At 43.7% G+C, this 72089-nt stretch overlaps 1 long non-coding RNA gene across 1 annotated transcript; it reads right to left on the bottom strand.

Moving 5' to 3' along the window:
• Window positions 1-28363: 28363 nt before the first annotated feature.
• LOC141156562 (uncharacterized) lies at window positions 28364-59081 on the bottom strand. Its single transcript, XR_012247675.1, has 3 exons — window positions 58996-59081; window positions 54181-54248; window positions 28364-28515 (listed from the first exon to the last, which is right to left on the bottom strand). It is a non-coding gene; the product is annotated as an uncharacterized lncRNA (long non-coding RNA).
• Between the last annotated feature and the right edge of the window lie 13008 nt (window positions 59082-72089).

The following is a 72089-nucleotide window of genomic DNA, read 5'->3' as shown; positions in this document are numbered from 1 at the left end:
AACAAAAAAGTGTGAAACAACTGAAAATATGTCTTATACTCTAGGTTCTTCAAAGTAGCCACCTTTTGCTTTGATGACTGCTTTACACACTCTTGGCATTCTCTTGATGAGCTTCAAGAGGTAGTCACCGGAAATGGTCACAGTCACTGCAACATGTGCAGAGTTGAATTCCACCGGGTAGGCACATCGCATTTTAGCCGGTGAAGTGGCAGGCCCAACGACTTCTGTAGAGATGTAAGTTGCTGAGCTGCGGGATGCGAACGGAGGAAGTGAGCACACAGCAACCGTGCCCTCTGCAGAAGGCCATCTAGTCCGGGATAGTGGGCTAAAAATTGCTGAACAACCAGGTTCAACACGTGAGCCATACAAGGCACGTGTGTGACATTGCCCCGGCGAAGTATAGATGGACTAATAGACCAAGTCCCACACACTGCTAGAAGCCCAAATATTTTTTCAGAGCTAGATGCAGAAAAAAATTATATTGAATTTGCAACCTGATGGAGGTCAGTATAGATGGACTAATAGACCAAGTCCCACACACTGCTAGAAGCCCAAATATTTTTTCAGAGCTAGATGCAGAAAAAAATTATATTGAATTTGCAACCTGATGGAGGTCAGTATAGATGGACTAATAGACCAAGTCCCACACACTGCTAGAAGGCCAAATATTTTTTCAGAGCTAGATGCAGAAAAAAATTATATTCAATTTGCAACCTGATGGAGGTCAGTATAGATGGACTAATAGAATGATGCTATGCCCAAAAGGTTTTACTTCACTAGGTGCAGTAAAAAATATTGGTATTCTATACACAGGTGGTGTAGCTTGCAACACAGATAGGCTACTCCACTGACTAACACACACTGCAAGAGGCCAAAAAGGATTTGCTTTGCTAGATTTAGCAAAATGCTGTGAAAAAAACTTGCACAGACCTGCCTGGCAAAAACTGATAGGAACTGATGTAACTTAGTCCTGAAAAGGACTGCAATTACAATTAGTCTTTACTCCCAACCTATCTATTTAAGAGCACAGACCTGCCTGATAAAAGTCGTAGGAAATGCTGTAACCTAGTCCTTAAAAGGACTGCAATCACAACTCTTCCCTACTCCCAAGCTATCTGTAGATTTGTGCGAAAATTGGCTTGAAATTAACAAGGTATAGCGCACACAGCAACAGCGGTGCCGTCTAACACGCAGCTGCAGCAGTGAGAAAATGGTGGCGACGGGGAAAATGGCAGGGTCTTACAGGGCAAGGACATGTGACATACACTGCCAATGACACATGCCCTTGCTTGTGTGAAAAAAAGCACTTCGCTCCGTGTGTGCGCTGCTGATAGGCTGACAGATTGCACCTCCCCACTGTAAATGCGGGAAAGAGAAAAAAAAAATGGAGATCTTCATTATTCCTGCAGAGATCCATCCCCTGCCCCTCCCCCCGCCCCGCTGTACACTCAAACTGCGTATTAACATTAATTTTCATCATTACTGAGAAAAAATCCAGTTATGATTTTGGTGTACGAACAGTTATCGAACATAACCTCGAACAGCCGAATTTTTTTCGTGTTCGCCGAACGGCTCGAACACCGCCCAAAACAGCTCGAATTTGAGATTGGCGAACAGTTCGAGTCGAACAACGCTCATCTCTAATGGGCGAGTTCAGAATCACCCGATCTGTCAAAACATAAAAAGAATTAATCAGATCGGTAATGAGGATAAAAAACAAAAATGTAGAATTTTGTTTGCTGCAACATTGCAATAAAATGAAATAACGGGTGATAAAAACATCGTATCTACCCCAAAATGGCATCAATAAAAATGTCAGCTCAGCGCGCAAGAAATAAGCCCTCACCCGACCCCAGATCCCAAAAAAAGAGATTCCATGGGTCTTGGAAAATGGCTCCTTTATTTTCTTTTTTACAAACTTTGGAATTTTTTTTCACCACTTAAATAAAAAAGAACCTATACATGTTTGGTGTCTACAAACTCGTAATGACACGGAGAATCATAATGGCAGGTCACTTTTAGCATTTAGTGAATATGTTAAAAAAAACAATTGTTGAATTGCACTTTTTTTGCAATTTCACCACACTTGGAATTTTTTTCCCGTTTTCCAGTACACAATATGGTAAAATCAATGGTGTCGTTCAAAAGTACAACTCGTCCGCGAGAAACAAGCCCTCACACGGCCATATTGACTGAAAAAAAAAAGTTATGTCTCTGGGTAGAAGGGGATCAAAAAATGAAAATGCAAAAACAAAAAATCCCAAGATGGTAAAGGGGTTAAATGAGCAATGTATATATGTGAGTTGTTTTTTGAAATCTATGTCTTAATCCACAGTTTTTAATATACCGTATTTTACAGACTATAAGGTTTTAGAGGAGGAAAATAGGAAAAAAATGTGAAGAAAAAAATGTCATGCCGCATTGTTATGGGGAAGGGTCTCCTGCTGGCACTGTTTATGGCCCCCACACGCCGATGTCAGCTGGCGGAATATTCACTGCTCCCCATGCCCGGGGGTGTGTAGAAAGTTTTAAGAAAATTATACACACAACCTTTTCACCTATCTAAATTAGTGCCCTTATGGGAAAATCCTAGATTTATTCAGGGTAAACAGAACAAGCTTTGTAAGCAATGGAACCAAAAAGGGATTTATTAAATGTTAATGAAGGAAGGCTGCTCACCTGGCAGGAATTCTCAGGGATGTATGATATGGGAGATCATCAATGTCTACAGTACCACCAAACAGTTACTTTCCACAGCTCTATGGTGAGAAATTTCAGGAAGGTGGAAAGGAGGGGTGATTTTGACATATTGATGTGGTCTAGCTCATGGGTAAATTCCCTATCCACAATATACCAAAGGATTAGGAGACAAATTCTGCACACTGCGGTACCGGATTCATTTATCCATTGGAGTATAGCGCTAAATGACACTTAGATAGATGGTAAACTTTTGACGGGCTTGGATAAAGTAAAAATAGCAATGAACAATGGAGAGAAATGCAGTACAAACTGATTCATAATGCCATTTATGCTTTCAATTTTTCCTACAAAGATGCTTCATCACATTATTTATGAAAATGCCCAAAATGTAACCTAAAACCAATTTGTTTGATAGCATCAGGCGATGCCCTTCCACCCAAATGGTGTGGGAAGAGACCCTTCTCTATTTAGATAATGTTTGGAAAATTAAAGTACCACAGTCTCCTCGGGCATGTTTATTTCATCATATTGTAACAGAACATCGGGAGGATGGGGACAGAGTTCTGTCTATACAGATAATACATGTTGTTCTTTTGGTGGTTAAAAAATGTCCACTTAGATATTGGTTGAAGAAAGAGACTCCTCAATTATCTGAAATAATCAAAACTCTGAAAACCTTATTAGTTTATGACAAACTTGAGTCAGAAAGACAAAAAGAAAAGTCGACGACAACGTTTTTTCACAAACTGAGATCTTTTAATGAATATAGCAATACACAATCTGATATGTCCCAGCTGATGAAAGTATTCTGACACACATCCTGGTATCATACGGAGGAACATAGGGGGACAACAGGATTACTTAAAGTCTAATGGATTCACTTATTTTTTCATCTATTCATATAAGGATTTTGGACAAGTATTTTTTTGCAGTTTTGCATGCGGAGTTAAAAACTGAATCTGTTAAAATTGTGAAGAAAAATGATTGGATAGATTTCACACTTATTTCTAAAGATGTGGTCTGTGTTGGTAAATGTCATGGAGATTCTAGGATTATAACCTGATTTGTTTGTCTATTTTGTCTCATTAAATAAAGTTTGTTTAAAAAAAAAAAAAGATGAGAACACTAGATTCCATCATGACATAATTAACCATCACTACTTACAGAAGTGTTTACACCCACATAGTCACTTTGACATTCCGGTGTCATTGCTGTCAGTGAGAAGCTACATAGCTAATCATATACTGATTGCGCTTGGATTTACTTTGGATTTACTTGAAATGTCTGAAATTCCTTCAGACAGACTTCAGGTGTTAGCACTGCTCCAGGGGATTCTTACCACCTACGCCCCTAACATTGTGCTACCACTACCCGATGGCGTCCTCAGCTTCACTTACCGGCTGGTTATGAAGCTTGTGAGAGACTGCCTGACCAAATACCACAAAGGTCGTATTAGCTCAGAATATCTTGAGCATTTACAGCAAAACATCTGGACACTCGTACAGCAGGTAAATAGCAGGCAATCTGCACAAATCTTATAATAATAATAATAGAATATGATAAGGGATTACAAGTTTAAGTTTAACCTGTTCCAAATACTAAGATAAGAATAGCTGGGGACCAAAAATAGGGCATACAGGCTACATGACAAGGGAAATTGAGGTATCTAAAGGGTTAATTGAAATAGGGACAGGAAGGTTGTTACCGTGGGGTGAATGGGATTGGTTAACCTTGTAAGGACCAGGAAATTTGACATTTTTTTGCTGTCATTTTTTCATCACTTTCTTTTAAGAGCCATAACTTTCTTATTTTTCTGTTGGCGTTTGTGAGAAGAGTTGTAGCTTTGAGTGGCTCCATTCTTTTTACCATAAAATATACAGTAGTTTTTGGGGGTTTTGTTTTTACGGCGTTTGTTATGCAGTAAAAATGACCTGGAAAAATGATTTTCCACGTCAGTTCGATTAAGGCGATACCGAATATGCAAAGAAAATTCAGAATATTGCGAAAACATTTTTTTGCTTTGTGTCGCTAAATTCTGAGACCCGTAACATTTCTTATTTTTCTGTTGATGGGGCCCAGTGAAGACTTGTTTTTTACGCTGTAAGAAATGGAGGAGAGGAAGGAGGATTTAAAAGGCGGTAATTGATAAATAGAGGGTTTGGGGAGATGTGATTTTTAATTGTCACAGGCCGATTTACACAAGTCGTAAGCAGTCATGTGTCTTACTTACATGCCCTAGGTGTGGAGGGTGGACGTGGAGATATAAAGGGAACCTGTCGCCTAAAATAATGCTATTAATCTGCACCTTAATCTGCAGTTTAATAGCGTTCTGACACCATGGAGCCGCCACACTGAAATAAACTGTATCCCCCTGGCAGCCTCACTCTTTCAGTCATATCGGTGGCGCCGGCAGGCTTTCAGTCACCGTTCTCTGCATAGTGAGCGGCGGCTGTAACCGCACCCGGCACTGACTGACAGCCGGTGCTAATATGGCAGCACAGTGTCAGAATGCTAATAACCTGTATATCAACTCCATATCTGCAGGTTAATAGCATTACTTTACATGACAGGTTCCCTTTAGAGGTTTACAAATGACCGGATCCCTCGTCAGCTGTCATGTAGCATTTGTAGTGGCGATATCAGGAGTAACACGGCGATATAAATGGCGTCCTCCATTCTGCACTTTCTCTCATGATTTTCCTTTCTTGTTTATTTCCATCTCTATAGGCTGAAGAAAAATCCCATAGTGGAGAATTGGCCTTTATTAAACAACTGGCCCAGAATGTCCTGCTTGTACTGGAGTATCCGGCCTACTCCCTGGAGAACCTGGTAAGGAGCCATCGTCTTCTATATCTCATGTCCTTGTTGTCTGATCTTCTCCAGATTACCGTCATATAGCAGAAGCTCAGATTTATGGTGGTAGAGGCCTCCCTGTCCGCTCCAGGCAGACACAGGACATTTTATGACCGCCTGTCTCTGCGGCTCCATCATCTGTGAGGACAGTCTGATGTTCATTCAGTTGTTTAATGTTGTTGAAGAAAAAGCAGATCACAGACATGGCACAAAACTAAAGTCATTTCAAATGGCAACTTTAGGGCTTTAAGATACACTAAAAGAAATCAAGATTAAAAATGTGGTACTCAGTAAGGGTAATTTTTTTCATACCAAGTAGAGGGAAAAAAATTATGGAATCACTAAATTCTGAAGAAAAAATTATGGAATCACCCTGTAAATTTTCATTTCCAATACTAACACCTGCATGAAAATAGATCTGCTAGTTAGTCTGCATCTAAAAAGGAGTGATCACACCTTGGAGAGCTGTTGCACTAAGTGGACTGACATGACTCATGGCTCCAACACGAGAGATGTCAATTGAAACAAATATGGAATCACTCAATTCTGAGGAAAAATTATGGAATCATGAAAAACAAACACACAAAAGAACACTCCAATACATCACTAGTATTTTGTTGCACCACCTCTGGCTTTAATAACAGCTTGCAGTCTCTGAGGCATGGACTTAATGAGTGACAAACAGTACTCTTCATCAATCTGGCTCCAACTTTCTCTGATTGCTGTTGCCAGATCAGCTTTGCAGGTTGGAGCTTTGTCATGCACCATTTTCTTCAACTTCCACCAAAGATTTTCAATTGGATTCAGATCCGGACTATTTGCAGGCCATGACATTGACCTTATGTGTCTTCTTTCAAGGAATGTTTTCACAGTTTTTGCTCTATGGCAGGATGCATTATCATCTTGAAAAATGATGTCATCATCCCCAAACATCGTTTCAATTGATGGGATAAGAAGACTGTCCAAAATATCAATGTAAACTTGGGCATTTATTGAAGATGTAATGACAGCCATCTCCCCAATGCCTTTACCTGACATGCAGCCTCATATCATCAATGACTGTGGAAATTTGCATGTTCTCTTCATGCAGTCATCTTTATAAATCTCATTGGAACGGCACCAAACAAAAGTTCCAGCATCATCACCTTGCCCAATGCAGATTCGCGATTCATCACTGAATATGACTTTCATCCAGTCATCCACAGTCCACAATTGCTTTTCCTTAGCCCATTGTAACCTTGTTTCTTTCTGTGTTTAGGTGTTAATGATGGCTTATGTTTAGCTTTTCTGTATGTAAATCCCATTTCCTTTCGGCGGTTTCTTACAGTTCGGTCACAGACATTGACTCCAGTTTCCTCCAATTCATTCCTCATTTGTTTTGTTGTGCATTTCCTGTTTTGAAGACATATTGGATTAAGTTTCCGGTCTTGACGCTTTGATGTCTTCCTTGGTCTACCAGTATATTTGCCTTTAACAACCTTCCCATGTTGTTTCTATTTGGTCCATATTTTAGACACAGCTTACTGTGAAAAACCAACATCTTTTGCAACATTGTGTGATGATTTACCTTCTTTTAAGAGTTTGATAATCCTCTAATTTGTTTCAATTGACATCTCTCGTGTTGGAGCCATGAGTCATGTCAGTCCACTTGGTGCAACAGCTCTCCAAGGTGTGATCACTCCTTTTTAGATGCAGACTAACTAGCAGATCTAATTTGATGCAGGTGTTAGTTTTGGAAATGAAAATTTACAGGGTGATTCCATAATTTTTTCTTCAGAATTTAGTGATTCCATAATTTTTTTCCCTCTGCTTGGTCTAAAAAAAATTACCCTTACTGAGTACCACATTTTTAATATTGATTTCTTTTAGTGTTTCTTAAAGCCCTAAAGTTGCCATTGGAAATTACTTTAGTTTTGTGCCATGTCTGTGATCTGCTTTTTTTTCAACATTAAACAACTAAATGAACATCCTCCGAGCCCGGTGATTCCATAATTTTTGCCAGGGGTTGTATATTAATGTGGATTTACTGGGGGGAGCGGCGTTGTACAGTTCGTCCAATACTGAAATTATCCAGGAAATCCAATGTTTAGTCCTTCCTGTCTATTGTATGTGGTAATGTAGTATTTGTGAAATGTTATATTAATTGTATATATTATATCCATCAGGAAACATCTGAAGGCGACTCCAAAGAGGGGCAAAACGGAAATATTGCTGACCCTGATATCAGTCAGCCGGGGCCGAACCCTGATCTGATGGAAGGTAAGCCGGTCATCTAATATTCTACATACAAATATCAAGTTATAGAGAAAGGCAGAGAACATGGAGATTTACTCTTCAACCAATGTATGAGACCGCTGGCGGCTCATGAGCCCCCATGGACTATAATGGAGGGGGTCACAAATGTACAAAGAGGCTCATTGGTCCCCAATCATGTAATTGTTGAGGATTCGGTCAGATCCTGAGCAATGACAGGTTCATAGTACAGTATATATATATACATATGCCATAAATATATACAGTGTGTGCAGAATATCCTTATATCTAGTATATTCCATGTACAGGGGTCTTATCATTTCCATTATTATATGGATGTGTTATATAAGTGGTGATATAGACTAATACATGTCGTCTCTTCATTATTTTATCATTATTATAGGAATAACTGTGCCGGCAAATACTGATGGTGGAACATCTGAGCCACCAGAAATCATCCAGGAATCAGCCAGTGTAAGTATCATGGGACGTCTGTATATCATCAGATGACGGGTGGGAATTACACATCCCATATTATACCCCATATGACAATGGGATATCTCTGCTCTTATGTAGATCAGACCTATTATGTGTGACGGTGGTGTTATTATTCTGTCTCCTCCGTGTGATGTCCCTTATCCTCCCCTGCAGTACAATGATTTATGTGTATGGGGAATATCCCCCTATAATATAATAGTGTCTGTGGGGGGTCCGGCTTTTATCACATCCTCTACTTCGGTTGCAGTGTAATCAGGGGGGATATAATATAGACGGGAGATGTTTCTGCATCTGGAGCTTTTATCCTCCTGCAGCTTCGTTGTCTTAATGTCATTTCTTATTCCTTTTTAGGCCTTGATCGGATCAGTGAACCCGGGGAGAAATCCTTGTAAGGACGACTTTAATCCTATCAAACTGATCAGCTGTGGAGGATTTGGGTGAGCTTTACTTTGGTGTAATATTCATTTCTCAGGGCTTCTTATGACGATGCCTATGTCTCTACCTCCTGCTTGTGCAATGCTACCATAGAGAAATTATGGTTCCACATCACTGTCCACATCTAATTGTCTCTCTTCAGGTCAGTTAGGATGTGACGTGGATGAGGACTTTCCATAGGTGATCATTTATGGAGTGTTATTTTATGGATTTCTAGTGATGGCCGCACATCTAGTATTAACCATTAGTACAGGAGATCACTTGATCAGGTCTATGGATGGACTGTTAGTAAGAATTCATAATAAATCATGGATTTTCTTCCTCCTCAGATCCGTCCACCTAGTTCGCCATACAGACACAAACAAGATATGTGCTATGAAGAAAATGGACAAGCAGAACCTGAAAAAGCCAAAGACCCTGAAATGGGCCTTTCAGGAGAGGGACATCTCTACATTCGCTGATTGTCCCTTTGTGGCCTCCATGTTCTGCTCCTTTCCTACTAAACTTCATCTGTGTATGGTCATGGAGTATGCACCAGGTAGGACACATCCATTGTATTTATATCCAGCCCACGTCTGCCTAATCCTAGCACCTTATATATAACCTGAACATGTCCACATGGACGGTTACATGTCCACACCGCATTTACTATAATGTTACTAAGATGCCTTGTGTGTCCTCACTGAGCATGGCGGCAATATCTGCTATGGAGGAAAGGAAGATTTCTCTGTATTTGAACAGTTTTTATAGATGAGAACTTTCACAGAGATATAAATTAGAGGCTTGTAGATGAGGCCTGGCTCTGTCTCTATGTACAGGGTTCCTCTGCAGTATACGCTCTACATTACACAGTGTATCTCTATATATACCATCCTGTCCCAATATCTCCGCTTGTTTCACATTCACACTCATCATGTGTAATTTACTCTGTAACAGACCCTCACCTGTCATATTTGCTTTTTCCTGTAGGAGGAGACTGTGGCAATCTTCTACAGCACAGGGGTCCTTTACCTATCACCTTGGCCCGTCTGTACATTGCAGAAACAGTCCTTGCTGTGGAATATCTGCACAGCTATGGTGTGGTGCACAGAGACCTGAAGCCTGTAAAGTAAGTGACCCTTGAGGTATAATAAAGGGGATGAAAGTTAGTTTGTTATACAGTCTATGGGTTATTACTTGGGGCTGACACAATCTTTTCTTTTACAGCATCCTGATAACATCAACAGGACATATTAAAGTGACCGATTTTGGAGTTTCAAAACTTGGCCTCATGAGACCAACATCAAACATCTATAAGGCTCCAACTAAGGACATCACCAAAGAGTTCTGTGATAAAGAGGTCGGCTTTACTTACAGGATCTTCTACTTTACATATCTCATCTCTTTCTCCTTCTCTGATCATTTCTCATCACATTTCCACTGATGTTATTTGTCGTATGTATTGATCATCATCTCATTCTTCTGTTGTTTTCCAGACTGCTGGAACGTCTAGTTACATGGCCCCAGAAGTTATTCTAAAGAAAGGCTATGGAAGACCTGTTGACTGGTGGTCAGTAGGCATCATCCTATATGAATTTCTCTTTGGATATACACCATTTTATAGGGCTTCCCAAAAGGAGAAATTACGCAGTATCCTCAGTGGTAAGTAAAATAATCTGACTGCTTGTCATGTCGCTGTTATTTGGTTTGATTGGTTCCTTGGTTTAGCTTCTAGCTTTTTTAAGGAAAATGCTTTTTTATGTAAATAAATGAAGAGGTTTTATTTCCTGTAATATTTTCTTTTTATATCACAGATGACATTGTTTGGAGATGTAATTACTTTCCTCCACCAAATGCTCGAGGCATCATCACTCAGCTACTCAGAAAAAATCCAGAACAAAGACTTGGGACAGGTAATATGATAATAGTATTAATAATGACTTATTACACCTCTGGACAAATGAAGGTGTCCATGAGGATGAGCACTGAAGGTCTCTACCAACGTGTCCATTCCCCATTCTTCATGCTCTAATGTTCAGTACATTTCCTTCATGTTGGCTCTTTTAAATCTCCAGTTCAGATTAACATAAACTGTATAGATACGGAGTAGTTTCTCTGACAATAACTGTATCGATTTCTTTCTTGTCTTCCTTTTCCAGGAGGGGCACACGAGATCAAAATTCATCCATTTCTGCGTGCCTTAAACTTTAACAACCTTCTAAGTCAGAAGCCTCTGTTCGTTCCTGATCTAAAATCAGATGAGGACACCCGCTACTTTAGCAGTAAGTAAAATGAGACGTTATCAGCAGAAAACTGCTGAGTGCCTTTTCTTTCATTATGTGTGACAATCAGTTCCCATCATAATGAGTAATAACATGGTGACTGTCTGACCGGCTCTTATACTAATAATTTCTCATAACACTTTTACTTTTCAGATCGCTCTGTGCGTTATAAATTTAGGAATTCAGATGATGGGGACACAAGTGAGGACAATGACTGTCCAGAAATCAAAAACTTTGAATCATCTTCTCAAAGGTTTTCCAAAGTAAGTATGTCTAAAGCATGTAGGTCAAAAAAATGAATAAAACCTATAATTAGAAAAAAAGTTTAAAAATATATCTATTTATATTTTATATTTCTTTGTGTTTTTTAGCTATATACCACCAGTACCAAGATGGTGACCATTGAAGAACCTATGTCACCTCCAGAGTGTACCCCTGAGAACAGCAAAAAACACCCAGACTGGTGAGTAGATTATTATTATTATTATGAGATTTAGCTCTGATATATGCTCAGACACGAGTAACACAAATCTAAATCCAGCATCCACCACCCCATGATAACTGATTGCTGTTCATCAGGCTTGTGATTACACAGCAATATCAGTTGATCATTGCAACCAGCCATTCATTCCCAGCTCTTTATAGGCCAATATTACTAGTTAGACTCCATTCTTGCTGGTAGAATGGGGTCCTGAGCAGAGTATCCCCTTCATGATGTCCCAAATGGCCTTACAGACAAGTGTTCTTCCTTTTTGTATTGTTTTCACTTGTAATTTACTTGACTTTCTTCTACCAAACAGGCAGAAAGAATCTCCCCCTTCCAAAACTGATGATGGTGACAATCAGTGTGTCACTGCTAAAAAGTGTGAGTCATCCTCGCCCTCATTGTCAGGTATGTACAGATTTATAGACCATCCCATTATAGACTATGATACAAAAGTGTAATGTGAATCTGCACATGAAGGCTCAGATAATGACTTACTTTATTCCCGCTGCCCCTCAGTATTCAATTTTTTGCTTTGGTAAAATCCACCATACGGTTCCAGAGTTATTGGCAGTTTTATGTAGTGCTAATTTTTATGTTCTTTACAAGGGGGTGGTGCTTACAGGATTATCTGGGGGGGGGGGGAGCGTCTTCAGCCTCTTCTTCAGTATTATAGTGTGGTAAAGACCATAAAAATGACCACTAAATAAAAAGGCCCCTGTCTGTGGAACTGTAAGGCGATGTGCTCACTATGCGTTTTTAATCGTTTCCGCAGCGGCAATTCCACTGCAGAAACGCTTAAAAAACGCTTGGTAGAAGGTCTGCCATGTTCCCCAATGATAATCCGCATCTGCTGTGCACATGCTGCGGAAATTTCCGCTGCGGATTATCATTGCGGAAAAATCCGCAGCACTACCAATTATCTTGCAGAAGTGCTGCGTTTTCACCGCCATTGACTTGCATTGGAACACATGGAAACCGCATCACTGCATCTGTACATGCGGAATCCATTTGTTTCAATGTGCGGATGGTACTCGGGTCTGGAGAAGAGGAGACTCTCCTCCGGACCCCCCCTAACCATAGAACCTGTAAAAAAAAAGAATAAAATAAAAAATAAATATTATACTTACCTTCTGATGGCCTCCGGTTCCTTGTCTCGGCTTGCCGGCAGATCGCGGTAGACTAAAGGACCTGCGCTGACGTCATTTAATCATGTGACGGGTCATGCGACCAATGATGTCGGCAGGTCCTTAAATCTACCGCGAGCTGCCGGCAAGCCAAGACAAGGACTCCGGGGTCCATCAGAAGGCAAGTATATTTATTTTTTATTTTTTACCATTCTTTCGGTCACACTATATAAATCTATGCCGGTTGCATGGATTTATATAGTGTGACCAGGTTGTCAAGCACTTTCCAAGTGATACTAAAATCGCATGATCAAAACGCTTCACATCCGCATGTCCCTGGCAGGAAAAACGCATGTACAATCCACATGTACAATCCGCATGTACAATCCGCATGAGTTTTTTGTGCCAGGGAGATGCAGAAACGCTCAGGAAAAAAATCCGGAGCATTTCTGCATCGTGGGCACATAGCCTAAGGGGGATTTTAATAAAAACCAAAAACAGAGTCCTCAGGAAAGCAGGGGGAATAAAGTAAGAGTGAATTCTGGACACTTAAGACCTGGTGATGAGTCTTCTTTAAACTTACGCTTAAGTGTTATCTGACGGATTATATAAAAACACTTTGGTTTTCTGCAAGTAATGTCATGTTAATAAGGGAGACACCACACGGCCGCACACAGAAAAGCTACAAGTGCATATTAACCAGTTTGAGTAACTCTATAAACATATAAAATTAATCTTTGAGGAGTTTATAATCAACATCTTTTTCTGACTTTTTATTAGAACCTCCAGTTCAGGAGAGAAAGAAATCTGCACTAAATCTGAGAAAACAGCAAAGAACAGATAAAGTGGAAGAGGGGGAAAGTAGTAGGCGAGGTAAGTGTGACGATAATCTCCATGTTGTATGATGTCAGTGAGATAAGTCATGTGGAGCAGATGTCATCTGTCAGTGGTGGGATTGTCACATGTATGATGGCTGACAATGATCCCGCACCTCTGTATGGAGAAGATTCCTCTACCGGCCTCCCACAGAGACACCACAGTAGTGTCCTCTAATATGGAGTCCCATTACTTACTTCGGTTTTACATCTTTTTTATAGGTTCTATCTTCCGCCGGATGATATCATCCTGCCGGCGTGGATTATCCAGGGCTGCTCGCACTATCAGACAAAGCTGCATTTTTGCCCACTGTCACCAGGGCACCAGAAACATCTCAAGGGCAGAAAACCCTCACATCTAGTGCCCTGAAGAAAGTACAGCACATCCACCATCAATGCTGTACCTGCATGGAAAGAGTTGTACCATCTACTGTACCTGTGGCCGTCTGACCAGCAAGAAATATCTGCAAAAGTCAAAGGCCTCCAAGAACATCTTTTCAACCTTCCATGTAATTCTTAATTAAAAAAAAAAATAAAATTGCTTAATGTCCTTTTGAATTTAATTGAATATTACTGACATTTATGGCATATCAATGCTATACATGTTATATCTGTCCAACGGTTTGGACACCAAACAGAAGATTAGACAAGACTGAAACATACAGTTTGCACAGCAAGTTGTTTTTACATTGCAGTGTATGTTCAATTTAATTTTTATTGAGTGCTTTTCATAAGGGAACCAGGAGGAAACCACCTGAAATAGACATTGTGTGCACAAAAAGTGGCAACCAAGCTAGGGGGAAACATGCCCTGATCCACTGATTTTACAAGAGCTCAGATACTTTTACCTTAGTAGCGCTCTATTTCAGATTCAGGCACAAGAACAAGTTGGATTCTGAGCTGTGCATCCTGGGGGTCCCAGCAGTCACAATCCACCAAAATCGTAGCTAAGACTTCAAGCACAGGGGAGGCGAAACATCCGAGTGGGTCACTAACCGATATTACCACTATTTGGTGACCATATAGTGGTAGATAACAGCACATATTAAGACTATAGATGAGTGAGCACTAAACTGCTCAGATGCTTGTTACTCGAACTGAACAATTCCTAATGCTCGTGTGCTCATTTCAAGTAACAAGTATAATGGAAGTCAATGAGAAATCCGAGCATTTTTCTGGAAGACCCTACAAGGAGGTCTGGGTGGCAGTGAAAATGTTCAAATGGATGGAAAAAGTGCTGAATGGAAGGAGAACAGCATGGGGAAGACCCCTGGAGACATCTCTGACTCCCAGATCGCTGCTGAGAACAATGGTGTGACACTTTTTCTCCATTTTAAGGACTGACAATAAAACATTCCCAATCAATGAGAAATTGCATTTTACAGGAACAAAAATGTTAAAGGGGTTGCCCAGTACTTTAGATTACCCCCACAATGTATCCCCCCTGGGCCCCTAAGGATTTTTGTAATTACCTTACGTTGCAGATAATGCCTGTGAGGGGCGCTATCACTGGCCGCTCACAGGCATCACGTGACCCCCGGCTGCAGCCGGCTCTGATATCCGCTGATGTCACGACAAGTGCTGGCAGCAGCCGGGGGTCTCTCTCTTCCACATTCCACGGTGAATGCCAGGCTGTAGGTGGGGTTACCCCCTGCGTCACACCCGGCATCCACCTCGCGCTGTCCCTCTCCCCATTCATTGGGAACGCACGCGGTGAATGCTGGGTGTGACGCGGGGGGTGATGGCGCCCACAATCCAGCTGTCACGCCTCACTTGTCGTGACGTCAGCGCGGGGTCACGTGATGCCTGTGAGCGGCGCTATCCTTGGCTGCAACGTCAGCTAATTACAAAAATCCTTAGGGGCCCCGTGGAGATACATGGGGGGGGGGGGTAATCTAAAGTACTGGACAACTTCTTTAAGAATCATTTTTTTTCCTGTATAATGACTTAAACCAAAATTTTATTTTTTATTAACAAATAGGTAATTTCAGTGTAATTTATGAAGGAAGAAAGAACTGCCAAAAATTAGGGATTCTGATACATCCTGTATTAGAATAAAGGAGGGTCTCATACACATTCTGGTCCATTTGACATATAGTAGTACTTCTAGACTCATAAAGGCTATGCACTAAGTGCAAAATGCAAGTAGTTTCATGCTTTGACTACACCCCACAATTTTTTGGCATCTGTTGGCTTTGCCTCAGAAACAGCATTTTTGATGTCACCCCACAAGTGTTCTATCGGATTAAGATAGGGGTGTAGCATCGGCGTCTCTGCCTCCTGCCCGGCAGAGACTCCGTCCCCCTTACCGCCGTGGTCCTGCTCCGGCGTCTTCTGGCCTCCCTGCAGCTGCTGCTGGTGCACGCAGCTTCCCCGGCTCTATACTTAGGGCGCGCACACGCTCCCTCCCTCTTAAAGGGGCCGCGCGCGCCGTCCTAAAAAGTCCCCGGCTAATGGCCGGAGGACTTCCCCTATAAAAGGCACCTCCTCCAATATGGAGGTGCCCGTGCAAGGTTGTAGCTTTGTGTGTTAAACTCTGCTTCAGCCCTCAGGTCCCGCTGCTAGCCTGACTACAAGTCCTGCCTGCCTGCCAGCCTGACTACCAGTCCTGTCCGCCAGCTTGACTACCAGTCCTGTCCGCCAGCCTGACTACCAGTCCTGTCCGCCAGCTTGTCTACTCTCCAGCCAAACAGTCTGCCTACGGTCCAGTCCGCCAGTTTGTCTATGGGCTCAACCCGCCTGCTTGTCTGGAAGCATCTGCCTTTAACCTGCCGTGCCAACCTGTCTGCATGCCAGCCGTGCATGCCAGTGTCCACCTGTCAGCCTACCTGGAGGCTCCTGCTTGTTACCTGCCGTGCCTACCTGTCAGCCTACCTGGAGGCTCCTGCTTGTTACCTGATTTTGATCGTTTACTGGTGTGTTTAGGGTCGTTGTCTTGTTGAAACACCCATTTCAAGGGCATATCCTCTTCAGCGTAAGGCAATATGACCTCTTCAAGTATTTTAATATATGCAAACTGGTCCATAATCCCTGGTATGCGGTAAATAGGTCCGGCACCATAGTAAGAGAAACGTGCCCATATCATAATGCTTGCTCCACCATGCTTCACTGTCTTCAGAGTGTAATGTGGCTTGAATGCAGAGTTTAGGGGTCGTCTGACGAACTGTCTGAGCCCCTTGGACCCAAAAAGAACAATTTTACTTTCATCAGTCCACAAAATGTTTCTCCACTTCTCTTTAGGCTAGTTGATGTGTTCTTTGACAAATTGTATCCGCTTCAGTACATGTCTTTTTTTAACAGTGGGACTTTGCGGGGACTTCTTGCTAAGAGATTAGCTTCACACAGGCATCTTCTAACTGTGACAGTACTCACAGGTAACTTGAGACGGTCTTTGATCATCCTGGAGCTGATCATAGGCTGAATCTTTTCCATTCTGGATATTCTTCGATCCATTCGAATGGTAGTCTTCTGTTTTTTTTCCACGTCTCTCTGGTTTTGCTTTCCATTTTAAAGCATTGGAGATCATTTTAGCTGAACAGCCTATCATAGTCTGCACTTCTATATAAGTTTTACCCTTTCCAAACAACTTTTTAATCAAAGTACGCTGTTCTTCTGAACAATGTCTCGAATGACCCATATTTCTCAGGCTTTCAAGGAGAAATGCATGTACAACATGTGCTGGCTTCATCCTTAAATAAGGGCCACCTGATTCATACCTGTGTCTTCACAGAATGATTGACCTCACTATTGAACTCCACACTGCTATTATTTTGAACACACCCCCTAACAATTAATTATTCAAATACACAGACTCAAAAACATGCAGATCATGAATGCGGAGTCTGTTGGTTTTCTTAGAATCTACTGCACCAACTGGTAAATTGCTTGACATGTGGTAATATAATTTATAAATCATATATAGCAACTATAGTGGATTTAAAACTTAACTTTTACTATTAAGAATAAAAGATTTGGCAATCCTCAATACAAAATTGACAATACACATAACAAATATGTTAAAAACTAGAAAATATATCCATGTCCCTGTTTAGGATCATACTCTGACAATAGTCAAAAAGGTGGCAACAAGGCATCAGTGAATACCTATATAAATATATAACATGTTACAACAAAACCAGACAATAAAGTCCAGAAATTGTATACAGTAGGGCCAATGGATATAAGGAAAGATCTCACCAAATTCGCTGGTCTCCAAATTCCTCCAACAGGTCCTCATCCATAAAGGCCCAAATCATGGAGTCCAAGGGGTTGATTATCCCTGTCAGTCCCCATAATCTTGACTGACCCTCAAACCCCAAGACTCCCGCCCTTACAAGGGCAGTCAAGAGGTGACCCTGAAAACCTGGACAGCCCTGAACTGGCCCTATGCGCCTCCCGACGCGTTTCTTCAAAAATCTTGAGTCATCAGGGGATTGGCACAAAAAACTGTAGAATACAGGGCTGGGAACTGGGCTGGGAACCCTCTATCTGGGTTGTAATTTTAGGCAATGGCAGATTCCATAGAGGCTGCCAGCAATTTATAGCATGTCTAAATCAGGGAGTGTGGACACCTGGAGAGTGGTGCCCCACCCCTTAGTTATGTAGATGTGTCGTAATTGGTAGATTCAAAAATAAACTAATCAAGTGGACCTATCCAAGACATTCTCGCCTTATTTGGGCAAATAGGATTACAAAACCACCCATATCTGTGACCCTGCAATAAACAGAGGGCACGCCCCTATAACCAGATTTAATATTATATCTCATGTTTGTGGACCGCCGGTTGGTTCCGGGAAGTATGCGCCACTATGCTATTATGGAACGCTGTATGAGCTCCACAGGATTTCCGGGGGAGCCGCAAACTATGCTGTATGCGCTCCACAGTTTCCCTACTATATTTCCGGGGGAGCTGCAAACTTCGTTTCTGGTACGCCGGCACGTCACTTCCGGTACGCTGGAACGCACCCTGCGTGCCAAGTAGATGGGGCGCACCATTAGCGACACGTATGCACGTCACTTCCGGTGCACTGGAGTGCAGAATACGTTTGAGGGTCAGTCAAGATTATAGGGACTGAAAGGGATAATCAACCCCTTGGACTCCATGATTTGGGCCTTTATGGATGAGGACCTGTTGGAGGAATTTGGAGACCAGCGAATTTGGTGAGATCTTTCCTTATATCCATTGGCCCTACTGTATACAATTTCTGGACTTTATTGTCTGGTTTTGTTGTAACAAGTTATATATTTATATAGGTATTCACTGATGCCTTGCTGCCACTTTTTTGACTATTGTCAGAGTATGATCCTATACAGGGACATGGGCACATTTTCTACTTTTTAACATATTTGTTATGTGTATTGTCAATTTTGTATAGAGGATTGCCAAATCTTTCATTCTTGATAGTAAAAGTTAAGTTTTAAATCCCTATAGTTGGTATATACAGTTACTGTAGGTCCATATATATTGGGACAGAGACAACATTTTTCTAATTTTGGTTCTAGACATTACCACAATGAATTTAAAAAAAAAAAATCAGATGCAGTTGAAGTTCAGACATTCAGCTTTCATTTGAGGGTATCCACATTAAAATTGGATGAAGGGTTTAGGAGTTTCAGCTCCTTAACATGTGCCACCCTGTTTTTAAAGGGACCAAAAGTAATTGGACAGATTAAATAATTGTAAATAAAATGTTAATTTCTAGTACTTGGTTGAAAACCCTTTGTTGGCAATGACTGCCTGAAGTCTTGAACTCATGGACATCACCAGACGCTGTGTTTCCTCCATTTTTATGCCTGGCCTTCACTGCGGTGGTTTTCAGTTGCTGTTTGTTTGTCTTGTTTGCATTCTGTGCAATTTAAGGGTGTGGCATCCCCTTTGTTGAGCTGACTGGTATATATGTAGCTTACCACGGGCCTGGGTGGTCTGGAGTTGGGACCCGGTCCTATTTGTCTACCCTTTTATATGCATTACTTCAACTTTGATATACAGTAAGGTTTTTAATATAGGCAGTATAGGTACCGTCCCAATTTAGGGTCACCTTGCCGCTGGTGGGACGGCTTGTATACTTTTTTTGATCAAAAATAGTTCACTAAGTACCCTATATTTATTATGCAACTTTGCTTTACATTTATATATAATGATGGTAGGGTATGAGATATATTTTTGTCTTTTGTAGGTTTTGCTTTTTTTTGCTAGTGTGAACATGCTCCTATTTCTTGCATGTCTACCATCTTAGACCTCAGTTCACATTGCTTGGTTTTTTGTCTTGTTTGCATTCTGTGCAATTTAAGGGTGTGGCATCCCCTTTGTTGAGCTGACTGGTATATATGTAGCTTACCACGGGCCTGGGTGGTCTGGAGTTGGGACCCGGTCCTATTTGTCTACCCTTTTATATGCATTACTTCAACTTTGATATACAGTAAGGTTTTTAATATAGGTAGTATAGGTACCGTCCCAATTTAGGGTCACCTTGCCGCTGGTGGGACAGCTTGTATACTTTTTTTGATCAAAAATAGTTCACTAAGTACCCTATATTTATTATGCAACTTTGCTTTACATTTATATACAATGATGGTAGGGTATGAGATATATTTTTGTCTTTTGTAGGTTTTGCTTTTTTTTCGCTAGTGTGAACATGCTCCTATTTCTTGCATGTCTACCATCTTAGACCTCAGTTCACATTGCTTGGTTTTTTGTCTTGTTTGCATTCTGTGCAATTTAAGGGTGTGGCATCCCCTTTGTTGAGCTGATTAGTATATATGTAGCTTACCACGGGCCTGGGTGGTCTGGAGTTGGGACCCGGTCCTATTTGTCTGCCCTTTTATATGCATTACTTCAACTTTGATATACAGTAAGGTTTTTAATATAGACAGTATAGGTACCGTCCCAATTTAGGGTCACCTTGCCGCTGGTGGGACGGCTTGTATACTTTTTTTGATCAAAAATAGTTCACTAAGTACCCTATATTTATTATGCAACTTTGCTTTACATTTATATACAATGATGGTAGGGTATGAGATATATTTTTGTCTTTTGTAGGTTTTGCTTTTTTTTGCTAGTGTGAACATGCTCCTATTTCTTGCATGTCTACCATCTTAGACCTCAGTTCACATTGCTTGGTTTTTTGTCTTGTTTGCATTCTGTGCTATTTAAGGGTGTGGCATCCCCTTTGTTGAGTTGATTAGTATATATGTAGCTTACCACGGGCCTGGGTGGTCTGGAGTTGGGACCCGGTCCTATTTGTCTGCCCTTTTATATGCATTACTTCAACTTTGATATACAGTAAGGTTTTTAATATAGACAGTATAGGTACCGTCCCAATTTAGGGTCACCTTGCCGCTGGTGGGACGGCTTGTATACTTTTTTTGATCAAAAATAGTTCACTAAGTACCCTATATTTATTATGCAACTTTGCTTTACATTTATATACAATGATGGTAGGGTATGAGATATATTTTTGTCTTTTGTAGGTTTTGCTTTTTTTTGCTAGTGTGAACATGCTCCTATTTCTTGCATGTCTACCATCTTAGACCTCAGTTCACATTGCTTGTTTTTTTGTCTTGTTTGCATTCTGTGCAATTTAAGGGTGTGGCATCCCCTTTGTTGAGCTGATTAGTATATATGTAGCTTACCACGGGCCTGGGTGGTCTGGAGTTGGGACCCGGTCCTATTTGTCTGCCCTTTTATATGCATTACTTCAACTTTGATATACAGTAAGGTTTTTAATATAGACAGTATAGGTACCGTCCCAATTTAGGGTCACCTTGCCGCTGGTGGGACGGCTTGTATACTTTTTTTGATCAAAAATAGTTCACTAAGTACCCTATATTTATTATGCAACTTTGCTTTACATTTATATACAATGATGGTAGGGTATGAGATATATTTTTGTCTTTTGTAGGTTTTGTTTCTTTTTGCTAGTGTGAACATGCTCCTATTTCTTGCATGTCTACCATCTTAGACCTCAGTTCACATTGCTTGGTTTTTTGTCTTGTTTGCATTCTGTGCAATTTAAGGGTGTGGCATCCCCTTTGTTGAGCTGACTGGTATATATGTAGCTTACCACGGGCCTGGGTGGTCTTGAGTTGGGACCCGGTCCTATTTGTCTACCCTTTTATATGCATTACTTCAACTTTGATATACAGTAAGGTTTTTAATATAGGCAGTATAGGTACCGTCCCAATTTAGGGTCACCTTGCCGCTGGTGGGACGGCTTGTATACTTTTTTTGATCAAAAATAGTTCACTAAGTACCCTATATTTATTATGCAACTTTGCTTTACATTTATATATAATGATGGTAGGGTATGAGATATATTTTTGTCTTTTGTAGGTTTTGCTTTTTTTTGCTAGTGTGAACATGCTCCTATTTCTTGCATGTCTACCATCTTAGACCTCAGTTCACATTGCTTGGTTTTTTGTCTTGTTTGCATTCTGTGCAATTTAAGGGTGTGGCATCCCCTTTGTTGAGCTGACTGGTATATATGTAGCTTACCACGGGCCTGGGTGGTCTGGAGTTGGGACCCGGTCCTATTTGTCTACCCTTTTATATGCATTACTTCAACTTTGATATACAGTAAGGTTTTTAATATAGGCAGTATAGGTACCGTCCCAATTTAGGGTCACCTTGCCGCTGGTGGGACGGCTTGTATACTTTTTTTGATCAAAAATAGTTCACTAAGTACCCTATATTTATTATGCAACTTTGCTTTACATTTATATACAATGATGGTAGGGTATGAGATATATTTTTGTCTTTTGTAGGTTTTTCTTTTTTTTTGCTAGTGTGAACATGCTCCTATTTCTTGCATGTCTACCATCTTAGACCTCAGTTCACATTGCTTGGTTTTTTGTCTTGTTTGCATTCTGTGCAATTTAAGGGTGTGGCATCCCCTTTGTTGAGCTGATTAGTATATATGTAGCTTACCACGGGCCTGGGTGGTCTGGAGTTGGGACCCGGTCCTATTTGTCTGCCCTTTTATATGCATTACTTCAACTTTGATATACAGTAAGGTTTTTAATATAGACAGTATAGGTACCGTCCCAATTTAGGGTCACCTTGCCGCTGGTGGGACGGCTTGTATACTTTTTTTGATCAAAAATAGTTCACTAAGTACCCTATATTTATTATGCAACTTTGCTTTACATTTATATACAATGATGGTAGGGTATGAGATATATTTTTGTCTTTTGTAGGTTTTGCTTTTTTTTGCTAGTGTGAACATGCTCCTATTTCTTGCATGTCTACCATCTTAGACCTCAGTTCACATTGCTTGGTTTTTTGTCTTGTTTGCATTCTGTGCAATTTAAGGGTGTGGCATCCCCTTTGTTGAGCTGACTGGTATATATGTAGCTTACCACGGGCCTGGGTGGTCTGGAGTTGGGACCCGGTCCTATTTGTCTACCCTTTTATATGCATTACTTCAACTTTGATATACAGTAAGGTTTTTAATATAGGCAGTATAGGTACCGTCCCAATTTAGGGTCACCTTGCCGCTGGTGGGACGGCTTGTATACTTTTTTTGATCAAAAATAGTTCACTAAGTACCCTATATTTATTATGCAACTTTGCTTTACATTTATATACAATGATGGTAGGGTATGAGATATATTTTTGTCTTTTGTCTTTTGTAGGTTTTGTTTCTTTTTGCTAGTGTGAACATGCTCCTATTTCTTGCATGTCTACCATCTTAGACCTCAGTTCACATTGCTTGGTTTTTTGTCTTGTTTGCATTCTGTGCAATTTAAGGGTGTGGCATCCCCTTTGTTGAGCTGACTGGTATATATGTAGCTTACCACGGGCCTGGGTGGTCTGGAGTTGGGACCCGGTCCTATTTGTCTACCCTTTTATATGCATTACTTCAACTTTGATATACAGTAAGGTTTTTAATATAGGCAGTATAGGTACCGTCCCAATTTAGGGTCACCTTGCCGCTGGTGGGACGGCTTGTATACTTTTTTTGATCAAAAATAGTTCACTAAGTACCCTATATTTATTATGCAACTTTGCTTTACATTTATATATAATGATGGTAGGGTATGAGATATATTTTTGTCTTTTGTAGGTTTTGTTTCTTTTTGCTAGTGTGAACATGCTCCTATTTCTTGCATGTCTACCATCTTAGACCTCAGTTCACATTGCCTGGTTTTTTGACTTGTTTGCATTCTGTGCAATTTAAGGGTGTGGCATCCCCTTTGTTGAGCTGACTGGTATATATGTAGCTTACCACGGGCCTGGGTGGTCTGGAGTTGGGACCCGGTCCTATTTGTCTACCCTTTTATATGCATTACTTCAACTTTGATATATAGTAAGGTTTTTAATATAGGCAGTATAGGTACCGTCCCAATTTAGGGTCACCTTGCCGCTGGTGGGACGGCTTGTATACTTTTTTTGATCAAAAATAGTTCACTAAGTACCCTATATTTATTATGCAACTTTGCTTTACATTTATATATAATGATGGTAGGGTATGAGATATATTTTTGTCTTTTGTCTTTTGTAGGTTTTGTTTCTTTTTGCTAGTGTGAACATGCTCCTATTTCTTGCATGTCTACCATCTTAGACCTCAGTTCACATTGCTTGGTTTTTTAAAAAAGAGGGGGCATAAAGGGGGGGGGGGGTACTGTAGCATCGGCGTCTCTGCCCCCTGACAGGCAGAGACGCCGTCCCTCTTACCGCCGTGATCCCGGCGTCTTCCAGCTCTCCTGCTACTGCTGGCACGCGCAGCTTCCCGGGCACTGTGCTTAGGGTGCGCGCGCCGTCCTAAAGAGTCCCCGGCCAGTGGCCAGAGGACTTCTCATATAAAAAGGCACCTCCTCCAAAATGGAGGTGCCCGTGCAAGATTGTAGCTCTGTGTTCTAAACTCTGCTTCAGCCCTCAGGTCCCGCTGCTAGCCTGACTACCAGTCTAGTCCGCCAGCCTGACTACAAGTCCAGTGCGCCAGCCTGACTACCAGTCCGCCAGCCTGACTACCAGTCCAGTCCGCCAGCCTGACTACCAGTCCAGTCGGCCAGCCTACCTGTCCAGTCCGCCAGCCTGTCCAGTCCGCCAGCCTGACTACCAGTCCACCAGCCTGACTACCAGTCCACCAGCCTGACTACCAGTCCGCCAGCCTGACTACCAGTCCGCCAGCCTACCAGTCCAGTCCGCCAGCCAAATACACTCTCCAGCCCGACGGTCTGCCTACGGTCCAAACCCGCCAGTTTGTCTATGGGCCAGGCTTGCCTGCCTACCCGGAGAACATACCAGTTACCTGCCGTGCCTACCAGCCAGCCTACCTGTATGCTCCTGCCAGTTACCTGTGGTGTCTGCCAGTCCGTCTACCCGGATCACCCGTCAGTCTGCCTGCTGTGCTCATCTGCTGTACCGGTCAGTCCCTGCCTTCTGACCCGTGGGAGTCACCTGCTCTCATACAAGGACTGGCCCAGAGTAGCACCTGGTCCCTCTGCTCGATCCTTCCCTGGTTCACGGAGTCGATTGAGCCTCCGTGCGACCTTGGTCAGTCCGAGTTGATACCTAGTTACGCCCCTCTGGTCCCTCCTTGCACCGCAGCACAGAGGTTCCACCACCCGGATCCCTAACAACCTCCATATAGTGTGAACAGGTGCACGTTGCAATGACTGCATAACATAAAATAAGAAAGAACAGCAGCACTCTCTAAGGGCCAAGAGGTGGTGGTCAGGTTTTTTGTTTTCTTGCAGTTTACCATGGAGGTTTTGACTGCCTCCTTTTCTGACTCTGCACTCCACCCATCAACCCAAGGGTGCTTTTAATTAGTGTTGCTTTCTAACTGCCCACTTAAAATTGTAGGCTTATAGCCCAAGAGAGGCATGTTTCGGAAAATAGTTACCCATCATGCGGAGGTCACCTTGCCGTGGTTGATGGGCACACATGAATTGGCCAATTTATGCGCTAAGAACCTTGATTTTTTCTAAGTACATTTTATTTAGCAATAGTGCAGTTTAGATCTTATTTTCTTAGCGTTTGCATATGTCTTGGCCCTTACAGAGTGCTGCTGTGCTTTCTTATTCTATGTGGGAGAGGCAGTCATGAGTGAAAGGATAACAGGAGTGTGTCCTAGACGAGGAGATGGAAGAGCACCAGACCCAGTCCCCATACACTGCAATATTACAGAGGAGTCCACATCAGTGTCAGGGCTCAACAGCCGGGACCGCTCCCTATTTATACCACGAGTACAGTTAAAATACTGGAGCCAGATTACTAGTGGGGAACTATATAGTAGCATGAAAGCAACAGCTTTGTGCATGACGACTGGTATAAATGGAGGGGGTATATAAATATCCAGATGGGTAGTAGGACACACAAGTTCCGTACAGTACAAGAATACACACATACCTTCTTTATATAAATTTCAATGTTGTAAAGGGTACAATTTAGGGTGCGAATGACTAGGATAGAAACTCCCCGGGCATATGTACAAAAGACTGAATAGTAAGCCCACCTGAAGACAGATAACGTGAAAACCCTCCAGTGGGATTTCAAAGTCAGACTGGTTGTCAGCAATGACCTTCAGGCGAGACAGAGAGAACATGGAGTATATAAGGTTGAGTTCCTTCAGGGATTTGACAGAACTGAGCGAGTATTCTCAAACTACATATGGTCTTTTCGAGACAAGCAAAGAAGAAAGTCTCTGTCCCTACAGTTGAAGAATTTTGCAATGAAGGTGTAAGGTGCAGACCCAAGGGGCAAGGGATGGAGGGATGTGATAGGCCCTCTGCAATGTACATAGCCGAGAAACTATCCCGGCCATAGGTGGAGATCAGTACATTCCCTAAAAAGAGCCGTGGATATTTGGGAATATGTCTGAAATACCCCCACAAAACAAGGTCCAGGAGTATGCGCCAAAGGGGCCATAGACTGTAATGATGCAAACTGAGCGAACGTCCAGTATACGCCTCCCGGAGACAGACACCCAGACCCAGTCTACTATGTCCAGTCAGTGAATACTCCTGGACCCTGTTATTTGGGGAACTTCGGAAGTATGCCCCGATGGGGACACAGAATGCAAGGTGAAAGCACCCTAACAAGTTGCAGCTTATCTGCTGTTCTGTTGTGAGATGAAGCCCATTTTGGTGGAGTCCGTATAAAATGGATCAACTCAGACTCCTAAAATATATAATAAATTGGGTACAGTAGTTTGTGGGGAATATTTTTTTCACAAGAATTTGGTAAAGTTATGAAATGTCCTATAAATGTCTGTCCTATTCCTGATCTAAGGGTCTAGACTTTTAGCTGAGATGAATCTGTGCTACAGTAAATTTATCACTTACACATGAGCCGTGTATGAGGGAGTCGGAGGCCTGGAAATGGAGGAGTCGGAGGTTTGGCTTACTGACTCCACAGCCCGGGTTAGCAATAGCCGGATGCAGGTGAAGCCGAGCAAAGGACGGACGCTACATCTCCCCTTCTAATGAGCCGTGTAGTAGGTGGTCTCTGTCACAGAATAAGGTAAGGGTCCGGTGTGCTACCGGGGGTGTACAACTCCAAGAGGGGCAGGAAGAGAAGGATAGAATCCAACGGAAAAGGAGATCGCACAGTTTCCCAAGGAGACTGGATCACTAATGATCTACTCCAGAAACACAAACAAGAGGATCTGATGGGGGAGGGGTGACAGACAAATTCATAGAGAACTGGATTCATGTAGCCAAAGTAGAATTAGCAAATGAGCTATAATGAGCCTGAAAAGGACGGACCCCACAAAGCCAGAGTTAATGCTGCAGATGTCACCGACATCAGACAATGAGAGCGGGGGGCTTTGCACAGCTTAAGATACTGAGCGAGTTCAGTATATAAATTGTAAGCTTGCGAGCAGGGCCCTCACTCCTCCTGTAACGGATAAAATGTGTTACATTGTATTGTTTTTATTGTCTGTACAGGTCCTTACTTAATTGGAAAGTGCTGCAGAATATGTTGGTGCTATGATACAATAATCATTTTTATTTATATGTGCAGAGATGTTTCAGTTTTCACATTCACCACATGAGGGCAGCAGAGTACTATGCTCAGAATAAGGTCAGACATAACAGTACCTGCATATTACATGTGCTGACTAATGAGAGATACTGCCACTTGCACTGGTATGGCTGACATCAGACTGTAAGTGCGCCCGATAATGTCTGTGAGGGCGTATCTGTGCCCTGTTCCTCAGTCTCCTCTCGCTCTCCCTCTGAGCGCTGGTAAATAGGTGATGGTATCAGGGGGAACAATGTCTACCTACAACTGCACCCTTGGTCTGGGCCAACTACGCCATCTTGTGGTAAGGGACAGTACCAATTAGTGAAGCGCTGCTAAGGGGCCATGTGTTTCTGAGTCGGGTCTCACAGTCTGGGGCCCATTCGTAACAGGACAATGGCAGACAAGGTCCTCTGGTCTCCCACCTCAGCTCAAGTGAGGCCGCAACTCTGAGCATCGCGTAGGCCATGCTAATGGAGCACAGCCAAACTCATCTGAAAATGGGCCCATAAGCTTCTTGTAACCAAGAGGAGTCACACTGATGGCCCTCCATGCCGGGATGAGCCCTCTGTGTAGCTCGGAGCCCCCTTGGACACATACGCACCCAATGGCTGCCGGACATGCCCCCCTACACAACACTTATTTTTTAAAGCATTCTGACTTTGCAGCGTTTTCCCACAACACTATATCAGCGCTGGTCCCAGGTGTTGGCAGCTCCATTCCCACATAGGTGTCACTGGCAGAAGGAGATCCTGGACCAATGCAAATATGACAACTTTTCAGTATCTTTTTTTTTTTTAACTAGAGCATAATAGTAAGTTTCATCCATTTTTACTTTTAAACATAATAAAGCAACTTTTTCTTCTCAAGTTGGACAAATAATGTTTTCCTATAATGTCTCCAATTCCATTGCCAGCAGTTCTGCGCTCTCCAGCGCTTCTTTGCGCCTCCCCAGACGTAGTAAGCCGCGCGCCTGACTTTCCTGGACGTCGCTCCTCATTGCGGTGTTTGCCAGCGGTATAAGTGCAGAGCAGTCGCTGGACACATTAAACGCCTTCTGAAAGGGAAGAAAGAGAACGGCCATTATCCTTCCTTAAAGAAAGGGATGGTGGCAGAATTCTTTTCAGATGTTTTAGCAAAGTCTTTTGGTTTATGGGCAAAGTCTTTCCTACAAAACTGCAGAACTGATTTCTTGCAATTCTGCGAGTCTGATCATTCTATAAGAAAATCAACTAAGTGACAAATCTATTGTTTTATTATAGTTCTGTGAGTACAAATCATTCCATAACCTTGGCTTCACCCTGGTATTACACACAAAGCAAATGGCTGGCTTGCTGTAAGGCAGGGGTCTCAAACACGCGGCCCGCAGGCACCATAGACCCCGATGGCGGCCCGGTCCAGAAGCTGCCGGCAGCTGCGCTTCAGTTCAGTGTACTGCTCTGCACAGCAATACCAGTGGCAGCCGCCGGCCTATCAGAGACCAGCAGCTGACATCTGCGTCCCAGCGCAGCAGTGTATGACGTCCCTGACACGCGCAGATGTCAGCTGCTGGCCTCTGATAGGCCGGCGGCTGCCACTGGTATTGCTGTACAGAGAGCCGGTCTCTGCGCGGCAGTACACTGAACTGAAGCGCAGCTGCCGGCAGCTCCTGGATCGGGGTCTATGGTGCCTGCGGGCCACAGGTGCAGAAAAGACGCCGAGGGAACGGAGGACAGGTGAGAAGAATCTTTTTTTTCTCTTGTATGTGTAGAACAGCATAAGGGACAGTCCTCCAAGGTGGGTACCAGGCTGGGGACAGTCCTCCAAGATGGGGACCAGGCTGGGGACAGTCCTAAAAAGGTGGGTACCAGGCTGGGGACAGTCCTAAAAAGGTGGGTACAAGGCTGGGGACAGTACTAAAAAGGTGGGGACCAGGCTGGGGACAGTCCTAAAAAGGTGGGGACCAGGCTGGGGACAGTCCTAAAAAGGTGGGGACCAGGCTGGGGACAGTCCTAAAAAGGTGGGGACCAGGCTGGGGACAGTCCTAAAAAGGTGGGGACCAGGCTGGGGACAGTCCTAAAAAGGTGGGGACCAGGCTGGGGACAGTCCTAAAAAGGTGGGGACCAGGCTGGGGACAGTCCTAAAAAGGTGGGGACCAGGCTGGGGACAGTCCTAAAAAGGTGGGGACCAGGCTGGGGACAGTCCTAACAGATGGGGACCAGGCTGGGGACAGTCCTAACAGATGGGGACCAGGCTGGGGACAGTCCTAACAGATGGGGACCAGGCTGGGGACAGTCCTAAAACATGGAGACCAGGCTGGGGACAGTCCTAAAACATGGAGACCAGGCTGGGGACAGTCCTAAAACATGGAGACCAGGCTGGGGACAGTCCTAAAACATGGAGACCAGGCTGGGGACAGTCCTAAAACATGGGGACCAGGCTGGGGACAGTCCTAAAACATGGGGACCAGGCTGGGGACAGTCCTAAAACATGGGGACCAGGCTGGGGTCAGAACTACAAGAGGGGGACCAGGATGGGGACATTCCTAGAAGATGGGGACATATCTACAATATGGGGACCGGCATGTGACATTACGACAATATGGGGCCCAGTATGGAATATTACGACAAGATGGGGACAAAGATGGGGGGCATTACAAGATGCAGGCCAGGGTGGGGCACGTTACTACTAGATTTTGGCAGAAAAACTTCAAAATAAAGCATGAAAAAATATTTTGCCACTAAAAATGCTGCTCTATATACAGTACAGACCAAAAGTTTGGACACACCTTCTCATTTAAAGATTTTTCTGTATTTTCATGACTTTGAAAATTGTACATTCACACTGAAGGCATCAAAACTATGAATTAACACATGTGGAATTATATACTTAACAAAAAAGTGTGAAACAACTGAAAATATGTCTTATATTCTAGGTTCTTCAAAGTAGCCACCTTTTGCTTTGATGACTGCTTTACACACTCTTGGCATTCTCTTGATGAGCTTCAAGAGGTAGTCACCGGAAATGGTCACAGTCACTGCAACATGTGCAGAGTTGAATTCCACCGGGTAGGCACATCGCATTTTAGCCGGTGAAGTGGCAGGCCCAACGACTTCTGTAGAGATGTAAGTTGCTGAGCTGCGGGATGCGAACGGAGGAAGTGAGCACACAGCAACCGTGCCCTCTGCAGAAGGCCATCTAGTCCGGGATAGTGGGCTAAAAATTGCTGAACAACCAGGTTCAACACGTGAGCCATACAAGGCACGTGTGTGACATTGCCCCGGCGAAGTATAGATGGACTAATAGACCAAGTCCCACACACTGCTAGAAGCCCAAATATTTTTTCAGAGCTAGATGCAGAAAAAAATTATATTGAATTTGCAACCTGATGGAGGTCAGTATAGATGGACTAATAGAATGATGCTATGCCCAAAAGGTTTTACTTCACTAGGTGCAGTAAAAAATATTGGTATTCTATACACAGGTGGTGTAGCTTGCAACACAGATAGGCTACTCCACTGACTAACACACACTGCAAGAGGCCAAAAAGGATTTGCTTTGCTAGATTTAGCAAAATGCTGTGAAAAAAACTTGCACAGACCTGCCTGGCAAAAACTGATAGGAACTGATGTAACTTAGTCCTGAAAAGGACTGCAATTACAATTAGTCTTTACTCCCAACCTATCTATTTAAGAGCACAGACCTGCCTGATAAAAGTCGTAGGAAATGCTGTAACCTAGTCCTTAAAAGGACTGCAATCACAACTCTTCCCTACTCCCAAGCTATCTGTAGATTTGTGCGAAAATTGGCTTGAAATTAACAAGGTATAGCGCACACAGCAACAGCGGTGCCGTCTAACACGCAGCTGCAGCAGTGAGAAAATGGTGGCGACGGGGAAAATGGCAGGGTCTTACAGGGCAAGGACATGTGACATACACTGCCAATGACACATGCCCTTGCTTGTGTGAAAAAAAGCACTTTGCTGCGTGTGTGCGCTGCTGATAGGCTGACAGATTGCACCTCCCTGATTAAATTTGCTGATGACACAAAGCTAGGAGGGATAGCTAATACTAGAGAAGAGAGAGAGAGGATTCAAAAAGACCTAAATAAACTGGAGCAGTGGGCAGCAACCAACAGAATGGTTTTTAACAGGGAAAAATGCAAAGTACTACATCTGGGCAATAAAAATGAAAAAAGCATATACAGAATGGGAGGAATAGAGCTAAGCAACAGTACATGTGAAAAAGACTTAGGTATACTAATAGATCATAGACTGAACATGAGTCAACAGTGTGATGCAGCAGCAAAAAAGGCAAATACAATTCTGGGATGTATTAACAGAAGCATACAGTCTAGATCACGTGAAGTCATTATCGGTCTTTACTCCTCTTTGGTCAGACCTCATCTGGAATACTGTGTACAGTTTTGGGCACCACATTTTAAAAAAGACATAGACAAACTGGAGCAAGTTCAGAGAAGAGCGACCAGAATGGTGACTGGTCTGCAAACCATGTCCTATGAGGAACGGTTGCAGGATTTGGGAATGTTTAGCTTGCAAAAAAGAAGACTGAGAGGAGACTTAATAGCTGTCTACAAATATGTCAAGGGCTGTCACATTGTAGAAGGATCATCTTTATTCTCATTTGCACAAGGAAAGACTAGAAGCAATGGGATGAAACTAAATGGGAGGAGACACAGATTAGATATTAGAAAAAACTTTTTGACAGTTAGGGTGATTAATGAGTGGAACAGGCTGCCACGAGAGGTGGTGAGTTCCCCTTCAATGGACGTCTTCAAACAGAGGCTGGACAGACATCTGTCTGAGATGATCTAGTGAATCCTGCTTTGAGCAGGGGGTTGGACCAGATGACCCAGGAGGTCCCTTCCAACTCTACCATTCTATGATTCTATGATTCCCCACTGTAAATGCGGGAAAGAGAAAAAAAAAATGGAGATCTTCATTATTCCTGCAGAGATCCATCCCCTGCCCCTCCCCCCGCCCCGCTGTACACTCAAACTGCGTATTAACATTAATTTTCATCATTACTGAGAAAAAATACAGTTATGATTTTGGTGCACGAACAGTTATCGAACATAACCTCGAACAGCCGAATTTTTTTCGTGTTCGCCGAACGGCTCGAACACCGCCCAAAACAGCTCGAATTTGAGATTGGCGAACAGTTCGAGTCGAACAACGCTCATCTCTAATCGGCGAGTTCAGAATCACCCGATCTGTCAAAATATAAAAAGAATTAATCAGATCGGTAATGAGGATAAAAAACAAAAATGTAGAATTTTGTTTGCTGCAACATTGCAATAAAATGAAATAACGGGTGATAAAAACATCATATCTACCCCAAAAATGGCATCAATAAAAATGTCAGCTCAGCGCGCAAGAAATAAGCCCTCACCCGACCCCAGATCCCAAAAAAGGAGATTCCATGGGTCTTGGAAAATGGCTCCTTTATTTTCTTTTTTATAAACTTTGGAATTTTATTTCACCACTTAAATAAAAAAGAACCTGGACATGTTTGGTGTCTACAAACTCGTAATGACACGGAGAATCATAATGGCAGGTCACTTTTAGCATTTAGTGAATATGTTAAAAAAAACAATTGTTGAATGGCACTTTTTTTGCAATTTCACCACACTTGGAATTTTTTTCCCGTTTTCCAGTACACAATATGGTAAAATCAATGGTGTCGTTCAAAAGTACAACTCGTCCGCGAGAAACAAGCCCTCACACGGCCATATTGACTGAAAAAAAAAAAGTTATGTCTCTGGGTAGAAGGGGATCAAAAAATGAAAATGCAAAAACAAAAAATCACAAGATGGTAAAGGGGTTAAATGAGCAATGTATATATGTGAGTTGTGTTTTGAAATCTATGTCTTAATCCACAGTTTTTAATATACCGTATTTTACAGACTATAAGGTTTTAGAGGAGGAAAATAGGAAAAAAATGTGAAGAAAAAAATGTCATGCCGCATTGTTATGGGGAAGGGTCTCCTGCTGGCACTGTTTATGGCCCCCACACGCCGATGTCAGCTGGCGGAATATTCACTGCTCCCCATGCCCGGGGGTGTGTAGAAAGTTTTAAGAAAATTATACACACAACCTTTTCACCTATCTAAATTAGTGCCCTTATGGGAAAATCCTAGATTTATTCAGGGTAAACAGAACAAGCTTTGTAAGCAATGGAACCAGAAAGGGATTTATTAAATGTTAATGAAGGAAGGCTGCTCACCTGGCAGGAATTCTCAGGGATGTATGATATGGGAGATCATCAATGTCTACAGTACCACCAAACAGTTACTTTCTACAGCTCTATGGTGAGAGATTTCGGGAAGGTGGAAAGGAGGGGTGATTTTGACATATTGATGTGGTCTAGCTCATGGGTAAATTCCCTATCCACAATATACCAAAGGATTAGGAGACAAATTCTGCACACTGCGGTACCTGATTCATTTATCCATTGGAGTATAGCGCTAAATGACACTTAGATAGATGGTAAACTTTTGACGGGCTTGGATAAAGTAAAAATAGCAATGGACAATGGAGAGAAATGCAGTGCAAACTGATTCATAATGCCATTTATGCTTTCAATTTTTCCTACAAAGATGCTTCATCACATTATTTATGAAAATGCCCAAAATGTAACCTAAAACCAATTTGTTTGATAGAATCAGGCGATGCCCTTCCACCCAAATGGTGTGGGAAGAGACCCTTCTCTATTTAGATAATGTTTGGAAAATTAAAGTACCACAGTCTCCTCGGGCATGTTTATTTCATCATATTGTAACAGAACATCGGGAGGATGGGGACAGAGTTCTGTCTATACAGATAATACATGTCGTTCTTTTGGTGGTTAAAAAATGTCCACTTAGATATTGGTTGAAGAAAGAGACTCCTCAATTATCTGAAATAATCAAAACTCTGAAAACCTTATTAGTTTATGACAAACTTGAGTCAGAAAGACAAAAAGAAAAGTCGACGACAGCGTTTTTTCACAAACTGAGATCTTTTAATGAATATAGCAATACACAATCTGATATGTCCCAGCTGATGAAAGTATTCTGACACACATCCTGGTATCATACGGAGGAACATAGGGGGCAACAGGATTACTTAAAGTCTAATGGATTCACTTATTTTTTCATCTATTCATATAAGGATTTTGGACAAGTATTTTTTTGTTGTTTTGCATGCGGAGTTAAAAACTGAATCTGTTAAAATTGTGAAAAAAAATGATTGGATAGATTTCACACTTATTTATAAAGATGTGGTCTGTGTTGGTAAATGTCATGGAGATTCTAGGAATATAACCTGATTTGTTTGTCTATTTTGTCTCATTAAATAAAGTTTGTTTAAAAAAAAAAAAAGATGAGAACACTAGATTCCATCATGACATCATAATTAACCATCACTACTTACAGAAGTGTTTACACCCACATAGTCACTTTGACATTCCGGTGTCATTGCTGTCAGTGAGAAGCTACATAGCTAATCATATACTGATTGCGCTTGGATTTACTTTGGATTTACTTGAAATGTCTGAAATTCCTTCAGACAGACTTCAGGTGTTAGCACTGCTCCAGGGGATTCTTACCACCTACGCCCCTGACATTGTGCTACCACTACCCGATGGCGTCCTCAGCTTCACTTACCGGCTGGTTATGAAGCTTGTGAGAGACTGCCTGACCAAATACCACAAAGGTCGTATTAGCTCAGAATATCTTGAGCATTTACAGCAAAACATCTGGACACTCGTACAGCAGGTAAATAGCAGGCAATCTGCACAAATCTTATAATAATAATAATAATAATAATAATAATAATAGAATATGATAAGGGATTACAAGTTTAAGTTTAACCTGTTCCAAATACTAAGATAAGAATAGCTGGGGACCAAAAGTAGGGCATACAGGCTACATGACAAGGGAAATTGAGGTATCTAAAGGGTTAATTGAAATAGGGACAGGAAGGTTGTTACCGTGGGGTGAATGGGATTGGTTAACCTTGTAAGGACCAGGAAATTTGACATTTTTTTGCTGTCATTTTTTCATCACTTTCTTTTAAGAGCCATAACTTTCTTATTTTTCTGTTGGCGTTTGTGAGAAGAGTTGTAGTTTTGAGTGGCTCCATTCTTTTTACCATAAAATATACAGTAGTTTTTGGGGGTTTTGTTTTTACGGCGTTTGTTATGCAGTAAAAATGACCTGGAAAAATGATTTTCCACGTCAGTTCGATTAAGGCGATACCGAATATGCAAAGAAAATTCAGAATATTGCGAAAACATTTTTTTGCTTTGTGTCGCTAAATTCTGAGACCCGTAACATTTCTTATTTTTCTGTTGATGGGGCCCAGTGAAGACTTGTTTTTTACGCTGTAAGAAATGGAGGAGAGGAAGGAGGATTTAAAAGGCGGTACTTGATAAATAGAGGGTTTGGGGAGATGTGATTTTTAATTGTCACAGGCCGATTTACACAAGTCGTAAGCAGTCATGTGTCTTACTTACATGCCCTAGGTGTGGAGGGTGGACGTGGAGATATAAAGGGAACCTGTCGCCTAAAATAATGCTATTAATCTGCACCTTAATCTGCAGTTTAATAGCGTTCTGACACCATGGAGCCGCCACACTGAAATAAACTGTATCCCCCTGGCAGCCTCACTCTTTCAGTCATATCGGTGGCGCCGGCAGGCTTTCAGTCACCGTTCTCTGCATAGTGAGCGGCGGCTGTAACCGCACCCGGCACTGACTGACAGCCGGTGCTAATATGGCAGCACAGTGTCAGAATGCTAATAACCTGTATATCAACTCCATATCTGCAGGTTAATAGCATTACTTTACATGACAGGTTCCCTTTAGAGGTTTACAAATGACCGGATCCCTCGTCAGCTGTCATGTAGCATTTGTAGTGGTGATATCAGGAGTAACACGGCGATATAAATGGCGTCCTCCATTCTGCACTTTCTCTCATGATTTTCCTTTCTTGTTTATTTCCATCTCTATAGGCTGAAGAAAAATCCCATAGTGGAGAATTGGCCTTTATTAAACAACTGGCCCAGAATGTCCTGCTTGTACTGGAGTATCCGGCCTACTCCCTGGAGCGCCTGGTAAGGAGCCATCGTCTTCTATATCTCATGTCCTTGTTGTCTGATCTTCTCCAGATTACCGTCATATAGCAGAAGCTCAGATTTATGGTGGTAGAGGCCTCCCTGTCCGCTCCAGGCAGACACAGGACATTTTATGACCGCCTGTCTCTGCGGCTCCATCATCTGTGAGGACAGTCTGATGTTCATTCAGTTGTTTAATGTTGTTGAAGAAAAAGCAGATCACAGACATGGCACAAAACTAAAGTCATTTCAAATGGCAACTTTAGGGCTTTAAGATACACTAAAAGAAATCAAGATTAAAAATGTGGTACTCAGTAAGGGTAATTTTTTTCATACCAAGTAGAGGGAAAAAAATTATGGAATCACTAAATTCTGAAGAAAAAATTATGGAATCACCCTGTAAATTTTCATTTCCAATACTAACACCTGCATGAAAATAGATCTGCTAGTTAGTCTGCATCTAAAAAGGAGTGATCACACCTTGGAGAGCTGTTGCACTAAGTGGACTGACATGACTCATGTCAATTGAAACAAATATGGAATCACTCAATTCTGAGGAAAAATTATGGAATCATGAAAAACAAACACACAAAAGAACACTCCAATACATCACTAGTATTTTGTTGCACCACCTCTGGCTTTAATAACAGCTTGCAGTCTCTGAGGCATGGACTTAATGAGTGACAAACAGTACTCTTCATCAATCTGGCTCCAACTTTCTCTGATTGCTGTTGCCAGATCAGCTTTGCAGGTTGGAGCTTTGTCATGCACCATTTTCTTCAACTTCCACCAAAGATTTTCAATTGGATTCAGATCCGGACTATTTGCAGGCCATGACATTGACCTTATGTGTCTTCTTTCAAGGAATGTTTTCACAGTTTTTGCTCTATGGCAGGATGCATTATCATCTTGAAAAATGATGTCATCATCCCCAAACATCGTTTCAATTGATGGGATAAGAAGACTGTCCAAAATATCAATGTAAACTTGGGCATTTATTGAAGATGTAATGACAGCCATCTCCCCAATGCCTTTACCTGACATGCAGCCTCATATCATCAATGACTGTGGAAATTTGCATGTTCTCTTCATGCAGTCATCTTTATAAATCTCATTGGAACGGCACCAAACAAAAGTTCCAGCATCATCACCTTGCCCAATGCAGATTCGCGATTCATCACTGAATATGACTTTCATCCAGTCATCCACAGTCCACAATTGCTTTTCCTTAGCCCATTGTAACCTTGTTTCTTTCTGTGTTTAGGTGTTAATGATGGCTTATGTTTAGCTTTTCTGTATGTAAATCCCATTTCCTTTCGGCGGTTTCTTACAGTTCGGTCACAGACATTGACTCCAGTTTCCTCCAATTCATTCCTCATTTGTTTTGTTGTGCATTTCCTGTTTTGAAGACATATTGGATTAAGTTTCCGGTCTTGACGCTTTGATGTCTTCCTTGGTCTACCAGTATATTTGCCTTTAACAACCTTCCCATGTTGTTTCTATTTGGTCCATATTTTAGACACAGCTTACTGTGAAAAACCAACATCTTTTGCAACATTGTGTGATGATTTACCTTCTTTTAAGAGTTTGATAATCCTCTAATTTGTTTCAATTGACATCTCTCGTGTTGGAGCCATGAGTCATGTCAGTCCACTTGGTGCAACAGCTCTCCAAGGTGTGATCACTCCTTTTTAGATGCAGACTAACTAGCAGATCTAATTTGATGCAGGTGTTAGTTTTGGAAATGAAAATTTACAGGGTGATTCCATAATTTTTTCTTCAGAATTTAGTGATTCCATAATTTTTTTCCCTCTGCTTGGTCTAAAAAAAATTACCCTTACTGAGTACCACATTTTTAATATTGATTTCTTTTAGTGTTTCTTAAAGCCCTAAAGTTGCCATTGGAAATTACTTTAGTTTTGTGCCATGTCTGTGATCTGCTTTTTTTTCAACATTAAACAACTAAATGAACATCCTCCGAGCCCGGTGATTCCATAATTTTTGCCAGGGGTTGTATATTAATGTGGATTTACTGGGGGGAGCAGCGTTGTACAGTTCGTCCAATACTGAAATTATCCAGGAAATCCAATGTTTAGTCCTTCCTGTCTATTGTATGTGGTAATGTAGTATTTGTGAAATGTTATATTAATTGTATATATTATATCCATCAGGAAACATCTGAAGGCGACTCCAAAGAGGGGCAAAACGGAAATATTGCTGACCCTGATATCAGTCAGCCGGGGCCGAACCCTGATCTGATGGAAGGTAAGCCGGTCATCTAATATTCTACATACAAATATCAAGTTATAGAGAAAGGCAGAGAACATGGAGATTTACTCTTCATCCAATGTATGAGACCGCTGGCGGCTCATGAGCCCCCATGGACTATAATGGAGGGGGTCACAAATGTACAAAGAGGCTCATTGGTCCCCAATCATGTAATTGTTGAGGATTCGGTCAGATCCTGAGCAATGACACGTTCATAATACAGTATATATATATACATATGCCATAAATATATACAGTGTGTGCAGAATATCCTTATATCTAGTATATTCCATGTACAGGGGTCTTATCATTTCCATTATTATATGGATGTGTTATATAAGTGGTGATATAGACTAATACATGTCGTCTCTTCATTATTTTATCATTATTATAGGAATAACTGTGCCGGCAAATACTGATGGTGGAACATCTGAGCCACCAGAAATCATCCAGGAATCAGCCAGTGTAAGTATCATGGGACGTCTGTATATCATCAGATGACGGTTGGGAATTACACATCCCATATTATACCCCATATGACAATGGGATATCTCTGCTCTTATGTAGATCAGACCTATTATGTGTGACGGTGGTGTTATTATTCTGTCTCCTCCGTGTGATGTCCCTTATCCTCCCCTGCAGTACAATGATTTATGTGTATGGGGAATATCCCCCTATAATATAATAGTGTCTGTGGGGGGTCCGGCTTTTATCACGTCCTCTACTTCGGTTGCAGTGTAATCAGGGGGGATATAATATAGACGGGAGATGTTCCAGCATCTGGAGCGTTTATCCTCCAGTAGCTTCATTGTCTTAATGTCATTTCTTATTCCTTTTTAGGCCTTGATCGGATCAGTGAACCCGGGGAGACATCCTTGTAAGGACGACTTTAATCCTATCAAACTGATCAGCTGTGGAGGATTTGGGTGAGCTTTACTTTGGTATAATATTCATTTCTCAGGGCTTCTTATGACGATGCCTATGTCTCTACGTCCTGCCCCTGCAATGCTACCATAGAGAAATTATGGTTCCACATCACTGTCCACATCTAATTGTCTCTCTTCAGGTCAGTTAGGATGTGACGTGGATGAGGACTTTCCATAGGTGATCATTTATGGAGTGTTATTTTATGGATTTCTAGTGATGGCCGCACATCTAGTATTAACCATTAGTACAGGAGATCACTTGATCAGGTCTATGGATGGACTGTTAGTAAGAATTCATAATAAATCATGGATTTTCTTCCTCCTCAGATCCGTCCACCTAGTTCGCCATACAGACACAAACAAGATATGTGCTATGAAGAAAATGGACAAGCAGAACCTGAAAAAGCCAAAGACCCTGAAATGGGCCTTTCAGGAGAGGGACATCTCTACATTCGCTGATTGTCCCTTTGTGGCCTCCATGTTCTGCTCCTTTCCTACTAAACTTCATCTGTGTATGGTCATGGAGTATGCACCAGGTAGGACACATCCATTGTATTTATATCCAGCCCACGTCTGCCTAATCCTAGCACCTTATATATAACCTGAACATGTCCACATGGACGGTTACATGTCCACACCGCATTTACTATAATGTTACTAAGATGCCTTGTGTGTCCTCACTGAGCATGGCGGCAATATCTGCTATGGAGGAAAGGAAGATTTCTCTGTATTTGAACAGTTTTTATAGATGAGAACTTTCACAGAGAAATAAATTAGAGGCTTGTAGATGAGGCCTGGCTCTGTCTCTATGTACAGGGTTCCTCTGCAGTATACGCTCTACATTACACAGTGTATCTCTATATATACCATCCTGTCCCAATATCTCCGCTTGTTTCACATTCACACTCATCATGTGTAATTTACTCTGTAACAGACCCTCACCTGTCATATTTGCTTTTTCCTGTAGGAGGAGACTGTGGCAATCTTCTACAGCACAGGGGTCCTTTACCTATCACCTTGGCCCGTCTGTACATTGCAGAAACAGTCCTTGCTGTGGAATATCTGCACAGCTATGGTGTGGTGCACAGAGACCTGAAGCCTGTAAAGTAAGTGACACTTGAGGTATAATAAAGGGGATGAAAGTTAGTTTGTTATACAGTCTATGGGTTATTACTTGGGGCTGACACCATCTTTTCTTTTACAGCATCCTGATAACATCAACAGGACATATTAAAGTGACCGATTTTGGAGTTTCAAAACTTGGCCTCATGAGACCAACATCAAACATCTATAAGGCTCCAACTAAGGACATCACCAAAGAGTTCTGTGATAAAGAGGTCGGCTTTACTTACAGGATCTTCTACTTTACATATCTCATCTCTTTCTCCTTCTCTGATCATTTCTCATCACATTTCCACTGATGTTATTTGTCGTATGTATTGATCATCATCTCATTCTTCTGTTGTTTTCCAGACTGCTGGCACGTCTAGTTACATGGCCCCAGAAGTTATCCTACAGAAAGGCTATGGAAGACCTGTTGACTGGTGGTCAGTAGGCATCATCCTATATGAATTTCTCTTTGGATATACACCATTTTATAGGGCTTCCCAAAAGGAGAAATTACGCAGTATCCTCAGTGGTAAGTAAAATAATCTGACTGCTTGTCATGTCGCTGTTATTTGGTTTGATTGGTTCCTTGGTTTAGCTTCTAGTTTTTTTAAGGAAAATGCTTTTTTATGTAAATAAATGAAGAGGTTTTATTTCCTGTAATATTTTCTTTTTATATCACAGATGACATTGTTTGGAGATGTAATTACTTTCCTCCACCAAATGCTCGAGGCATCATCACTCAGCTACTCAGAAAAAATCCAGAACAAAGACTTGGGACAGGTAATATGATAATAGTATTAATAAGGACTTATTACACCACTGGACAAATGAAGGTGTCCATGAGGATGAGCACTGAAGGTCTCTACCAACGTGTCCATTCCCCATTCTTCATGCTCTAATGTTCAGTACATTTCCTTCATGTTGGCTCTTTTAAATCTCCAGTTCAGATTAACATAAACTGTATAGATACGGAGTAGTTTCTCTGACAATAACTGTATCGATTTCTTTCTTGTCTTCCTTTTCCAGGAGGGGCACACGAGATCAAAATTCATCCATTTCTGCGTGCCTTAAACTTTAACAACCTTCTAAGTCAGAAGCCTCTGTTCGTTCCTGATCTAAAATCAGATGAGGACACCCGCTACTTTAGCAGTAAGTAAAATGAGACGTTATCAGCAGAAAACTGCTGAGTGCCTTTTCTTTCATTATGTGTGACAATCAGTTCCCATCATAATGAGTAATAACATGGTGACTGTCTGACCGGCTCTTATACTAATAATTTCTCATAACACTTTTACTTTTCAGATCGCTCTGTGCGTTATAAATTTAGGAATTCAGATGATGGGGACACAAGTGAGGACAATGACTGTCCAGAAATCAAAAACTTTGAATCATCTTCTCAAAGGTTTTCCAAAGTAAGTATGTCTAAAGCATGTAGGTCAAAAAAATGAATAAAACCTATAATTAGAAAAAAAGTTTAAAAATATATCTATTTATATTTTATATTTCTTTGTGTTTTTTAGCTATATACCACCAGTACCAAGATGGTGACCATTGAAGAACCTATGTCACCTCCAGAGTGTACCCCTGAGAACAGCAAAAAACACCCAGACTGGTGAGTAGATTATTATTATTATTATGAGATTTAGCTCTGATATATGCTCAGACACGAGTAACACAAATCTAAATCCAGCATCCACCACCCCATGATAACTGATTGCTGTTCATCAGGCTTGTGATTACACAGCAATATCAGTTGATCATTGCAACCAGCCATTCATTCCCAGCTCTTTATATGCCAATATTACTAGTTAGACTCCATTCTTGCTGGTAGAATGGGGTCCTGAGCAGAGTATCCCCTTCATGATGTCCCAAATGGCCTTACAGACAAGTGTTCTTCCTTTTTGTATTGTTTTCACTTGTAATTTACTTGACTTTCTTCTACCAAACAGGCAGAAAGAATCTCCCCCTTCCAAAACTGATGATGGTGACAATCAGTGTGTCACTGCTAAAAAGTGTGAGTCATCCTCGCCCTCATTGTCAGGTATGTACAGATTTATAGACCATCCCATTATAGGCTATGATACAAAAGTGTAATGTGAATCTGCACATCAAGGCTCAGATAATGACTTACTTTATTCCCGCTGCCCCTCAGTATTCAATTTTTTGCTTTGGTAAAATCCACCATACGGTTCCAGAGTTATTGGCAGTTTTATGTAGTGCTAATTTTTATGTTCTTTACAAGGGGGTGGTGCTTACAGGATTATCTGGAGGGGGGGGGGGCGTCTTCAGCCTCTTCTTCAGTATTATAGTGTGGTAAAGACCATAAAAATGACCACTAAATAAAAAGGCCCCTGTCTGTGGAACTGTAAGGCGATGTGCTCACTATGCGTTTTTAATCGTTTCCGCAGCGGCAATTCCACCGCAGAAACGCTTAAAAAACGCTTGGTAGAAGGTCTGCCATGTTCCCCAATGATAATCCGCATCTGCTGTGCACATGCTGCGGAAATTTCCGCTGCGGATTATCATTGCGGAAAAATCCGCAGCACTACCAATTATTTTGCAGAAGTGCTGCGTTTTCACCGCCATTGACTTGCATTGGAACGCATGGAATCCGCATCACTGCATCTGTACATGCGGAATCCATTTGTTTCAATGTGCGGATGGTACTCGGGTCTGGAGAAGAGGAGACTCTCCTCCGGACCCCCCTAACCATAGAACCTGTAAAAAAAAAGAATAAAATAAAAAATAAATATTATACTTACCTTCTGATGGCCTCCGGTTCCTTGTCTCGGCTTGCCGGCAGATCGCGGTAGACTAAAGGACCTGCGCTGACGTCATTTAGTCATGTGACGGGTCATGCGACCAATGATGTCGGCAGGTCCTTAAATCTACCGCGAGCTGCCGGCAAGCCAAGACAAGGACTCCGGGGTCCATCAGAAGGCAAGTATATTTATTTTTTATTTTTTACCATTCTTTCGGTCACACTATATAAATCTATGCCGGTTGCATGGATTTATATAGTGTGACCAGGTTGTCAAGCACTTTCCAAGTGATACTAAAATCGCTTGGAAAGCGCTTGACAACCCGCATGCGAAATCGCATGATCAAAACGCTTCACATCCGCATGTCCCTGGCAGGAAAAACGCATGTACAATCCGCATGTACAATCCGCATGTACAATCCGCATGTACAATCCGCATGTACAATCCGCGTGTACAATCCGCATGCGTTTTTTGTGCCAGGCAGATGCAGAAACGCTCAGGAAAAAATCTGGAGCATTTCTGCATCGTGGGCACATAGCCTAAGGGGGATTTTAATAAAAACCAAAAACAGAGTCCTCAGGGGAGCAGGGGGAATAAAGTAAGAGTGAATTCTGGACACTTAAGACCTGGTGATGAGTCTTCTTTAAACTTACGCTTAAGTGTTATCTGACGGATTATATAAAAACACTTTGGCTTGCTGCAAGTAATGTCATGTTAATAAGGGAGACACCACACGGCCGCACACAGAAAAGCTACAAGTGCATATTAACCAGTTTGAGTAACTCTATAAACATATAAAATTAATCTTCGAGGAGTTTATAATCAACATCTTTTTCTGACTTTTTATTAGAACCTCCAGTTCAGGAGAGAAAGAAATCTGCACTAAATCTGAGAAAACAGCAAAGAACAGATAAAGTGGAAGAGGGGGAAAGTAGTAGGCGAGGTAAGTGTGAGGATAATCTCCATGTTGTATGATGTCAGTGAGATAAGTCATGTGGAGCAGATGTCATCTGTCAGTGGTGGGATTGTCACATGTATGATGGCTGACAATGATCCCGCACCTCTGTATGGAGAAGATTCCTCTACCGGCCTCCCACAGAGACACCACAGTAGTGTCCTCTAATATGGAGTCCCATTACTTACTTCGGTTTTACATCTTTTTTATAGGTTCTATCTTCCGCCGGATGATATCATCCTGCCGGCGTGGATTGTCCAGGGCTGCTCGCACTATCAGACAAAGCTGCATTTTTGCCCACTGTCACCAGGGCACCAGAAACATCTCAAGGGCAGAAAACCCTCACATCTAGTGCCCTGAAGAAAGTACAGCACATCCACCATCAATGCTGTACCTGCATGGAAAGAGTTGTACCATCTACTGTACCTGTGGCCGTCTGACCAGCAAGAAATATCTGCAAAAGTCAAAGGCCTCCAAGAACATCTTTTCAACCTTCCATGTAATTCTTAATTAAAAAAAAAAATTAAAATTGATTAATGTCCTTTTGAATTTAATTGAATATTACTGACATTTATGGCATATCAATGCTATACATGTTATATCTGTCCAACGGTTTGGACACCAAACAGAAGATTAAACAAGACTGAAACATACAGTTTGCACAGCAAGTTGTTTTTACATTGCAGTGTATGTTCAATTTAATTTTTATTGAGTACTTTTCATAAGGGAACCAGGAGGAAACCACCTGAAATAGACATTGTGTGCACAAAAAGTGGCAACCAAGCTAGGTGGAAACATGCCCTGATCCACTGATTTTACAAGAACTCAGATACTTTTACCTTAGTAGCGCTCTATTTCAGATTCAGGCACAAGAACAAGTTGGATTCTGTGCTGTGCATCCTGGGGGTCCCAGCAGTCACAATCCACCAAAATCGTAGCTAAGACTTCAAGCACAGGGGAGGCGAAACATCCGAGTGGGTCACTAACCGATATTACCACTATTTGGTGACCATATAGTGGTAGATAACAGCACATATTAAGACTATAGATGAGTGAGCACTAAACTGCTCAGATGCTTGTTACTCGAACCGAATGGAAGTCAATGAGAAATCCGAGCATTTTTCTGGAAGACCCTACAAGGAGGTCTGGGCGGCAGTGAAAATGTTCAAAAGGATGGAAAAAGTGCTGAATGGAAGGAGAACAGCATGGGGAAGACCCCTGGAGAGATCTCTGACTCCCAGATCGCTGCTGAGAACAATGGTGTGACACTTTTTCTCCACTTTAAGGACTGACAATAAAACATTCCCAATCAATGAGAAATTGCATTTTACAGGAACAAAAATGTTAAAGGGGTTGCCCAGTACTTTAGATTACCCCCACAATGTATCCCCCCTGGGCCCCTAAGGATTTTTGTAATTACCTTACGTTGCAGATAATGCCTGTGAGGGGCGCTATCACTGGCCGCTCACAGGCATCACGTGACCCCCGGCTGCAGCCGGCTCTGATATCCGCTGATGTCACGACAAGTGCTGGCAGCAGCCGGGGGTCTCTCTCTTCCACATTCCAGGCTGTAGGTGGGGTTACCCCCTGCGTCACACCCGGCATCCACCTCGCGCTCTCCCTCTCCCCATTCATTGGGAACGCACGAGGTGAATGCTGGGTGTGACGCGGGGGGTGATCGCGCCCACAATCCAGCTGTCATGCCTCACTTGTCGTGACGTCAGCGCGGTGTCACGTGATGCCTGTGAGCGGCGCTATCCTTGGCTGCAACGTCAGCTAATTACAAAAATCCTTAGGGGCCCCGTGGGGATACATGGGGGGGGGGGGGGTAATCTAAAGTACTGGACAACTTCTTTAAGAATCATTTTTTTCCTGTATAATGACTTAAACCAAAATTTTATTTTTTATTAACAAATAGGTAATTTCAGTGTAATTTATGAAGGAAGAAAGAACTGCCAAAAATTAGGGATTCTGATACATCCTGTATTAGAATAAAGGAGGGTCTCATACACATTCTGGTCCATTTGACATATAGTAGTACTTCTAGACTCATAAAGGCTATGCACTTAGTGCAAAATGCAAGTAGTTTCATGCTTTGACTACACCTCACAATTTTTTGGCATCTGTTGGCTTTGCCTCAGAAACAGCATTTTTCATGTCACCCCACAAGTGTTCTATCGGATTAAGATACGGGTGTAGCATCGGCGTCTCTGCCTCCTGCCCGGCAGAGACTCCGTCCCCCTTACCGCCGTGGTCCTGCTACGGCGTCTTCTGGCCTCCCTGCAGCTGCTGCTGGTGCACGCAGCTTCCCCGGCTCTGTACTTAGGGCGCGCACACGCTCCCTCCCTCTTAAAGGGGCCGCGCGCGCCGTCCTAAAAAGTCCCCGGCCAATGGCCGGAGGACTTCCCCTATAAAAGGCACCTCCTCCAATATGGAGGTGCCCGTGCAAGGTTGTAGCTTTGTGTGTTAAACTCTGCTTCAGCCCTCAGGTCCCGCTGCTAGCCTGACTACAAGTCCTGCCTGCCCGCCAGCCTGACTACCAGTCCTGTCCGCCAGCTTGACTACCAGTCCTGTCCGCCAGCTTGACTACCAGTCCTGTCCGCCAGCCTGACTACCAGTCCTGTCCGCCAGCCTGACTACCAGTCCTGTCCGCCAGCTTGTCTACTCTCCAACCAAACAGTCTGCCTACGGTCCAGTCCGCCAGTTTGTCTATGGGCTCAACCCGCCTGCTTGTCTGGAAGCATCTGCCTTTAACCTGCCGTGCCTACCTGTCTGCATGCCAGCCGTGCATGCCAGTGTCCACCTGTCAGCCTACCTGGAGGCTCCTGCTTGTTACCTGCCGTGCCTACCTGTCAGCCTACCTGGAGGCTCCTGCTTGTTACCTGTCGCGCCTGCCTGTCCGTCTGCCTGGATCACCCGTCAGCCTGCCTGCCGTGCTCATCTGCTGCACCGGTCGGTCCCTGCCTTCTGACCCGTGGGAGTCACCTGCTCTCATACAAGGTTGGTACCCAGAGTAGCACCTGGTCCCTCTGCTCGGTCCTTCCCTGGTCACGGAGTCGATTGAACCGCCGTACGACCTTGGTCGGTCCGAGTTGATACCTAGTTACGCCTCTCTGGTCCCCCCTTGCACCGCAGCACAGAGGTTTCACCACCCGGATCCGTAACACCGGGGATTGGGCCGGTCACTCCATAACCTCTATTTTGTTGGACTGGAACCAAGATTTTGATCGTTTACTGGTGTGTTTAGGGTCGTTGTCTTGTTGAAACACCCATTTCAAGGGCATATCCTCTTCAGCGTAAGGCAATATGACCTCTTCAAGTATTTTAATATATGCAAACTGGTCCATAATCCCTGGTATGCGGTAAATAGGTCCGGCACCATAGTAAGAGAAACGTGCCCATATCATAATGCTTGCTCCACCATGCTTCACTGTCTTCAGAGTGTACTGTGGCTTGAATGCAGAGTTTAGGGGTCGTCTGACGAACTGTCTGAGCCCCTTGGACCCAAAAAGAACAATTTTACTTTCATCAGTCCACAAAATGTTTCTCCACTTCTCTTTAGGCTAGTTGATGTGTTCTTTGACAAATTGTATCCGCTTCAGTACATGTCTTTTTTTAACAGTGGGACTTTGTGGGGACTTCTTGCTAAGAGATTAGCTTCACACAGGCATCTTCTAACTGTGACAGTACTCACAGGTAACTTGAGACGGTCTTTGATCATCCTGGAGCTGATCATAGGCTGAATCTTTTCCATTCTGGATATTCTTCGATCCATTCGAATGGTAGTCTTCTGTTTTTTTTCCACGTCTCTCTGGTTTTGCTTTCCATTTTAAAGCATTGGAGATCATTTTAGCTGAACAGCCTATCATAGTCTGCACTTCTATATAAGTTTTACCCTTTCCAAACAACTTTTTAATCAAAGTACGCTGTTCTTCTGAACAATGTCTCGAATGACCCATATTTCTCAGGCTTTCAAGGAGAAATGCATGTACAACATGTGCTGGCTTCATCCTTAATTAAGGGCCACCTGATTCATACCTGTGTCTTCACAGAATGATTGACCTCACTATTGAACTCCACACTGCTATTATTTTGAACACACCCCCTAACAATTAATTATTCAAATACACAGACTCAAAAACATGCAGATCATGAATGCGGAGTCTGTTGGTTTTCTTAGAATCTACTGCACCAACTGGTAAATTGCTTGACATGTGGTAATATAATTTATAAATCATATATAGCAACTATAGTGGATTTAAAACTTAACTTTTACTATTAAGAATAAAAGATTTGGCAATCCTCAATACAAAATTGACAATACACATAACAAATATGTTAAAAACTAGAAAATATGTCCATGTCCCTGTTTAGGATCATACTCTGACAATAGTCAAAAAGGTGGCAACAAGGCATCAGTGAATACCTATATAAATATATAACATGTTACAACAAAACCAGACAATAAAGTCCAGAAATTGTATACAGTAGGGCCAATGGATATAAGGAAAGATCTCACCAAATTCGCTGGTCTCCAAATTCCTCCAACAGGTCCTCATCCATAAAGGCCCAAATCATGGAGTCCAAGGGGTTGATTATCCCTGTCAGTCCCCATAATCTTGACTGACCCTCCAACCCCAAGACTCCCGCCCTTACAAGGGCAGTCAAGAGGTGACCCTGAAAACCTGGACAGCCCTGAACTGACCCTATGCGCCTCCCGACGCGTTTCTTCAAAAATCTTGAGTCATCAGGGGATTGGCACAAAAAACTGTAGAATACAGGGCTGGGAACTGGGCTGGGAACCCTCTATCTGGGTTGTAATTTTAGGCAATGGCAGATTCCATAGAGGCTGCCAGCAATTTATAGCATGTCTAAATCAGGGAGTGTGGACACCTGGAGAGTGGTGCCCCACCCCTTAGTTATGTAGATGTGTCGTAATTGGTAGATTCAAAAATAAACTAATCAAGTGGACCTATCCAAGACATTCTCGCCTTATTTGGGCAAATAGGATTACAAAACCACCCATATCTGTGACCCTGCAATAAACAGAGGGCACGCCCCTATAACCAGATTTAATATTATATCTCATGTTTGTGGACCGCCGGTTGGTTCCGGGATGTATGCGCCACTATGCTATTATGGAACGCTGTATGAGCTCCACAGGATTTCCGGGGGAGCCGCAAACTATGCTGTATGCGCTCCACAGTTTCCCTACTATATTTCCGGGGGAGCTGCAAACTTCATTTCTGGTACGCCGGCACGTCACTTCCGGTACGCTGGAACGCACCCTGCGTACCAAGTAGATGGGGCGCACCATTAGCGACACGTATGCACGTCACTTCCGGTGCACTGGAGTGCAGAATACGTTTGAGGGTCAGTCAAGATTATAGGGACTGAAAGGGATAATCAACCCCTTGGACTCCATGATTTGGGCCTTTATGGATGAGGACCTGTTGGAGGAATTTGGAGACCAGCGAATTTGGTGAGATCTTTCCTTATATCCATTGGCCCTACTGTATACAATTTCTGGACTTTATTGTCTGGTTTTGTTGTAACAAGTTATATATTTATATAGGTATTCACTGATGCCTTGTTGCCACTTTTTTGACTATTGTCAGAGTATGATCCTATACAGGGACATGGGCACATTTTCTACTTTTTAACATATTTGTTATGTGTATTGTCAATTATGTATTGAGGATTGCCAAATCTTTCATTCTTAATAGTAAAAGTTAAGTTTTAAATTCCTATAGTTGGTATATACAGTTACTGTAGGTCCATATATATTGGGACAGAGACAACATTTTTCTAATTTTGGTTCTAGACATTACCACAATGAATTTAAAAAAAAAAATCAGATGCAGTTGAAGTTCAGACTTTCAGCTTTCATTTGAGGGTATCCTCATTAAAATTGGATGAAGGGTTTAGGAGTTTCAGCTCCTTAACATGTGCCACCCTGTTTTTAAAGAGACCAAAAGTAATTGGACAATTGACTCCAAGGCTATTTCATGGACAGGTGTGAGCAATCCCTTCGTTATGTCATTCTCAATTAAGCAGATAAAAGGCTTGGAGTTGATTTGAGCTGTGGTGCTTGCATTTGGAAGGTTTTGATGTGAAGTAAACATGCGGTCAAAAGAGCTCTCCATGCAGGTGAAACAAGCCATCCTTAAGCTGCAAAAACAGAAAAAACCCATCCGAGAAATTGCTACAATATTAGGAGTGGCAAAATCTACAGTTTGGTACATCCTGAGAAAGAAAGAAAGCACTGGTGAACTCATCAATGCAAAAAGACCTGGGCGCCCACGGAAGACAACAGTGGTGGATGATAGCAGAATAGTCTCCATGGTGAAGAGAAACCCCTTCACAACAGCCAACCAAGTGAACAACACTCTCCAGGAGGTAGGCGTATCAATATTCAAATCTAGCATAAAGAGAAGACTGCATGAAAGTAAATACAGAGGGTTCACTGCACGGTGCAAGCCACTCATAAGAATCAAGAATAAAAAGGCTAGACTGGACTTTGCTAAAAAAAACATCTAAAAAAGCCAGCACAGTTCTGGAAGAACATTCTTTGGACAGATGAAACCAAGATCAACCTCTACAGCTCATGATCCAAAGCATACCACATCATCTGTAAAACACGGCGGAGGCAGTGTGATGGCTTGGGCATGCATGGCTGCCAGTGGCACTGGGTCACTAGTGTTTATTGATGATGTGACACAGGACAGAAGCAGACGAATGAATTGTGATGTACTCAGAGCCATACTGTGTGCTCAGATCCACCCAAATGCAGCCAAACTGATTGGTCATCGTTTCATACTACAGATGGACAATGATCCAAAACATAAAGCCAAAGCAACCCAGGAGTTTATTAAAGCAAAGAAGTTGAATATTCTTGAATGGCCAAGTCAGTCACCTGATCTCAACCCAATTAAGCATGCATTTCACTTGTTAAAGACTAAACTTCAGACAGAAAGGCCCACAAACAAACAGCAACTGAAAACCACCGCAGTGAAGGCCAGGCATCAAAAAGGAGGAAACACAGCGTCTGGTGATGTCCATGAGTTCAAGACTTCAGGCAGTCATTGCCAACAAAGGGTTTTCAACCAAGTACTAGAAATTAACATTTTATTTACAATTATTTAATCTGTCCAATTACTTTTGGTCCCTTTAAAAACAGGGTGGCACATGTTAAGGAGCTGAAACTCCTAAACCCTTCATCCAATTTTAATGTGGATACCCTCAAATGAAAGCTGAAAGTCTGAACTTCAACTGCATCTGAATTGTTTTGTTTAAAATTCATTGTGGTAATATCTAGAACCAAAATTAGAAAAATATTGTCTCTGTCCAAATATATATGGACCTAACTGTATGATTTTCGAATTATGGACTTGGCAGGAGGGGCAACCCACACATATTGCCTCCCCTTGAATTTTGCTGTTAATGTTTAATATAATTTATACCAAAAACAGTGATCAATCTGGTTAGTCATATTGGACTGCTATTATTTTGAATACTACTGTACATACAGCGCCGGACTGGGGTGTCTGGGGCCCACCTGGGACATTGACTCCAGGGGCCCACCCACCTTTCAGCTATTTGCAAATACCTGTTAGCCGTTATACCCATTATATTGTCGGCTCCTGCACATCACTGTGCGCTCACAAGAACTGCGATGTACAATTACTGTAGTTTGCATTAAAGGGTTATTATTGGTGAAAACAAGTTATCAGCGATGCACAGGTTGGGAAGGTGATCACTTATTTATTGGTGGAATCCGCACTGTCAGAAGATTGTGGCACTTTGAGTATTTGGTGACATTTTTACCTCTGTATTTATAAGACAAAAAACCAGGAGTGGAGCAATCAGAGGTAATGTTTTATGCATTTCTCACCCACTCCTGGTTTTGTCTTATAAACATGTGGCACCCCAGGGGTCTGGTTACCACAGTAATAGAAATATTACGTCTGAGAGCAAGTGGGAGGTTTCCTGGTCAGGAGCCCTTAAACATGCAACACCTCCGGCCCAGTCCTGGGAGGGGAAAATCTGCCCTTATAAACTGGGTCTGGGGCGGGGTTAGGGAGGACAAGCAGACACAGGGAAAGTAACAGCAAGGAGCTCTGTAGGAGCAGGAGCTGAAGACCAGGGGCTGGAGCTGAGCAGAGCTCGCCCTGGCAGAAGAATCTAAGTACCGGACACCGGAGTCCGAGGCTGTAAGGATCTCTAAGTGTCCAACAGCAGAACCCAGCCGGCAGGGGATTCCAGGTCCTCTGGCCATAGAAGCCCGGAGGCTCAGTCACAAGCAAGGGACCAGCACCGCCATCGAGGAGCGGAGGCTAACAGAAGGCCCCAAGTCACCAGCCATACGGGTGAGCACTAAACGGTACACTCAGGGACGTGGGCTATTATCACCCGCTTATAGCAAGGTAGCCAGGAAGAGTGCAGACAGACGGGGAGGCCTACAACTCCACCTGGCCACGGGAGCTCCTGCTTGCTCACAGACTGACCAGGCCTCTTATGCTAGCCAGTACTCCCGGGAGGGTCTGCCTTATTATCATCAGTAAAGACCCTGAACTGCACTGCAAAGACTCTGAGTCGTTCCTATTACGCTCGTGCACCATCACTCCCATCATCCACACTCATTGCCCTGAGGCTATACTCCTCCCGTGGGGAGTCATCCCATTCTCTGCTGTGCATACAACACCAGCCTCAGCGGTCTGCCTCGCAGCGGCAGTATACCCTGACCGCAATCCACAGGTGGCGTAGTCGGACAATTAACCTAAAACCTTACAAATAGACTGCCACTGGTTTGACCACCCTGAGCCACGGGACCGGGTCACCGCCACGGTGACTACAACCCCCAGCGTCCCACGAAAGGCCCAGTTCCGTGTTCCCCACGCGACCCAGGGGGCGCGTCAACTTCAGAGGTGAAAATCTCACCAAGTGCCAACTTGCTTTCTCTGGTGAACCTCTGTAACTGCATCTCTGCTGCTGTGTAATAGTCACAGGGCAGGGAGGAGTTAAACATCCAAGTATTTAATATCTATTGGAAATAAAGAGGTTTCCCCTTATTGATATCAGGTAAAACAATTGACCAACCACAATCCACTCTACCAAGATCAATATTACCAGATAGAAGGCAGAAATACCACCACACCGTGACCAGATCACATATTACCACCACATAGTGCCCAAATAATGCCACATACAAGGCACAAATACCGCCACACCATGACCAAAGCACATAATACCACCATATAGTGATCAAATGCTACCAGATACAAGGTATAAATACTGACACACCATGAGACCACATATTACCACCACATAGTGACTGAATAATGCCACATACAAGGGACAAATATCGTCATGTCATGACCAAAGCACATAATGATACCACAAAGTGACAAATAATGCTAAAATAATAAAAATGTAAAAAAGCTCTGTATATTGGGTCAGTGTACAGGTTATACAGTGATCACCAGTGACATTATACACAGGAGCTCTGTATATAGTGTACAGGTTATACAGTCATCACCAGTGACATTATACACAGAAGCTCTGTATATAGTGTCAGTGTGTGTGTATAGGTAATACACATACTCACCAGTGATGTCTCTAGGTGAAGTTCTTTATCTGCAGACCGATATATCACATCTTCTATGCAGGACTTATCTATGCAGAAAATAACATAGTTAGCTATAACTGATCACTTCCAGAGCACAATCCACACTTTTCCCAAGATTTCTACACTGCATGAAATGACAAAAAAGCAACATAGTGCCGCACTACACAGTAACAGTGCTCCAGTGTCATTCTGTGCCTGCTCATCTGTCAGCAGACATATTTGTCTGATGGCAAAGATGTGGCAGAGCTGAAGACAGAAGACCCATGGATTACGTCAGAGCGAGGATTTTTTTTTATATTAAAGATAGAGTCCCTTAGGCTACGTTCCCACGCGGAGTAATAGCCGCATATTCCTGCTTTTATGCGGCGCTTTAGAGCGCTCGCGTAAAAGCAGTGCCAAAGAAAGCTGGAAACGGCTTCCAGCAAAAGCTATGGCTTTTACTGAAAAGCGTTCAGACGCCGCGTTTTGCAACGTATTTTTGCGCGGGCGCTTTCACTGCAAAAGCGGCCGTGCAAAAAGAATTGACATGCCAATTCTTGGCGTTTTTTTCGGCACGATTTGCCTATAGGCTACATGTTAACATGACCTTGGGAAAAGCGCGCTGAGAAAAGCGCGATGTCGGCATGCAGTAGCGATTTTTTGCGCCGCGTATGAACGTAGCCTAAATGTGTTTTGTGTTTTATTTTTAATAAAAAAAAAAATTCTGTGTTTCTTTTCCGTTTACTAGAAATTCATGGTGGCCATGTCTAATTTGGCGTGACAACATGAATTTCGGGCTTAGTATCAGCTGATAATACAAGCTGGCCTGGCACTAACCCTATTATTACCCAGGGTACTCACCACCAGGGCCGCTAGATGAGCCAGCTAAAGAGCCTGAAAATTTTCAAGGGTGGCTGCGGGCTGCGATTTTCAGCGTGGGGGGCCAAGAACACTTGGGCCTTACCATGCTGAGAATCCCAGCCCCCAGCTGCCTTGTTTTATCTGGCTGGCGATCAACATATGGCAGGAGCACACACCTTTTTCTAAAAAAAAATATTTGAAATAAGTTTAAAACAAATATTCGGCTTCTCTGTCTTTTGATCGCCAGCCAAGGTAAAGCCAGGCAGCTGGGGGTGGCAGGCCGTAGCTGTCCGCTTTACCTGCGGTGAGAATCAAAAATTCTGCAGAGTGCTACATCATGTTTTTAAAAATGATTTCTTTTCACACTTCTATATGTCACAGACCCAACAGCCAATCACAGATGCTGTCAAAGAGGATGGGCGTCTGTGATTGGCTGTTCGAGTAATGTACAATCAGCCCATACATTCTAGTATGGTACTATGTATGGGCTGCTTTCAGGTTACTCAAGCAGCCAATCACAGACGCCCATTTTCTGTGTCAGCGTCTGTGATTAGCTGTTGGGCCTGTCACACATATAGAAGTGTGAAAATAAATAAATAATAAAACAAAAATGACATAGCGCTCCGCAGAATTTTTGATTCTCAGCGCACATAAAGCAGACAGCTACAGGCTGCCACTTCTAGCTGCCTGGCGATCAAAAGTCAGGAAAGCCCAATGTTTTTTTTAAATTATTTAAAAAAAATAATTTAAAAAAAAATGCGTGGGCTCCCGCCATATTTTGATCGCCAGTCTGGTAAAAACCAGGCAGCTGGGGTCTGGGATTCTCAGCATGGTAAGGCCCAAGCATTCTGGGCCCCCCAAGCAGAAAACGGCAGCCCGCAGCCACCCCTGGAATTGGCGCATTCATCGTAGCGCCATTTCCAGGCACTTTATCCGGCTCTTCCAACGGCCCTGGTGGGGGGTGGCACGCTGGGTAATAATGGGGTCAGTACCAGCTTTGTATTATCAGCTGGCACTAAGCCTGAAATTCATGGCGTCACGCCAAACTAGACATGGCCACCATGAATTTCTAGTAAACAGAAAAAAAAAACACAACACAGAATTTTTTTTTTAATAAAAATAAAACACAAAACACATGTAGGGACTCCCATCTTTAATAAATAACAAAATCCTCGCCCTGACGTAATCCACGGATCTTCTGTCTCCAGCTCTGCTACATCTTTGCCATCAGACAAATATGTCTGCTGACAGAGATGAGCAGGCACAGAATGACACTAGAACACAGTTGTCAGAGAAGTGCTCAGCTGGCCTCCAGCCGCCGACCATGTTTTCCTGCTCGTTGCAAATAATGCATACTTTCAAATGCATGCCTATTTTTGCAATGCAAGTCTACGGTACATTGCGTCTGCGCTGATTTACAACGGATCCGTTGTAACGCACAGCATAAACGCAATGTTAACCCAGCCTAACAGCAGCGAGAAGGGGAGACGGAGCCCTGGAGACCGCCTAGTCAGTCTACTGGTGGTACTAGCATGCCCATTGCCCAGTATGTACTGCCAGACTCTGTGGTACTAGCATTCATGCTCACATGGCATGTCCTGCCAGCCAGCCACTGGTGTTAGTACTAGCATGATAGTACCACACCACCAGTGGCTGGGCAAGGGGCATGCATGATGGTACCACCAGTGGCTGGCAGGACAGGACATGCTGGGCATGATAGTACACAGAGGCTGGCAGGACATACTAAGCATGATTCATGCCTAGTATGTCCTGCAAGCCTCTGTGGTACTATCATGCCCACCGGCATGTCCTGCCAGCCAGCCACTGGTGGTAGTAGTACTAGCATGATAGTACCACAAAGGGCCGGATCCAGGTTTTTCTGGGCCCCGGGCGAAAGAGTCTCAGTGGGCCCCTTCAACACATACCACGATTCATGATGCACAGATACTGCAGAGAAATAAAAGTATAGTACAATGCAAAGATTTCACTTCTTATATTATATGAGTGATATCTATTTTAAATTCTACAATAGCTCAGAAACCGGTGAATCGCTCCACACAGTGTACTGGCCCCCAAAAAATGCTCCATACAGGATATTGGCCCCCATATAACGCTCCATACAGGATACTGGCCCCCCAAAAAATCCTCCATACAGGATACTGGTCCCCATATAATGCTCCATACAGGATACTGGCCCTCCAAAAATGCTCCATACAGGATACTGGCCCCCATATAACGCTCCATTCAGGATAATGGCCCCATATAACGCTCCACACAGTATACTAGCCCCCATAAAATGCTCCATACAGGATACTGGCCCCCATATAAGGCTCCATACAGGATACTGGCCCCCATATAAAGCTCCATGCAAGCTGTTCCCCCCACATAATGCCCTATGCAGGCTGTCCCGTCCCCCCCTTATAATGCCCCATGCAGGCTGTCCCCCCCCCCCATATAATGTCCCATGCAGGATGTCACCCCCCATATAATGCCCCTTGCAGGATGTCACCCCCCATATAATGCCTCTTGCAGGATGCCACTTCTCCCCCATATAATGCCCCATGCAGGATGTCACTTCCCCCCCATATAATGCCCTATGCAGGATGTCCCTTCCCCCCCCCATATAATGACCCATGTAGGATGTCCCTTCCCCTCCATATAATGCCCCATGCAGAATGTCACTCATCATACAATGCACCATGAAAGATGTCACTCCCCCACATATAATGCCCCTTGCAGGATATCACTTCCCCCCCCCACATATAATGCCCCATGCAGGATGCCATCCCCCATATAATGCCCCATGCAGGATGTCACTTCTCCCCCCCATATAATGCCCCATGCAGGATGTCACCCCGCCATATAAGCCCCATGCAGGATGTCACCCCCCTTATAATGCCTCATGTAGGATGTCCCTTCCCCCCATATAATGCCCCATGCAGGATGTCACCCCCCCATATAATGCCCCATGCATGCTGTCACCCCCCCAATATAATGCCCCATGCAGGCTGTCCTCCCCCCATATAATGCCCCATGCAGGATGTCCTCCCCCCATATAATGCCCCATGCAGGATGTCACCCCCCCCCATATTATGCCCCATGCACGCTGTTACCCCCCCATATAAAGCCCCATGCAGGATGTCACCCGCCCCCAATATAATGCCCCATGCAGGATGTCACCCGCCCCCAATATAATGCCCCATGCAGGCTGTCACCCCCGCCCATATAATGCCCCATGCCTCCATACATAAATAAAAATCAAATATTCACCTCCCTCCTCCTCACCTGCTGCCGCTGCTCAGGTCTATACTCCTGCGTTGCCGGCGTCTTCCCGCTCTGCGCTGCCTGTGATGGCTCAGGGGAGGACGCGGTGGAAAGTCGTCACCGCACCCTCTGACCTGAGACGTCACAGGGAGCGCAGACCAGGAAGACAGCGGATCTGCGAAGGCACGGGGAGAGGTAAGTATCCGGCTGCCGGGGCCCTGAGCAAGCGGGGGAGAAGGGCGGGCGCTGGCTCTGCTCTCCTCTGCCCATAGCCTGGCGGGGAGCCCGACGGCAAGTGGGCCTCCCGCCTGCTCAGGGCCCCGACACTTGCCCGGGAGCTGACGCCAGCCCTGACTACCACGCCACCAGTGGCTGGCAGGACATGCCGGGTGGGCATTATAGCACCACAGAGGCTGGCAAGACACACTAGGCAGGCATGATTCATGCCTAGTATGTCCTGCCAGCCTCCATCATGCCCACAAAGCATGTCCTGCCAGCCCCTGGTGGTAGTACATGCTGCTAGGCATAGTACCAGTAACCAGAGGCTGGAAGCAAGATATGCTAGGCAATGGGCATGATGATAATCATGCCCACTGCCCAGTAGTATTTACTGCCAGCCTCGGCCAGGGGTCCTCCCAGTCACTCCCACCGATCCCTCCCCCCGTCCCGGCCCCTGCTTTTCATACTCACGCGTCGAGATGAGAGGTAGGCCTGCAGCCGCTGCCTGGAGCGACGCCGGGTCCGTCAGCGCGCACAGGAAGCAGTCCCAGGGCGATGACGTCATCACCCTGAGACTGACCTCCTGCGCACGCTCCGGCAGTGTCGCGCTGCGCACAGGAGGCAGAAGGCCACTGCGGCAGCAGGCAGAGCAGGGAGATCGCTCTCCAGAGGGCCCATCACTAATCATATCGGCAGTGCTGCCGACATGATTAGCGAACCGGGGGGGCCCTCTGTTCTCTGTACAGGGGGTGTAGGGGGCGGGACTTGATGGAGACATGAGGGACAGAATGGAGACATTGGGGGCAGAATGGAGGCAAAATGGAGACATGGGGGCATGATGGAGACATGGGGGCCAGGATAGAGACATGGGGGGGCAGAATGGAGGCAAAATGGAGACATAGGGAGCGGGATGGCGACATGGGGGAGGATGGAGGCAAGCTTGAGACATGGGGGGCAGAATGGAGGCAAAATGGAGACATGGGGGGGAAATGGAGACATGGGGGGCAGGATGGAGACCTTGTGAGGGGGGTCCTGTTACTGTGCAAGGCGACACTAGGTTGCTTTATTTTCTTTATCTTGTGCAGTGTAGATGCTGGGGAAAAATTGGGGAATGTTCTCTGGAAACTGTTCTTGATAACTGTGTTATCTTATGCAGAGACGAGTCCTGGCTGGAAGAAGTGATGGCAGTCTGCGCTGGATGAAGAGGAAAAGCAAAGATGAAGGACTTCAACTAGAAATGTCACCGGTGAGTCAATGTGTTATCTGTACATTTACACTATACACTGTGTACGTTGTACAGAGCTCCTGTGTATAATGGTACTTATGGTAATATTAGTTTTCTTTTTTTTATTAATATTCAGTATTGTAGTATTCGGTCACTATGTGGTGGTAATATGTGATCTGGTCATAGTGTGGTGGTATTTGTCCCTTGTATGTGGTATTATTCGGTCACTATGTGGTGGTATTATGTGATCTGGTCATGGTGTGATGGTATTTGTCCCTTATACGTGGTATTATTGGTCATTTTAAAAAATATATGTAACACATTCCCATAAATAAAAATATACCTAAAAAGAATATTGGATATTATAAGAAATTTTTAATAGGTTAGCGTAGAATATGGCCCGGCCAGAAGAGTCTCCTTGTCGTGGTGGTGACTTAAAATATCTTTTGGCAAAAACAAAAGCTGCTGGCTATATATGTGATCTGCTGTTCAATGGGAAATGTTAATGTGTGATTGGTGAAGATATGGTGCAGAAAGTAGAGTTTTTCCAGGAGTGGGCGGTGGGACTGTGGAACGTTTGAGGGATGGAGACAGAGCTGGGGTGGAGGTGGAGCTTGGATGGAGCCTGGCTGGAGTTTCAAGGGGGCCCAAAAATTTTGTCAGTATGGGGCCCCCAAATTACTGGTGGCAGCCCTGCATCTGATGGATGGCTCTAGGTTTGGTGAATACCAGGAGAATGTGACCTGCCTGAATACATTGCAGGGCTGCCTCCAGGAATTTTAGGGCCCCATACAGCCAAAGTTTTTGGGCCCCCCTGAGACTTCACCCCAGGCTCCACACCAGCTCCACCCCTCGAACCTTCCACAGTGCCACCGCTCACTCTTGGAAAAACTCCACTTTCTACACCACGTCCTCACCAATCACATATTAACAGTTCCATCGAATACCAGATCACCTACATAGCCAGCAGCTTTTGTTTTGGCCAAAAGATTTTTTTAAGCTGCCACCACGACAAGGAGATTCTTCTGGCCGGGCCCTACTCTACTCTAACCTACTAAACATTTCTTATTTTTACCTAAAACTCTTTTTAAGTACAGTATATAGGAGCTCTGTGTATAGTATGTAATGCATCGTGTAAATGTACAGGTAACACACTGACTCACCGGTAACGTCTCTAGTTGAAGTCCTTCATCTTCGCTTTTCCTCTTCATCCAGCACAGACTGCCATCACTTCTTCCAGCAAGGACTCGTCTCTGCAGAAAATAACACATAGTTATCTAGAGCAGTTTCCAGAGCACATTCCCTAATTTTTCACCAACTTCTACACTACACCTAATGAAGAAAAAAAGCGACATAGTGCCACCCTGCACAGGAACAGGGCCCCCTCCCCACTGAAAACAGCATTCTCAAAAATAAAATACATCACACTTGTAATAATATCCTTTTATTAGCCCCTACAGTAATAATGTCCCACATCCTGCTTCCATATGTACTCCATTCTGGACCCCATATGTCTTCATCTTGCCCTGATATGTTCTCCCATCCTGGCCCCATGTGACTTCATTCTCCCTGCATATTTCTCCATTCTGGCCCCGCATGTGTCAGTTCCCATTCTGCCCCGCATGTGTCAGTTCCCATTCTGCCCCGCATGTGTCAGTTCCCATTCTGCCCCGCATGTGTCAGCTCCCATTCTGCCCCCCATGTCTCATCTCCCATTTTGCCCCCCATGTCTCAGCTTCCATTCTGAACCCAATTCTCAGCTTCCATTCTGCCCCCCAGGTCTCAGCTCCCATTCTGCAACAATGTGTCATCTCCCATTCTGCCCCCCATTTCTCAGCTTCCATTCTGCCCCCCAATGTGTCAGCTCCCATTCTGCCCCCCAATGTATCAGCTCCCATTCTGCCCCCCAATGTATCAGCTCCCATTCTGCCCCCCAATGTATCAACTCCAATTCTGCCCCCCATGTCTCATCTCCCATTTTGCCCCCCGTGTCTCAGCTTCCATTCTGCCCCCCATGTGTCATTTACCATTCTGCCCCCATGTCTCAGCTTCCATTCTGCCTCCATTTCTCAGCTTCCATTCTGCCTCCCATGTCTCAGCTTCCATTCTGACCCCCATGTGCATGTGTTAGCTCTCATTCTGTCTACCCCCATGTGTTAGCTCTCATTCTGCCCCCCTTGTCTCATATTCCATTCTGTCCCCCATGTGTCATCTCCCATTCTGCCCCCCATGTGTCATCTCCCATTCTGCCCCCCATATGTCATCTCCCATTCTGCCCCCCATGTGTCATCTCTCATTCTGCCCCCCATGTCTCAGCTTCCATTTTGAACCCAATTCTCACCTTCCATTCTGCCCCCATTTCTCAGCTTCCATTCTGCCCCCATTTCTCAGCTTCCATTCTGCCCCCATTTCTCAGCTTCCATTCTGCCCCCATTTCTCAGCTTCCATTCTGCCCCCCATGTGTCAGCTCCCATTCTGCCCCCCATGTCAGCTCCCATTCTGCCCCCCATGTGTCAGCTCCCATTCTGCCCCCCATATGTCAGCTCCCATTCAGCCCCCCATGTCTTATCTCCAATTCTGCCCCCATGTCTCAGCTTCCATTCTGCCCCCTATGTGTCTTCTCCCATTCTGCCCCCATGTCTCAGCTCCCATTCTGAACCCAATTCTCAGCTTCCATTCTGCCCCCATTTCTCAGCTTCCATTCTGCCCCCATGTCTCAGCTTCCATTCTGCCCCCTATGTGTCTTCTCCCATTCTGCCCCCATGTCTCAGCTCCCATTCTGAACCCAATTCTCAGCTTCCATTCTGCCCCCATGTCTCAGCTCCCATTCTGCCCCCAATGCTCAGCTTCCATTCTGCCCCCAATGCTCAGCTTCCATTCTGCCCCCAATGCTCAGCTTCCATTCTGCCCCCAATGCTCAGCTTCCATTCTGCCCCCATTGCTCAGCTCTCATTCTGCAACCATGTGTCATCTCCCATTCTGCCCCCCTTGTGTTAGCTCTCATTCTGCCCCCATGTGTTAACTCTAATTCTGCCCCCATGTCTCAGATTCCATTTTGTCCCTCATGTCTCAGCTCCCATTCTGCCCCCAATGTTTCAGCTCCCATTCTGCCCCAATGTTTCAGCTCCCATTCTGCCCCCCATGTTTAATCTCCCATTCTGCCCTCATGTCTCAGCTCCCATTCTGCCTCCACGTCTCCTCTACATTCTGCCCCCATTTTTTTGCTCCATCCAGCCCCCATGTGTCTTCTCTCCATTCTGCCCCATGTGTCAGCTCCCATTCTGCCCCATGTGTCATCTCCCATTCTGCCCCCATGTCTCATTTCCCATTCTGCCAACCATGTGTCATCTCCCATTCTGCCCCCCATGTATCATCTCCCATTCTACCCCCCATGTCTCATCTCCCATTCTTCCCCCCATGTATCATCTCCCATTCTGCCCCCATGTATCATCTCCCATTCTACCCCCCTTGTCTCATCTCCCATTCTGCCCCCCATGTATCATCTCCCATTCTACCCTCCATGAGTCATCTCCCATTCTGACCCCATGTCTCATCTCCCATTCTTCCCCCCTGTCTAAGCTTCCGTTCTGCCCCCCATGTGTGAGCTCCCATTCTGAACCCCATGTGTCAGCTCCCATTCTTCCCCCCTGTCTAAGCTTCCATTCTGCCCCCCCCATGTGTTAGCTCCCATTCTGAACCCCATGTGTCAGCTCCTATTCTGACCTTCATGTCTCATCTCCCATTCTGCCCCCATGTTTCATCTCCCACTCTGGCTCCCATGTGTTATCTCCCATTCTGCCCCCCATGTATCATCTTCCATTCTGCCCCCATGTGTCATTTCCCATTCTGCTTCCATGTCTCATCTCCCATTCTGACCCTCATGTCTCATCTCCCATTCTTCCCCCTGTCTAATCTTCCATTCTGCCCCCCCATGTGTGAGCTCCCATTCTGCCCCCCCATGTGTCAGCTCCCATTCTGCCTCCACGTCTCCTCTACATTCTGCCCCCATTTTTTTGCTCCATCCAGCCCCCATGTGTTTCTTCTCCATTTTGTCCCATGTGTCAGCTCCCAATCTGCCCCATGTATCATCTCACATTCTGCCCCCCAAATTGACTCCCATTCTGCCCCCATGTCTCATCTCCCATTCTGCCTGCCATGTGTCATCTCTCATTCTGCCCCCCATGTCTCATCTCCCATTCTGCCCCCATGTGTCATTTCCCATTCTTCCCCCCTGTCTAAGCTTCCATTCTGCCCCCCCCACATGTGTGAGCTCCCATTCTGACCCCCATGTCTCATCTCCCATTCTTGCTCCCATGTCTCATCTCCCATTTTGCCCCATGTGTCATCTCCCATTCTGCCCCCCATGTCTCATCTACCATTCTGCCCCCATGTCTCAGCTCTCATTCTGCCTCCATGTCTCCTCTACATTCTGCCCCCATTTTTTTGCTCCATCCAGCCCCCATGTGTCTCCTCTCCATTTTTCCCCATGTGTCAGCTCACATTCTGCCCCATGTATCATCTCCCATTCTGCCCCATGTCTCATCTCCCATTCTGCCCCCCATGTCTCATCTCCCATTCTGCCCCCCATGTCTCATCTCCCATTCTGCCCCATGTCTCATCTCCCATTCTGGCTCCCTTGTCTCATCTCCCATTCTGCCCCATGTGTCATCTCCCATTCTGCTTCCATGTTTCAGCTTCCATTCTGTCCCCCCCACCATGTGTTAGCTCCCATTCTGACCCCCATGTGTTAGCTCCCATTCTGCCCCCATGTCTCATCTCCCATTCTGGCTCCCATGTCTCATCTCCCAGATTTCCAGTGTGTAGTCCCAGTCAATGTATAGCAGTCATCACCAGACAATGCAGATCAGGCACTAGAATAGCTTACAGCCGTTGATCTTTGGGGATACAGTATATCACAAAAGTGAGTACACCCCTCACATTTTTGTAAATATTTTATTATATATTTTCATGGGACAACACTGAAGATATGACACTTTGATACAATGTAAAATAGTCAGTGTACAGCTTGTAAATTTGGTGTGCCCTCTAAATAACTCACACAGCCATTAATGTCTAAGCCACTGGCAACAAAAGTGAGTACACCCCTACTTGAAAATGGCCAAATTGTGCTCATAGTGTCAAAACTTTGTGTGGCCACCATTATTTTCGTTTTGATTTAAATTAAAGACAAATCAGAGATACAACAATGGTGGAACAACATCTGGAAATAAGATATTACAGGAAGATCAAAAATTAGAAATCAAACAGAAGTGCCAGTTGAGTAGAGCTAAAGGTGAGGATTAGTTCCGACAAGAGGAAGAGAATTAAATAGATGATTCGTGGCCACCATTATTTTCAAGCAGTGCCTTAACTCTCTTGGGCATGCAGGTCACTAGAGCTTCACAGGTTGCCACTGGAATCCTCTTCCACTCCTCCATGATGACATCACGGAGCTGGTGGATGTTAGAGACTTCACTCCTCCACCTTCTGTTTGAGGATGCCCCACAAATGTTCAACAGGGTTTCGGTCTGGACACATGCTTGGCTAGTCCAGCACCATTTCCGGTGACTACCTCTTGAAGCTCATCAAGAGAATGCCAAGAGTGTGCAAAGCAGTCATCAAAGCAAAAGGTGGCTACTTTGAAGAACCTAGAGTATAAGACATATTTTCAGTTGTTTCACACTTTTTTGTTAAGTATATAATTCCACATGTGTTAATTCATAGTTTTGATGCCTTCAGTGTGAATGTACAATTTTCATACTCATGAAAATACAGAACAATCTTTAAATGAGAAGGTGTGTCCAAACTTTTGGTCTATACTGTATATATACTACTATGTATTCCACAGGTATATTTGTGTACACATACATATTTATATATAGCAAGAGAGAGTGCTATATATACTGTATATAAGCATTCGTGTGTTATATAGACAGAGGGGCTCAGCATAATGTGCAGTTACAGAAAGTTGCGCTATATATAAATCTATAGATATAGAGAGAGTCAAAATTGGAACATCACCATATCTTCAAAATATCGGGTGCAAGGCCCCCAAACAGATATCCATAAGTATAGACAGTATAGCAAAACAACGGCAGGCAGCGCTCCAAAAGGTCTTTGAAAAAATATGGACTTTATTAGCCCGGCGTGGCGACGTTTCGGTTGCGGTGCAGTGATCAAGCAGTGATGAAGGTTGTCTGCAACTGAAACGTCGCCACACCGGGCTAATAAAGTCTATATTTTTTTTTGGAGAGCTGGCTGCCATTTTTTTGCTATAGATATAGAGAGATATATGGAAAAAATATCAGCAACCGGCCAAAAACCTTCAAATTAGGAAAAAATAGAATGGAAGCAGCACTTCACTGAAAATAAGTGATGCGCACTTTATTCCCCCATCTGATCTGGATGGATAATGTCGGCCTTTTTCACTTATTTCCACTGGAGCGCTGCTTCAACTCTTAACTTGCTCCATTTTTAGCCACGAGATGTAAATGTGGATCTTTATTCGCAGATATGGGTGATACATGCTGTGGTCACTCTGTAGCCTTCTCTCTGGCTCTACACACAGTATATATAGACAGGAGACCCTTTATATAGATTGTCCCCCTTTCTATTACAACCATTTGATAAATGAGCTCTTAGGGTCACTACACTGCTGACCAGAGGCGCTGCCTAGCAACCAGCCTCTGGGGGCGCCGTGCCGCCAAACCCAAGATGGCCGCTCCCATAACTGTGATTCTCTTATTTGATAACGCAAGTAATTCTTCCAAAGGTAATTCTTCTGTGGGTTGTAGTGTCCGTCTCATGCTACTACGAGTGTGAAAACACAACCAGCATTCAAAAGTGACCAAAACATCAGCCAGAAAGCATTGGTACTGAGATGTGGTCTGTGGTCCCCACCTGCAGAAGCACTCCTTTATTGAGGGTGTCTTGATAATTGCCAATAATTTCCATCTATTGTCTATTCCATTTGCACAACAGCATGTGAAATTGATTGTCAATCAGTGTTGCTTCCTAAATGGACAGTTTGATTTCACAGAAGTTTGATTTACTTGGAGTTATATTCTGTTGTTTAAGTGTTTTGGTTTTTTTTGCGCAGTGTATATTTTTTTAATTACTTTTTATTAGCTTTTTAGGGGCTCGTCATATTGTCAGAGTCCTAGCTTTTTCATTTTTCTGTAAACAGAACTGTATGAGGGCTTGTATTTTTGTAAAATGAGCTGCTGTTTTTATTGGTGCCATTTTGGAATACATATGACTTTTTGATCACTTTTTATCATTATTTTTATTTGGCCTCATGGAGAGATGGAAGTGAGTGATAATTCAGAGTTCGAGGCTGCAGGAAGATGCGCCCCTGACTCAGAACCATAAACCCATAGTTCTAGTAACAATACAACCTTAGTCAGTTAGAGGCACGAGTCAGCTGTGTACCCAACCCACTCCCGCCTTGTATGACCCGGTCACAGCTCCTGAGCCCACTCCATGCACTCACAACCATCACCCGCTGTACATATACAGCTAAGTAAGATTCCCAGAACACACGTAGGAACAGAAAACCCGGAGTTCTAGTAACAACACAACCTCATTCTCAGGAGGAAGCAATAACAACGTATAGGGAGGCTGTAGGAAGGAGCCGGTGAGTTTACGTGTTACATTGTAACTGTGCAGACTACTAGAGGCTCAAAACTTACTTATTGAGAAATTAATGTTTTATGTCACTGTAGACATTATAAGTAATAGGATATGAAAGTCATGACAGAATGTGCAGTGTTACCACCTTTCTATATATCACTTACTGGTAATAAATACAGAAATACACGAGGTACATGATGATGATGTTCAATAATTAATAATTTTATTTTTTTCTCCTATCAGTATGTTTTGAGTTGTGGGAGGAAACCGGAGTACCCGGAGGAAACCCACACAGACACGGGGAGAACATACAAACTCATTGCAGATGGTGTCCCAGATTTACACCCAGGACCACCGTGCTGCTCGCCAACAGCGCTAATCACTGCGCCACCGTGCCGTCCTGTAGTATGATGGTCCTACATCTCCAAGCAGCATGCCACCAGATGAGGTATGGGGCAGCAATAGAGAATGCAGGAGGTCATGGTCTCTGATATGTAACAGAGTAGATGGAAGAACTCCGGACAAGAGACCAATGGTAAAGCTCAGGGGTGGGATTCAAACAGACCCCGCCTGTTTCTTCAGACACCCAGGTCCATGCCTCCCTGACCCAGTAGTCAGGTATTGGGGGGAGGGAACTGCTTTACATTTCCATTGCTGTTATTGCTGCGGCTTTGAATGTTCTTCCACCTGTCGCTGATATAGGAGAAGCCACAGAACAGCCGCTGGTCCTCCGGGGTTATAGGTGGTTTCCGAGCTTCAGTGCGGGACATCACTTGCTGCAATTCAATTTGTTTGCTCATTTGCATCACTGGGATCTATAGAAGAAAAACAAATCAGTCTGGTTAATTCATTAGGTATTTCATTATATTAGTCCCCTCCTTAGGGCACCTGTACAGATTGTGGATGAGCCGTGGTAACCGTGTGCAGATTACCCCTAATCACCACCATCCACCGGTACTTTTAGCTTGAGAACAAGTCAACTACTGGTGGTGCCTGGCAATCTGCGGTATGCACATTGGCTACAACTGCACCACTAGGCTGCGCTCACACGTTACAACCACATTGGTTTCTTTTGCCACAGTATCGACAAAAATGCATACTTTTGTTGTGGTTTTCCCCAAAAAATAGCAAGAGCATTATGGCGCTTTCACCAAGAAAATGCACAGTGTGAACGCAGCCTAATGGATCCAAGTTTTTAACTAAGTGGCCGTCTGGAGAATTGGGGACAATAATTACACTTTTGAGAAATATGTAAAGGCCTGCCCATCCTGCCCCATGCTGTAATTCCACACGTTTACCAGCAGGGGAGGATAAACACATTCTGGCCTACACTATGTATGATTATTACTCATTATTTGAGTATTTCTTACACATATTGTCACATTACACAGACGAGGAGGTGACATTATAATAAAATAATGCTGTGTACTTACAGGTGTCATTGTAAATGGTGGACGTAACCTTCCTGCCTCCAATTCCTCCCAGTTTATGGGTGAGAAGAATTGATGTCCTTTTAAATTGCTGCAAGCAACCTGTCTCTTCTCTGGTGATTTACACAAGAGCTGCAAATATATAAGAACCATTATTATATCACAAGTAATAATATAAATAATCGCAGAAAAACATCAGTGTCACAAATGTATTCTCATTTTCTTATAGAAAGATGAATTTATTATAACAACTATTGCTAGAGAGAAGTAGGATAGGACAGAATATTACAGGATATTACAGGATAGTACAGGTTAGGACAGTACAGGATAGGAAAGAATAGTACAGGATAGGATAGGATAGTACAGCATAGGATAGGAAAGTACATTATAGGATAAGACAGGATAGGATAGGGCAGGACAGGACAGTATAGGATAGGACAGGATAAGACTGGACAAGACAGGACAGGATAGTACAGGACAGGATAAGACAGGACAGGATGGGATACGATAGGACAGGTTAAGATAGGACAGGATAGGTCGTCTGTAGTAGATCAGATGGGGGCCGATGCCCAATGATCATGATGATTAGCTGTTTGAAGAGATTTTGGTGAGCTCCGCGGCCTCTTTATAATATGAATAAGGCTGTACATAAGAACTCTGTACATATAGGAGGGGCTGTGCCGGGGGCTGCAGCTTTGTCCCAATCACTTGTATTGGATAAAGCTGAAATACCCAACACAATGGTGATGAAATATTCAGCGTGTTATCACAACTCATGACAGTCCTATCTGTTCTGTGTCTCCAGATATAAGGGTCTAATTACTCACTCTCTCTATGATGTCCCTGATGTTAGAATCCATGGTGTTCGGATAGCGAGGTTTATCATGCTGCACTGAACGCTTAATCCTTAGTCGATTCCGACCAGTATAGAACGGGTAAGATCCTGTGGCCATTTGGAAGACTGTGATCCCAAAAGAGAACAGGTCGACCGTGTAATTAAAGGGCTGCTGACGATGCATCTGTGGAAAGATCAGATTAAAAGGATAAGTTAGTATATTTTCCATCCTGGGAGACAAAGCAACCGTGGCCAGGTTTACCGGTAGTGTTCCTCCACTCCTAAGCCCCCATATACATTAGATAGATGTTGGCCAAAAGATCGTTGTTAGCTACCTCCCCCATAAACAGGAATGCACGGCTCGGGCGAGAGCTCCTTTGTTCTCGATGAGAAAGAAGCTGCTAGACTCCTCCGAAGAACAAAAGATCGGTCATTGGAAAACCGATGTGCCGTGGTTTTCTCCTCCCGGGTGAAGACTTGAGAGGTCCTCATACACATTAGACCATTGGCTGAACCCTCTGATATTGGCAGGTTTGGCTGACTTTAGTCTTATATGTATGGGGGCCCTTACACAGTCCATCAATTAAACAGCGTTAGTAAATGAGGGCCGCTGTGGTGATGGGTCTGTGATTGCACAAGCTCCACAGTAAATGAAGATCGCAGGTGGACACTAAGATATGAGATATCAGTAGTCACATAGTCACCTCAGGAGCCATATAGCCGGGAGTGCCGGCAAAGTCACTGATCTTCTGAGAGCCAAATACATTCATTGCAGCAAGGCCGAAATCAGCGATCTTAGCGTGTCCATCGCTGTCCAGAAGGATGTTGTCTGGTTTTAAATCCCTGAAAAAAGAAAGAAAAATAGTTCTGTGAATCAGACGTGGATCAGTTGTAGTGCTTGGGTTGCTGTGGGGGCGGCTGCACAGGACCACTCACTAAACACTGGGGGGCAGAGTTACTAATCCCGTCTTGTGTAGACGTATACCAGACTGTCTGAAAACACACCAAATTTCATCACAGTAAATTTGGAGCACCTTTAGTGACTTTTGTCTGACATTACACCACGTATTGATCGGATTACTTAGTTCTGGCACATTTCACTATTTTACAAAGTAAACCTTCTATGTATAAAAAAGAAATGACTTATTACCGGTGAATAATCCCCCGGCTGTGGAGAAACTCTAGTCCACTCAAGATTTCTGCTGCAAGGAACCTAAGAAGGAAGAAAAAAAATCCTATCAGCATTAATACTTCTATAGAACCACTAATAACTATGATGGGAGACAGCGGCCACAGATGTCACAGAGCTGCTGTTCTCTTACCTGGTCGTGCAGACATCCAGGGGGGCTCTGGAATTGATAAATGCAGTCAAGTCGCCACCACTCAGATATTCCATGGCATAAAATGCATAGTCCTGTGTGAAAGGAGGGAAGATGATGGTAAATAATGTGGGTTTTTTACATCCTGATAACATTTACCATGGTTCTGGGAACTATACTGTATGTTCAGGAAAAAATGGCCCCATGATCTGCAAACTCTGGAGGCGTACGAGTTCAAGATTCAGTCAAAATCCACTAACGATAGTCATCAGTAATGGCGACAAGGGCACACAGCAGATCTTTTCATTTGCACTGGCCAAGATTGGATTTGCACTCTAATGTAAGCAACTAAACATGATGGGGGGAAAGGGGGAATTTCTAGAAGGAAAGGAGTCTCTTACCACTGTCTGGAAGGTGCCATAGGCGTGTGTGAAGAATCTGCTCTCTCCAGTGATTTCCAGGACCTCTCTCTCTAAGTGGATGGTGTCTCTAGCGTTCTCCACCAATTCCCTCTTCTTGACCATCTTGATCGCCAGCTGATGTCCGCTGGTTTTATGTGTGGCCAGCATCACCTTGCCAAAGCTGCCCTCTCCAAGCTTCCTGGTAAAGGTGAAACTCTCCAGGGAAATACGGGCAGTCACTGGGTCTGAAACGCTGGTGGTCTGAGCACCAATTACTCCTAGAAAGAAAAACAGATAGATGAACTAACAATTAATTTTACTGTCGCACTCGCATATAATGCTACAATAAATTGACAATTATTTTAACCCAGTCATGAACTTTGAACATGATGAAGCTGGATACCACCATGTTCCGGCCGGAGAGCCCCAAGTATAGAAGGTGGAGAGCTCTGATGTACATGGTAAGATGTACGGGATACGATTATGTCATTAGGTTACATTTTGTAAAATAAATTAACACTATATAAAGCATGGATGTGGTCCGTGACTTAATGACTATAGACTTTACCTTCTGGAGCTTGGTAGATGGCTTTGTCATTCTCACGTCTTCTCTTTGTAGTGGTCTCAGTGTCAGATGTCCTCTTTCTCTTAAGTTGTTCTCTACAACTTAGATCTTCACCACTCTCATGATGTTTTTGAGAGCTCCTTGTTTTAGCTGACCCG

Source organism: Phyllobates terribilis, unplaced genomic scaffold (assembly GCF_046119375.1).
Source record: "Phyllobates terribilis strain yellow unplaced genomic scaffold, ASM4611937v1 Scaffold_8__6_contigs__length_399053987, whole genome shotgun sequence".
Lineage (NCBI taxonomy): Eukaryota > Metazoa > Chordata > Amphibia > Anura > Dendrobatidae > Phyllobates > Phyllobates terribilis.
This window is presented reverse-complemented; position numbering and strand designations above follow the sequence as displayed.